The 72,089-nt window shown below is 36.0% G+C and overlaps 1 long non-coding RNA gene across 1 annotated transcript; it reads right to left on the bottom strand.

The window, feature by feature from the left end:
* Positions 1 to 22,556: 22,556 nt before the first annotated feature.
* Positions 22,557 to 43,569, bottom strand: LOC107204148. The gene is made up of 4 exons (XR_004497670.1): positions 43,443 to 43,569; positions 25,697 to 25,833; positions 23,446 to 23,526; positions 22,557 to 22,723 (listed from the first exon to the last, which is right to left on the bottom strand). It is a non-coding gene; the product is annotated as an uncharacterized LOC107204148 (long non-coding RNA).
* Positions 43,570 to 72,089: the final 28,520 nt, after the last annotated feature.

Here is a 72,089-nt window from a genome sequence, read left to right as displayed (position 1 = left end):
AATCTGTACCTGAGTTAACACTATATTTAGAATTTTCTTTGTACGGGAAATTGGCACATGGGAAGATCTTTTATATAAAGTGCACAATAAGCAGTTGGGGCCTAAATTCTCCAAATTATGTGGTCCTGGGCTATTTTCTAAGCACAGTCTGCCAGACCCAGTGGCTGAGGTGGTTGGAATTTTGGAAGCTCCTTTGCTGTGGAGGTAGTGGGATTTCCCAGTGCCTGCTGGAAGTATCAAGAGCTCTGCTTGGCAAAGCTGTGTCCTTTTCACAGTCTGCACTGTGCAGCTGCATGTGTTGCAAACGTGGTTTTGTGATAATCCTGTACATGCTCTTATCTTATACCATGCCAAAGTAGGTACATTCTGCCCTGGAATTAAGCACAGCATTAATCAGAAAAATCTGAAAAACAGGCTATGAATTAAAATTCAAAAATAGGTTTTTTTCTTGGTTTTGGAACAAAGCTGCTTACAATTAAAAATATACAACTTTCCTTTATTTTTGATCATTTCCATGCATAGAAAGTTGAAAACATGAGTTTCCAAACAGGCAGAAATTTTCCATATGGCTCTCCAAGATTTCTCAACTTTCATGCTGAAGACCCTTGGAAACAGAACACTTATTTTCATTTGTATCATTCTGGGCCATGACTTCCATCTTATATTTTTGGCCTACATGTGTTCTATCTTGACTTTAATATGAAATCATAGTCCAATATTTTATTAATTTAAAAAAAAAATAAATTAGAATTACATGGAATATGTTCTGCCTTTTTAATATACAAATGACGTGCTATTTATTTGGTGACAACATTTCCTGTTGGTGCTTCTTCAGTGTCACTTTGATCAGTTCTTTACTTTTTATGCTGTGTCAAATGCTAACAGCAATACTCTGTTGCCTTCCCTCTCTCTTTGTGAATTGGCATTTTAATCTGCTCCAGAAAAGCAGGGTGGTTTCTAGCAGATCTTGCCAATAGAGAGGTCATTTCCTCTGTAATGTAGATTCTTTCTCCGCCTTCTGAACCAGGAACTTTGCAGTTGTCAGGCCCAGAATTTTCTCCTCTGTGGTGGAGGGAACCAGATAATTCAAGGGAAGTTTCAAGAAAACTATTGGGAAACATGGAGTAGCTGTTCACAGAATATTATCCATTTTGCCTTGTTTGATGAGAATTACCAGCCATTGTAGCAGCAACAACAACAACCGATATTTGAAGTCTATATTCTCATAACAAGGAGGAAAAATCAGTTAGAAACCAGTAATTCTGTCTATCTTACTTATATCCAAAAGATTAAAATTGCCTTTGCTTTATAGTGCATTTTCTGACAGCTCAAATACACTGATCCTTTTAAATTCTGTCAAGATCAGGAAAGAGATATTTCAGAGAGCAGAAGATAAAAGATCAATTGAGTGCTGGCAAGAAAGATCTTTATTTTAATTATATTAATGATTTTACTTGGCTATGAGAACACATTCATAGGCAATTCTGTTGATCACTCTTAGAGAAGACAGAAATTTTTTAACTTTCAAAAGCAAAGCAGTCCAAAAGTATATTGCCTACTAAATCTGGCCAAGTATCAAACTATGTCACCTAACTCTGACCTAAATTAGATCCTTAGCTCAAAATTAGTCCCATTAATTTCTCTGAGACTATTCCAGGATACAGGCGATACTCAGTCTGCTTAAAGTCATTCATCTGTTTTTACCTAAATCCAAGTAAAGAGAACCTGAAATGCTCTTCATAGATCTCACACATTTTATGTTAAAAAACAAGGATCCTAAAATTTTCCAATTGGCTGCATGATTCCTTCAGTTCTTCAGCTGAACTGCAAATGTTGAATCAAGTGCTACTCATGCAAGGAGAGAGAATCACAGTGTTTGCTCTGAAACTTCCAAAGTTAAGGTGTCAGCAATATTTGTGTATTTCTTTAATATCATCATAGGCAATGAGTGAAAACAAGACAAAAATAAATACACATAAATGTGTATTATGCCATTTGTTAATATGTTTTTTTTCCAGTGTTGTTATTAAGCCTTTACAAAATGGGAATAAAAATATCAAGAATACTATAGTTTTTCTGTGAAAGGTATAGTGAGGATCCAAAAAAAAATAATATAACTAAGATCCCTATTCCTTCTTAATGCAATCATGTTGCAATCTAGGAGGGGGCATTGGATTCCCCACTTCTAAATCCTCAAAATAAAACTAATCAAATTTTGAAAACTGGTCTGTAGTCACATGGAAATATTAACTTTCCTGAAGGAAAAGCTAGATTATTCTTTATATTGAGTTGCACTTGAATTAGATAAACTCTGAATTTTTCAGAAAGTCAGACTATATGAGTTAATGACATTTAAAGTGTTTATGAATGACATTCTCATCAGACCTGTAACAGGTCTTAAGTTTGTTCTTTTCTAAGGACATGCCCATACTTATCAAGCTGGAGGCAGAGATTTATGCAGAGTTTGATGTCAGGTCTTCTATTCTCCAGGTATTTTCCAGGATGTTACATCGATGTAATGATACCCAAGAAACAGGATTTTTTTTTCTTCTTCACCACAAAGGATTCCAGCCAAAGCTCTGTGGTGTGTAACAGTGACCATTATGCAGTGCAACATTCCTGATGTTTGCAATGACAGTTAACTTTTGCTTATCTGACATAATCTTTCATTGCTATAGCCACTTTTCAGGAGATTTGGTGGACTTGGCAGGCATCATGGATTGTAACTATTAAATCCCCTAGAAACAGTTGTGGAAGCACTGAGGACAGGCTGGAACTTTCTTTCCATGGGGCTGGAAAAAAACTGTTTGTTTCTAAATAGATAGCATGCCCCCAAACAGTGCAGTTATAATGGTTCTTTTATTAACATTGACTTATGTAAAATCTGATTTATGTAACAGTCAGCCAACCTTCTGAGTAGCTTAACTTCCAAAGGGACTGTAGAATACAAAGCCATTCTTTGGCTTTAAGGTTGCTAGCAGCAACATGTAATAATAGACTGTAAGTCAATGGAAAACAGGGAAAAAAATGTTACATACTCAAGGCACATCTCTACTCCAGACACTTTTTTTAATTTTCATTTTATTCATAATATGGATCTTAACTGTTTTTACTGATGATAATCCTAATGACTTTAAAGCTATGAATCCTATTATAATGTAAAATCAGAACAAAGATTCATTATCAGGACTTCAAAAACAGAAGACTGTACAAGGATGTGTAACCAAACAGACAGCATTCAAAATGTGCATTGATTTATTTTTAGGACTGTGCTTACTGAATATCAATCACAAAGTTACCAGTGTTGTGGCAGTTGAAAGACAGCAGATTTTTTTCCACTTGTAAGTACATGGATATTTCAGCTTTTTCTTATTTCCCTTCTCAAACAGCTAAGCTACTCTTTTCTTTCTAAAAGCTCCCTCAAAATCTGGGAATAAAAACCTTTGTGACACTTGCTGTTTTGTCTGAGTCCTATCAAAGTAGTATACCACCACTCTCTGTGGAAGGCTCCCCAATGTCCTGTTCAGCATCAGTTCTATTAATTTCGACTTTTGAATGCATTCACAAGGAAAGCATTACAGCAACACTCTATGGAGGGCCACACAGTCCCCTTCTTCTTTTATTTAGATGTCTTGGATTTGTCCCGTTTAAATTCTCTACTAAAAGCACTCGGTACTATCTTTATACAACACCACTAGTGCACAAACTAGCCAAAGACGTTTTTCAGGTGTTGACCTAGGAATGTGGCAATCATAGTCAAGGTCATGTGTGCAATTAAATAAGTGAAAATATTTTACTCAGTATTTAAGAAACTGAAAATTTCTTCTAAGACTACCAGCTTAACATTAAGACTGATTTACTGACTGGGTTAACTCAAGTTGTCTTCACTAATAAACAAGTTAGTAACTGGCTAAAGTTCTTGGTGCACGAAGATATAAACTGTGTCTTAGTATAATCTTTCAATGACAAAAAGGAAATGAAAGTAACTAGACAGCCAAATCCATAAATATTGTATATTATGTATATTATGTATATAAAACACCTGTTAATTTATTCTTTATGAAACTGTTTACAATGAAAATTAAATGCTGTGTCTGGGAAGGAAGTGCTTGTTGCATTGCATTAGACAAAAATGCGTGACTTAATCTGGACTCTCTTCTTGGTTGTGGGCACTGATTCCTGCTTGTCAGTGTTAAACCCCCATTGTTCCTACCTTAAAAGCTATCTGATTGAACTTCTTCTTCAATTATTCTCTAACAATTGGATTGATTCAACACATTCATTCATTCCAAGAGAGACAGGACATGAGGAGAAATAACAAGTATGTTTTCTTGTATTTCAGAGTGACCCAGCAAGTAATTTCAGATATTCAGTGCAAGGTCTCTTGGGGCAAAACATATAACATCAACTTTTCTACACTGGAATAAGTGGACTTGCAGAACATTTCCTACCTCCACTATACAACCAACATTTCCATTTGACAGCTTCTGATACAATCCTATTTCTGCAGGGAAGGGAACAGGTGAGGAGGTCAAGAGACATTATTGTGCTATGAAAAGAGGCAGAACTTTTGATAGAGACAGTCTGAGTGCATTGTGTCCATTAATGCAATGGAGAGCATTCTACCATATCTTGTTAGTGCACCTGTGTTTCATTTTATTGCAAGATATTCCTTTTGATCTGTGCAAGAGAAAAAGAAAATATACACTAAAGTTCCGGCAAAAACCTTCTTGTTCTTGGTATGTTACTATTCCTAATACAGGCTTCTAGAAACTGGATAGTACTGCTCCTCATCTTTTGCTCATTCCTCAGAATACAAGAGGCTGTTATGGGCTGAATAGAAGTGGCTGATTTTCACATTGTGAGCTGGAGAATGCTATGCACACATCTACAGAGGGGGAGCCATAGTGGTGACCATCCAAATAATCCATGTAGTAATGCTTTTCCCAACTGCCAGAACTGAGGCTTCTCTATAGGAAGAGTTAAATGGGAATTGCAAAAACATGGCACTTTTTGTCATAAAACTATGGCCAGACATAGTTTTAAGTTTTTCAAGAACTGACAAACAAGGTCATCACTAGGAAAATTTGTCTATGTTTATCTGCTGTGGGAATGTGCAAAATGCAGTGTGCATTTATTGCTCTAAAGGGGGTGGAATGGGGAGGAGAGAGAAGCAAGAGGGGAAAGACCAGAACACAGTAAAGTATTTTCTCTTTTGAAGTTATGGCATCTTTTTTATCTCCTCATGTAAGTGATCGTGACTGTGCTGCAAAAGCTCAATTAGGCATGAACTATGATCCTTTGGGGTGCTGTACTGATGTTAAACTGCGATTAAGTTCTCTCCCACACAAATCTATTTCACTTTAGAATTTAATATGGATGAAGTAGCTTTTATAAACCTTCCAACTGGAGAAACATAAGATTCTGACAACTTTACTAGCAAGTGTCACTTTGAAAATATATAAAGCTAGCAATTGATTTTCTTTCCTGGTCTTCTAGAACCAAGGTTTCGGTGAGAATTCTATGGATTTGATTCATAATGGCATAAGAAATGAAGGATATATGTTCTTTTCTTAATATCAGTATCAACTAGAATTACCAGCCAAGATGCAGTTCTTCTCAACATGTTCTACAAATATGAAATACTCACGCTGTAATTAGTGAAATTGCAAAAGAACTGAACGAAAAAAAAGGTCACATTTCAAATTTACATCTATTACCTTATTTATGGCTTGAGTTTACAAGGAGAAAGATAAGCATAAGTCAGGAAGGGATTTAGTAAGGGCAGAGGAGTAGTATCATTGCTGGAAATAGACACTAAAGATAAATTTTGTCTCACCTCTGTTTTTCCATGTGAAAGTTAGATTTCTAACTTGAAATCCCAAAGTGTCTGTTGAACACTGATAAGCAACGAGGATTACGTAAAAATCACATACAATTGGCTTTCAAAATAAGTCACTATTTCTTTTTAAACTCTAAAATATTTTTATTTGCTTTAGTATTCAGCATTAATAACTATTCTATAAATAAATCAAATATAAATAAATATAGTTTTGTTGTCCAAAATTTGCATAAAGTCATGCTATGAATTTTCACCACAATATAATACTCTTACAGAAGATAATTTTTTTGAGGATTCTTAAATTAGTTTTTTAGAACTCATGCTAGAAAGACTCAGATTAGCTTGCAAGTTAGACAAAATACACATATTTCAAGATACCTGTGACTTTTTGAATAAAACCAAGTGAAGTAGATTCTGAAATACAAATACATAATATTCAAACTTTTCCCACTTGCAAATTAGAACTATTCCTTCAAACTACCTAATTTCAAATCTGGCGAAAGAAATGTGCTATTGAGCACATACACTATGCACTTCCTATACAAAACAAGTACAAAGTAGCATTGTGATTTTTCATTTTCCTACATGATTTTTAAACCTTGATATTTGAGACACTTCCCATGATATCAGAGCATCCTGTGAAGGTGTAGGGTACACCCAATACTATCCTCTGAAAGATAATTCTGCTTGTTGGCAAACAAACACCAAAACTGTTCCTTTGGGGCAGCAATTTTTAAAAGAAAGGCTATGTTAATGGTTGCAATTGTACCATGACTTAAATTCTTCTTCCTTTGCTATAAAGCTGCTCAGAGAGTCAGGCCAGTATGTTCCTAACACTGGTAAAAATCTAAGCATTTGTAACCCAAAAAAGCTCTATTTGTTAAAAATTCTGTAAAGTTCAAATAAATTTCTTTTTCTATCGAACAGAGCTGGCTGCACTGGCTGAGCATTTATTACCACCACTTTTCACCACTGCCAATTAGCACCTACCAGTGAACACAAAGCCAGATGGTCATTGCCACTGAGGGCTTGCTGTCAAGAATTTCCCTTTCCTAAATATGGGTGTGTGAAGGAGAAGGAGGGGGGAAGTTGCATGTAAGGAAGAGAAGTTGTATAAAACCTGCTTTGTGTTTTTACAGAAAGGAACCCAGCAAGAAATTTTATGATGTTATCACAGCTACTTCTAAAAAAAGAATTCTATTTAAACAGAATAAGAGTTCCATTCTTCACCTTATTTTTGAAACTCTGTATAATACGAGCAGAAATGGATTTAGCTCAGGTACCTTGGAAAACAAGATTGGCAACATTGTTTAGGACTGCTTTAGTAGGAAAAACATTTCATAGAAATCCTATTTTTTTCAATTTAGAAATGAAACTATTAACCCTTCAAAACACATCACAAATGATTGCACTGCAAGGAAAACTCTGACCCTCTCATCAGGGAATTTTTCTGCAGTAATTAGTTACTATTATTAATAATTATGTGGAAGAATACAAAATATGTTATATTAAAGAGAAGCACAATATTGTATTATTACAGAAATTCTGAGACATTATCCTTTTAGTAAGATGCAAATATACTAAAGCTAGATTCATGTGGCACAGAGCCATCATTTTTTGGATCTTGATGAAATTTCACTTGACTAATTGCTCCTGTATTTTTTAGACTGATATAAAGGTTCCTTATTATACTCCTACTTTCTGTGTCATCTTGGTGTACATTCACAGAGGATGTTGGATTTTTTCTTCAGCCATAACTGAATTTCATTAATGGATACAGAAAGTTAACATATTGGCTATAAAATTTGAGTGCTCTTGGGTCTTTGGATAAGAATTGTTATATGCAGGACTGTCAGCTAAATGAAACACCTCTTACTGTGCTCTCCAGCTCAGCATTTTCTCTTCCAAATATCATCTCTTACTACTTTTGCCTTATCTTCCATCATAGATAGCTGATCGGAAAGCAGTTATATAAATTAGAAATTAAACCCTTGCCTGGTGGTGGAGGTTAATGGGGAACAAAACACAGATCATATTGATGGAGGGAATTAATAAGTAACATGTGTACTATTTTAATATATCCCTTTTTATTACAGTTTAGAAATCCTTCACTATAAAGGAGCCAATGTTGCAATGTTGTTGAGGTCACCAAAATGTAGGAAAAGGAATGCTTGTTTCTGTTTGTATTTGATAAGTCATCTATGAGAAACATAAATTATTAATTGTTTAGAGGATACAGACTTGTACTGTTTAATTTTAGTGCAGTTTTTTCGTAGTGTCACCAAATAACTATTTAAAGTAAAAATTTTAGAACGTTATTTTTAACTTATAATCTCTTTATAAAATAAGTCACAGTTACAAACAAAGTCTAAAAGGGTGCCTCAAGAGCATGTGTCCTGTTGCTAAGAGTGACCCTCATTGAGACTTACTCTGAACAGTGAAATTCCTGCTGAGATTAGAGCATGAACCCCAAAAATGAAAATGTTGTTCAGTATGTATTTCAGTTATGTATTTCAGTCTTGGGACACCATGGGAGGGTGGATGTTTATACTAGACTGTGGTAATGTCACTATGTAGTTAGTAGCTATTTTGATCCAGGTATCTGTCATTTTAATTATGCTTATGTATTTACATGTACTCATTCAAATCACAATATAGTTTTCCTCTTAATGAAGAATTTCAGCATCTAGTGAGGTGAGAGATTATGATTATTAACAGTCTTCCATAAGCAGACCAGCTTAAGATGTGTGATAAAGTTCACTAACGCTTAAGTACTTCTGGAAGCACATGGCATGCTCTGATATTTAACACTATATTCCCCTTTGTAGGTTGATGACAGAAATTCCTTAGTTTAGTTTATTTTGTATTCCTTCTCTTGTCCTTATTTTATGTCTTTTCTACCCCTTTCATTATTTTAAAGACATCTTAGAGAGCTTCTGGTCATTCAGGGAAATATTCCAGTCTTAGAAATTTGACCTTTTATGTGACAATTTGACCCTTTATGCAGAAAATGAGCAGATTCATAGCTTTTAAATCCAGAAGGAACCATTTGATCATCAAACCTGACCTGTATAACACAAGCAAAAGAATTTTCCCTCTACTGAGTCCAATAATTTGTCTGTAAACCATCCAGTAACAGGATGTTGTATTTTAAGAGTAGTTTAAACCTGCACAGGTCTAATTTTAATTTTTCAACTGTGGTTTCAGTATATAATTCAAGTAATACTAATAGAATATTGTCTATGAATAGTTGTAGGATTTTATATAGATCTTTGGCTAAGCCTTAATTTAGTTTATTAATCCACTGGTGAAACATATGTTGCTTTCTATTTGAGTGGTTTCAAATCCAAGTTTTAAAATTCTCCAGATCAGACTGTGCTGCCATTAGACCAAATTATTTCATCTCGCTCAGAGGCATCCACTTGCACCCACATAAATTACCAAGCTTAAATTCAAGACTGTGAAATTCAAAATTGTGAACATTGCACAGCTTCTTCCAGATTCAGCTTTCACAATCCTATACAGCACAGAAAAATTCAAGGGCACTATTAAATTGCAGTTCACATCTATTTATATCACACATAATGGCATTTATTTGAGCTTTATTTAGCTCTGGCTCCTCATCTGCCCACAAGTTGATGGAAGTTACATTATGCAAGAAGAGAGATGCGTGCCGTGGAAACAGGCTCAGATAAAAGACCAGCAATGAGAATCATGTACAAACTATACAGTAGTTTTGTTTCTAACAGTGTGAATACACACCAAATGCTCTGTTGAGTTACTGTGCAAAGTGGGCTCTCTGAGAATAGGAGTAAATGTCTGTCACAGAGATTTTGGGACAAGTCAAACCCAACTCAATCCTCCTAACCAGAAAAAAAAATCGTGAAGGAAGAGTGGAATTCCTCATCACAGCTCCTGTTGAGTGGAAGAAGACCTTTTAATTTTCACTTAAATGAGTAACACTCAGGCTCACCTACTGGTAAATGACTGCCATGGAGTACAGTATGTGAAGATACAGAGAGACACTAATTTTTAACAACTCACCACAGTTAGAAGAGAGATCAATAGCTACAATCACATTGAATGTAATGTAAGAGATGTAATAAATGTTATGAGAAAGACACAAATCACACTCCTCAAAGCTGATATGTAGTTAACTACTGCTGACACTGCAGTTGTCTGAATGTGATAGAAACCAGGGAAAGTCATCCTTGGACACACTTGAAGCCTTAAGCAAGGAAGCCACAATTTACTGTTCTGTCAGAGCTGACTAAGGGACTTGCTATTTGTCAAGAAATAGCACACAGTGTGCAATTAAGCTTCTGGAGAATGAGTGGACATTGCCTGGGAGTTATCCAGCTTGTTAAGGGTGGTCAAATGCATTGGAGTCAAAGTCCCCAAAGCAAAGTGTGAATATGTTACACAGTTCACTGTTAGGAGCTATTTTCCTGAGGGATTCCCACGTTTTTAATGGGAATCACCGTCCTGCATTGCCAAGTTAATTGTCAATAATGTTGGCATATCACATCACAGGCTCGCTGAGCAGGGAGGCAGGACAGGAGCCAGGGTCATAAAGAACCTGTTAATGTTGTCTTTTGTAAACCATCATAGAGAGGCCTGCTCATGCACAGTCAAAGGGGAGACACAGGAGTCTATTTACATTCTCCCCAGTCTGAGCTCGTGCATCCTGCCTTTTGTCCTGTTGGATTCTGCATGGCTCAGAGCTGGCTCAGAACACAGGGAGGGACAGTCACAGAGGCAGAGCTTGCTTGTCCCTGCTATTTAGAGGTAAATGCCATCTAGACATGTAGAGCAAACGCCATCTAATCATGCTCATTGTGGTCTCTGAAGCCACTGACAAGATATTTCAGAAGCAAAACTGAATCCAGACATGAAAAGAGAATATTTTTGAAAACTGCATGATCAAAAGATCATCTGAAAAATGTTCAAAAGCCTCTGAAAACCACATAAAGCTCTGGGAGATAAAGAAACTATCAATCAGGAACAAGAAACAGAAGGTAGCAAAATCACTATGATTCACCGATTAGGTCACAACTGGGAGAAAATTCTGCAATTTGCAGCTTACAAACAAGGGAAAACTAAAACAGGTATTTTTACTCAGCAGGGTAATACTCAAGTTATGAAAAATATACAGAGTACTAAACTATGTGCTCTGTACTTTGTCTCCTCATAAAGTTTTTTTTCAGATCATAATTATAAGTAGAAAGAGTTGAGTGGGGAGAAGAATCCACATGGAGAGCAAACAATTCGTATTTGAGTGAATTTTATATTTCCTTGAACTTCATTAATTTTCCTGGTGCCAGTCCACAGTGCTTCAAGTTCATTTCTGAGCCACAAATGTCTAGAGATACACTTAGGGAATAATATTATAAAGGCTACTGAAATAGAAGGGTGACTCTTAGGCATTATTTATATTTTAAAATAACAGATAACCAAGATATTGAAAATTAGAATGCAAGAATTCAAGAAGTCTTTGAAAAATATTATTTTGGGAAAGTGTGTCTGTAGAGACAGCCCAAAGTATTTCTTCTAAAAATATATGCAGAAACAAAACAGAAGTTTGAATAATAGCTATGCTATTAATATTTAGTGAATAGTAAACATGAAATGTTTATGAAAACTGTACAGGAAATGAATGCAGAGAATACTTTCCAGGATATAAATATTTGTGATTTGTATCTGCTGCCTCTCATAGAGACACTACTTCTACAAGAGTGGTAAACTCAGCTGAGAGCATCTGGGAGACAAAGCCTGGGTGCCACAGCCTTATGGAGGGGCAAGGTGCAGCAGAACACATGGTCACTGGTGCTTTGCCAACGTGAGAAAATCCCCTGTTACTGCTCTCCATAGTGTTTACAGGAACACAAAGGGGACAGGAGTAGATGCCTTACATGGAGCAGGTCACTGGATAATGGAATGATAGAATATCCTGTGTTGGAAAGGTCCTGTCAGGATCATCAAGTCCAACTCCCAGCCCTGCCCAGAACATGTCAAGAACCATACAGTGTGTCTAAGAGCATGGTCCAAATTCTTCTTGAGCTCTTGGGACTTGACCACTTTCCTGGGGACCCAGTCCTAGACCCAATATCCCCCTGAGTGAAGATCCTTTTCCTAATATCCAAATCAAACCTCCCCTGACTCAACTTCCTGACATTCATGTGGGTCATTCACTGGCCACCAGAGAGAGGAGATCAGTGCTTGTCCCTCCACATCCCCTCATGAAGAAGCTGCAGACTGAAATGAGGTATGAATTTGGTCTCTGAATTTTAATATGTGTTTTTTTTGTACCCAAAGAGAAGATAGAAAATTCTTTGCCTGAACAGAGGCATGTAGAGTGTCAATTCTAAGTAGGCATAGTTAGACTTACTAATTGTCAAGTAACTGGAGGTTGAGAATCTGAAACCAGGATTCTCATTGCCGTCCATCTTAAGTTCACATGCAAGGAGTCAGGCCAGTCACAGCACGCAGGAGTATAACCCTTTTTGTGCTTCCCTGTGTTCTGGGAACATGTAAAGGAAAAACGACAATTAAGAAATGTGGTAAAGTTACACAGAATTTTAGAGGTTTCTGATAGACACAAGGTCAAAGGAGAGGATAAGGCACAATGGCAATCAACAGAATACAAAGGGGTGATTAACATGAAGGATGGATCAACTGAGATGGCACAAGAAGCCACAGCTGTGATCATTCAACAAAGTGTCAGACAAGCACTTTGAAGCACTGAAAACAATAGTGGTGTGTTGCTGGGAACAACTGCAGTGTCCTCCTTCTGTCCTGAAACATTACTGTAAAAACCTGCATTTCACTGAAATAAAAGCAGAGAAAGTATGCTTTTAGTAGAGAAATGCTGTATTGTTAACAACACAGACTAGAAAGATGTTGTGATATTCATTAAAGCTTTCTTTACAACTCTTCCAGAAAATTGATTTTGTACTACACATGCATAGAAATGATGCAGTGAAGTCACAGAAACATAGAATCTTGGTGTGGTTTGAATTGAAAGGGATCTAAAAGATGGTCGAGGTCCACACCCTCACATCCTCCACAGACAGAGACACCTTCCACAAGATCTGGCCCTATCTGACCTGGTCTTCAACATTTTCAGGGATGGGGCATCCAGAGCTTCGCTGGGCAACCTGTGCTAGTGCCTCACCACCCCCACAGGAAAGAGTTTCTTCCTTCTGTTTGATCTAAATCTACTTGCTTTCAGTTTAAAACCATGACTCCTTGTCCTATCACTATAATACACTCTGCTAGTCTTCTAAAACTCTTAAATATTGCAAGGCTGTTCTAAGTGACCCTGGAGGCTTCACTTCTACAGGCAGAACATCCCCAAATTTCTCAGTTATTCTTCATAGAAGAGGTGCTCCAGCATCCCCCCCTGACATTTTTATGCTGATTACCCAAGACCTGGCCAAAATCAATGCATAAATACAAGAAATGCATAAGGTATTTTCCTTATCTGTCAGAAAATAAAATTCCTTTACAACACACAGTGTGCCAAAGAGCTTTGGTTTGAAATAAAAACAATCTAGTAAAAATTTTTGAGCTGTACAGGAACGCTCCAGCTTCAAAGTAAATTGAGACTGAAAACACATCTTCAAAAAAGATTAATTCATTTAAAAAAATGAATTATATTTGGAACATATCCTAAGAAAATTCTCCTGATTCTCTGCAGAAGCCATTGCTGTTCTTCACCTTGCAGCTTTTCCTACAAAATCAGGTGGGTTATGAATACTCTGTCCCATCACAGAAGTAGCAGAGAGTACAGCAAAAATTGAATAAATAAGCTAAAACAACTTGGGGGTAAAAGATATCCAAGACATGAGGCAACTGAGACCTTTTGTTTAAATCACCTCTATTCATGTGAAATGAGCACTCTGTTGATTTTACAGACTTTGCTTTCATCCCTTCTTCAGAGCAACAGTCTTCTAATTTGTGCTTTACCATTAGTGCTTCATTGGTTTTATTACAAATAAAGCTTGTTGTATATAACTCAAATTTGACTCCATGCATTTATTTTTCATTGCTATTAAGTAACTAGTTTTAACAGAATAACTCACTTTTTTTTTTTTTCTTTTATCTTCTTTGGCTTTGCAAATCATTATTCAGCTCACAGTGATCAAAGACTGAAAACCGGCCTCTTCCTCAAACAACATGAGTCATTGGCCAATGCAGATGTGAGCAAAAGCATCTTAGCCTCTCTGTTTTCATACAGATAAAAGTACTGTTTTGCTGACTCTAAAATGGGAACTACAATCAAGACATACATAATTCTTTACAGTGCAGTAAGCACCATATTTGTTCCTAAAACCAAATAGCAAATACTTCCTGTAGGATTTGTAACCACACAGGAAGTTTGGACAACTCTGTGATTTGAATTTTATGTATTGTCCATGAATATCTGCCTTTCTAAATCATGTGCACTTTCCTGCCAAAACAGTGTGAAACACAAAAGCTCATTCTTTTCTTCTACACACAAATGTCACTTCAATGACATGCCAACATATGCAACATACTTGATCCTGTTCAAATTCTACCAACTACTGCAGCAAAACCCCAAGAAACAGCAGAAGTTATAGAAGAACAATTCTCGTACTGTATGCTGAAATTATTCTTTGTACAGCTCATCCCAGATGCAGCTGTTTGTACTCCACATCTACCAAGTCACGACACAAATTCCAACCACAGCTCAATGCTGGGTTGGCCTCAGGCTGTGGTTGGGAAGGAGCTGAATCTTTCTGTAGGATGGGAAACTTCTGCTTCTGGACAACTGTTCCTACTCAAACTCTACCAGAAGCAGAATTAAAAGAACTTTCAAATTTCTTTTTTCATCATACTACGTAGAATTATCTTAAGAATGTTAATATTTTATCAACATTTAGACTTTTTGTAGTCCTATAAAAGCTAATCAGAATGAAGATAAGGCAATTCTAGGAAAATTAAAAAATCAAAGGCTGCTTCTCTACAAACAGCTCAGAAGTGCAAAGCTTTGATGGCTAATGAATTTGCAGTTAAAGAAAAAACAATTGAACCTTATTTGAATGGAAACAAAAATGGGCTTCAAACGTAAAAACAAAATTCCTATCCAGAATCAAAGTGTTCACCTTCATGTGTAAAAGAGGTTTACATTTAATGCCATTCAGAATTTTGCAGTATGATTAAGACATATATACTAAAACATTTTCATTTTGGTGCAGTAATTTGACAATGTACTGATATTAGCACTATTTTTCCCCCGTAGCAATTTTAGCTTGAGAAATGCTATCTACTTTCTCAAACACTGACGTTTTCAGGTGCTGACTGTTATATACTGTATTTGATGTTAAAGATGCTATTCCAGAAATACCCAGCTGACACACAGAAAAAATAAATAGGGGTCATTTGAAAAAAGACCACTTCCCAGTAGGAGTTCTTATAAATCCCTTGTGAAATTAGATTTATATTGTCTTGCCTGATACTAATAAGACATAATGAGTGGAATTTGTGAAAGAGCTGTTGTAGTCTATCTGCCAAGTGGAAAACTGTTCCTCCAAACCACTAATTAGACTGTTATCATAACTTACACAAATTGTGAATCTAAACCAAAGGAATCCACTGGGGCTAGTAGAATGCTCCTGGTCTCCTGTTCACATAAATTTTAACCTAATGACTGTGCTAACAGAACTCATTTGCTGAAATACAGGTCTACTCCACATGTATAATTTCAACTTCAGAAAGTATTTCCAAAAGCAAAAGTGAAATGGTGAGAGAGAAATTCTATTCATAGTAACTGGGATCAATTAACTGACTTTCTTCTTGCCAAGTCAGTATGATATGCCTTTAGCTGTGAATTTCATTTTTCAATAATGTTTTGCAATAAAAATTAATTAAAATGAGAGTTCCTTAAGGGAGTTTCTGTTTATTGAGGTAATAGATGTACTTAAGAAAATATATAACTCTATATATGTGTATTTGCATATGTGTATGGGTATGCATGCATACAAACATATAATTGCACTCCTTGAGTATGTATATGTATGCACAGACACATATGGAAAGAAAGAGAAAAAGAAAAATCAAAGTGCACAGGCTTCAAGTGACTTTTCTTGGAAAAGTAATGATGGGAAATCAACTTCTGTTACAAACAGAATTATCTAGACCTTTCCTTTATAATTAGCTCCCTGAAAAAGACCAAACAGTTTTAAAATCCATAGAAGTTACATTTTCATCAGAAAGAAAACTAGGATTCCTTTTTATCCAGAAGAATATTTGAGAAATCTCTTTATCCAAGGAATAAGGAAAGGTGAAAAATATTTTTGCACCAAGTTCCCCTTTCCCCATGAACGCTTTCAAGTAGAAAAGTTTGCTTTCATATGATGTTGCAATTAACTCAATGATCTTTGAAAAGCAGCAAACTTTTCATGTCACTTAATCCCTAGGGAGTTTCTCATTTGTTTCATGTAAACCTTGGCTGATCAGTCTGTGTGTCTCACAGCACCTTCATCATTTCCGAGCTGCATTCCCCAGATCCCACATTAAAATCTTTTTGCCTGCCATCCCCTGAAGTGTCCAATGTTTTCTGTCTTTTCTGCCACATGATTTCATCTCACCTAATTTTGAAAGAGAAAAATACATGACCAAGAATAATAATGAAATGCATCTCACCCATCATAAAAACTAAAATGCATGAAAGACTGAGGTTTGGAGGATAAAGTCTGGGAAAGAAAGGAAAGGGCCTTAAATTAGTCTAGAATGTTCAGAAGCACAACTAATCAACTTCTGAAATAAATCATTGTATCCACCCAAAACAAGATATTCTCTCTTGTACATTAGCAAATGCAAATCTCCTTCCAGACAGCTTTTCTTTTTTCTTTTTTTTTTTTTTTGAAGACAGTTAAATGGAGTTATTTCCAGGCACTGAGTTTAGCTTAATTTAGATAATGTGGTGAATAGACTTCACAATAAACCTTCTGTAGTCAGTGATCTGTCTATGTGATTTATTCCTCATGAGGAACTGTTATTGCTGATATATATAATTCCAGAGCTTATTTTAGCAGAACATGGACCACAGATTTGTCCAGGAGTCATGGACCTTAAGGATTTTACCACTTCTCTATTTTTGTAAGGAAGTAATAATTTTACACTTACTTTGATGAAAGTCAGGTTATTTTATTTTTTTTTTTTAATTCGCCTTTTTTTTCTGAAATACAAAAGTTATGTATATACTGCCCAGAGAAGTGTTGGATGTCCCACATATGGGAGTGTTGAAGGCCATGTTGGATGGGGTTTTGAACAACCAGGTCTAGTAGAAGGTGTCCCTGCCCTTGGCAAGGGTGTTGGAAAAAGATGACCCTTAAGGTCCCTTCCAACCCAAACCATTCTGTGTTTCTATGATAATACCATCAAAATGCTACAGAACTTAACAGCTGATGACCTCTTTCTCCTGAGCCCAAATAATTGGCAATCTGTTGGAAGAACTGTAGCTGACTATGCTGGTGTTCTGAACAAGTACTAATATTCCCAGTTTCTCCTCCTGATGTCAAACTATATTCTGAAATTTTATGATAGAAAAAAAAACAAAACACTACAAACCACAAAAGACAATCACAGGTCAAAACCCTTTATTCCCCACAAATCAAAAAAGAAACACAAGGCACATGGGAGAAATTTAAAAATTGCATTGACAGTATTAAAACTCAGAACCTGCTGAAAATGCATTGCTAATTTTTTTTTTTATGTCCTAAGATTCATTATGAAATACAATCATAACCTGATCAGCTAAGGGATTGCTGCTTGGGATAAAAACATGTTAATAAAGAACAGGGATGGAGAACTGGATAACCTCCAAAAGTTTCAAATTTTTTTCACTGAACAAATATTCTAAATGTTACTTGCTTATCAGAATATGCAAGATTTTGAATCTATGAATGATGATTAGAAACCTTGCTCTTTCAATACAATTGACTTCTTTTTGGCTTTTTCAGGTCACCTATAGTTTAGGGCTAGGCTTTCCTGAGTTACTCTTGTCCTCATGGTTGGCAATGACATAAAAGCAGTATTCATTTTGTCTTTAGCTTAGACATGGGAGTGAGGCTCCAAAAGTGTAGGTTCAGTGTTTGACACAGAAAGTCAATCTAGGTCTCGAGTCACAGACACGTGGAAAGTCACAGTGCCATAATGAGTTACCCAATATAGCTGAACTGCAGCAACGTTTATCTTCAATCTCTTAGCCTGTGACAAGTGCGAAGTGATTTACATTTCTCTGGTCCTCAACGAAATATGCGATGAAAGAGGATGAGGATTATTTGAATTACTTCACGTTTGCCACAAACCAAGGGAGCACGAAGGGACAGTTAAAACAAGTTGGTCGCTCTTCAGTAGCTTGTTATCTCTGTGGGAACTTGTCCATGTGCCTAAGCCCATAACTCTACTTCTTGAAAAGGGATAACACTTCTTCTTTCTCTTCCCTTTTTATCTTAGATGATTATAAATTCATCAGGCCTAAGGGGTCTCACAATAAGTCGCTTTTTTGTTGAAACTCCTTCTATATTAATAAAGGAAGTTCAATAAATATTACCACTTTTCTTAGCTCATTCACAAAATAAAAAATAGAGCACTGTTGCCAGCTAAGGGTATTTCCATTTGCAAATATTACCATGTGATAAATCACACACTAAACACAGGATCTACGTCTACAGCACTTGAATCTTACAGCTTGACCTTTAAATATTAACAAATTTTTAAAATATATAACTTCTTAAGAATTAGGTATTTAAAGACAGAAATGGAAAATTTCTCCCTAAAATTATCTAGCAAAGGTAGAATAGGAAATATGCAAAATTTTCAGCCCATTTCTCTGCATAGCAGATAATGCTACTCTGTTATAGGTTAGGCATGTGGGAATAGAGCTATAGCAATTTTTTGACAGGAACCTTTTTGTTCTCTGAATATTTTAAAAAACATAACAATTTTACATTGTAAAATAACAAGTTGTTTCACAACTTACTTATTCACTTCTGAAGTGTATCCAGAGCACATTGGAAACATAAGTGTATTTTCCTTACAGTGTAGTAAAATAACATTTAGAATAGAACAATATTTTCAAATTGAAGTTTGTCAAAGGAAAATCACACGAGGAAAAATGACAACTCAAGAGCAGAACCTTTCTGCAGTGGCCTCTTATGCTGGTCCAAAATGGCAAAACTGGTAAGATCATGCAGGAAGTTTGCCCCATACTGTGTGTTATTCTTGGTGGAAAAACACCTCCCTGGCCATGGCATAAAATCCCACAGCAGTAAATCTCAACTCATGTGCAGCCAGAGAGTCCTGGCTGCAAGATTAGCATGTTTTGCGAAGTGAGGTGAAAGGAAAAATGGATGTTGGAAACCTGTCAGAGCAATTTCAGAACCAAAGAAAGCAGAGCAGGGCTGGATGACCTGAGAACAAAGTTGTTTCACAGCTACTTCAGGAAGTGTACTTGCAAAGTACAAGTGTGGTTCACCTACTTTTGTTTTCACATCTTGTTAATGAGAGCACTCAGTAGTTTCCATCATGAAACCTTGTATTTCTTATTTTCAGTTCTGACAAAACTAGTATTTTAGAGTAAACTTGCATGTCTGCCATAAGTTACATCTTTCTTCTGAAGGTTTCAGTCACACAAAAATATTCAAATTATTGAAAGAAAAATAAAACATGCAACAAGCAAGAATAAGTCTGAAAATAACACAATGCGACTGTTTAAATTCTTATCTTCTCTATCTTTGAGAAGGTCTTGCCTTAAGCATTCAAAATGGTAAGAAAGAAACTGGAATATGACCTTTGTGTTTGGTGCAGGAACAGCTGAAGCAACAAAGCCACCAAACCTTCATAGAAGGGAAATCTGACAAAAACAGAAAGAGACAAGGGGCTCTACAGTCAGAATTAAAACTGGGAGAAGATAAAGTGGAATTAGCAAGATCTGAAAAGTGCCACTTGAATCTTGAAAGAGATAAGAATGTTGGAGAGGAAACAACAATAGTTTGAACTCTGTGTTTGGTTTCACAATTTTTTGCAGTGAAACCCAGTGGCACAATATATGATTATTCATTTATCTTACCCACATAAAGAATAAAGCCTGTGATAACAGATAGTTAATAAGTGGTTACCTGTGCTGGTCAACATGTCTGAACAATGAATCTAAGCTCACACTTGTTAGGGGCTGAGAGAGTGATAATGTAACAGTTTTTATTTTAATAGGTCTCATTTTCAAAATGTTCATACTAGGCACTTAAACCTTTCTTTGAATCATGTACTCTAAGAATTAGGAAGTAGGAGACATTTTCTTCTTTTGAAATACGATGTAGTCTTTAAATATATGGCTAATTTTGCTTCTGTCAGAGGGCATTTCACCTCAAGATGGCTATTTATCTTTACACAAGTAAGCTTAACCTTCCTAATTCCTTAATTGTCAGAGGCATTTTTAACAATCTTGTTTTAACATTGATACACATTCAATAAACATATTTTTAATGGCTGAATCAACCATTATCTCAATCTCACATGAATTTGTTTCCATTTACTGCTTCTCATTGGTTGACACTCTTTAGTGGAAGGAGAGGAGATGAGTCCATGTTACAATTTTGCTGATACAGGGATCAAATATTGTGTTGGTGAAAAACAATCCAAATTCTTTCATAAATATGAGGTGAGGCACTTTAATTTAAATATTTTTAACATGCTTAGGCCCAGTTTCACCATGAGCATACAGCATATGAAGAGTCAGTAGCTCCAGTTTGTGACAGACATTGACTCAGGAAACATTTAACATAAGACTGAGTTTAGATCTCATTCATAGTCTGTTACATAGATGTAATCAAAATACTAAAATCTTAGAAATCTAAAACTTGAAATTATGTACTTTTGAACAGTTGCTCTTGAATTTAATTTCTCATTCAACCAAAATTCTTCTCTGTAACAGTAATTCTCATATTTGTGCTTTCCCAAGTTTTTTCTTTGCTGTCTATTTTTCATGAGGAAATGTTGGCTACAAAAGATCACCACAGGAAATGTTAATACTTTAATTTAAATATGTATTTTTTCTGCATAATTTCCCTGATGTTTGTCACTAAGAGTGGGAGAAAACACAAATATTAAAAACCTATCATCTCCAAATCTCTGTTTTCTCCATAGAGAAAACATACTAACTATTCTTAATATTGTGTGGGTTCCAATCATTTTTTTCTTTTAAACCCTATGTAATTTTGGTTCTTCATTTAATTTTTACAACTTTTGCTGGAACTATTCGACTAACAGTGTCTATATTTCTACACACCTCTCTGGAGCTTTCTAATGAAGTCTGGGCAAGCCTGTTTCTTTGAAGAATTTGGCCAACAAAGATAATTATGAAGGCTGTTCTTGCCAGCTTTCCTGGGGAAATATTAAAGAAAATAAGGAAGAATGGAAAAGTAAATCATTTTTCTAGCTGAAAAAATTCCACTAAAGGCAACTGCACAATAATTCATCTTTTTCCAAATTTCAGATCACTGGATTTAAAGTTTTGAGAAAGTTCAATGTCAGCTGGAGAAAGGGCATTTCTGCATCAGTCAGATATAAACTAATCTCAGTCTTCTAGAGGCAATAAGAATATTAAGCTCAGAAACTTCATCTTGGTTCATTTCAAATCTGCCCATCTACTGTAGTATATTTGAAAATCATGTGGACACAGATTTTATCTGTTTAAACAGTCTTTTCTTCAAGGTTATTTCTTAGATATTAAGAATAAGATATAAGAAAAAGCTTAGATATTAGCTTTTTCTCTGATTCTTTGTATAGGTATAGTTTAATTTCGGCATATCATTAATTTTGTTTTCTACATTTACCTACTCTTCTCACTTGTCTGTAGCCTCCCAAACCCTTTCCATTGGTAGTTGTTTACTATCTCTCTTTTGTCTTATACATTTATTTGCTTCAGAAATTCCTTCACTTCTTCTAACATCACAAACAAAATTGCTGTTTCCTCTTTTGCCCTGAGGACATTCCCGTTCCCCTTATATTCTTAATTATCTACTATCTTACTCAGAAATTTTACTGATATTCATTTACTCATATTTTAGACCAATACCTTATAGTTAGTATTATGTTTTTAGCTCTTCCTCTGCCTTTGTGGTTGGTCTTTTTTAGGACATGCTACACTGCATCAATGTAGAATCCCCTTGAGTAGGGAAATTCTCATTTTAACAGGCCTTACCAGATTTTGTCAATTTGGCCTCTTTGTTGGAAGAAAAAAGGGACATGATTACAAATGAGACAAATGTGTCTTCTTGTTTGCAGTAAGGACAAAAGGAATTTGTGTAATGAAGTATCTACATAGTCCCCAGACAGCATCTGGCTTCCATAATGTTTTCTGTTTCTCAAGCTTATGAGATGATACTTGGTTTATAATTCATGTTCTTGCCCTAAATCATAAACATTTTAAATAATTCATTTATGATATACAGCAATATATAGACTGAATGTTACACAATAAAAAAAAACTATTTATTTGAAGTAACATATAATTTCATACTATTTCTGTATGAAAAATTAAAAGCTGTATCCTCCTCTAAGTAATATATTATATTCTTTATTCTTACACAAAGTGAAATCAAGTCCTCTGCCATGTACTTTAATCATACTGGCTTCATAGCAGTTTATGAAGCTTCATTGTAGGGGTGAAAGAAAGGTATTTCTCTGTGGGAGGTTAACTCATTTCTGCAGGCTGTATGCTTTGTCATTTGAAGACTTGGTTGCACTTCAAAAGAAGGCTCTAGGGTCAGTAAGTTCCCACTTACCTTGCTACCAAATTCCATCTTGTCTTGGACCAGAAGGAAAATTCTTCAAAAAGAAATTCAGATAATTATTCTGTAGGAATAAGTGTTCAAGATCAAAACTTATGTTTTTATACTTATAAGTACTTATTCTGTAAGTAATAAAGACCAAGATTTATATTTTTTATTTCATGAAACTTAGTAAAATACTTAAAAAAAAAAAAGTCTGTATGCTTCATGAAAGAATATAAAAACTTAACTCCATGTTCAAATTCTCATGCTAAACTTCTGAACCATGGTCAATATAAAATAAATCTCTCTCCCTGCCTCTTTCAATGAATATGAATCTCCTAACAAAGGGAGATGGCCATTCCTACACCTGATAGAAATGATCTGACCTTACTTTGTGCATGTCCTGGATTATACTCCTTGGCTTCCTCAGAAACTGCTCCTACATACACACTGAATAACTCTAATTTCTTATTTTTATCAGATTCCTGAGGCTTAAATCAGGGCGGCAAAATTTTACCAGAAGATGATGACACATTTACTGTCTTATGACACTTCCAGCAGAGAAGTGGGAAAAACCCTAATCATACTCATTAGACAGCTCCACGCTTTCCTACCAAATTAGGATTGATACAGTGCTGGATGTATGCAAGATGTGGTCTCATTTCCTAAGTTTAAATTGAACAGCGTTCAGCCTCAAATCCAGGCAAAGCAAGTGTCCAGTGACCCAAAAAGTCTTTTGAACCTTTTGAACCACTGACAGTGGTTCACTCAAGCTAGGAACTTGCAGAAGGTTATAACCCATACCTCATCACACAGCCTGGAGAAGGATGAGTCCACCAGCTTCTTCTGGCCATGCATTTTCCAAGACAGAGAATTCTTCAGCTCCTTAAACAATATAAAATATGTGAATTTGTTTCTGGAGCTTCATTGATAGAGGAGTGACACCCTAATCAAAGGCTCTGGAAAGAAAAATTAGTATAGATTCTGGTATGAATTTAGAGCATCTTCTTGAATGTTTTCAGATTCAATACCTTGAAGGCTATTGGAAAATTAATTGCAAAAATCTAACAATTTTTAGTGGTTCAAATATTAACTGTTTTGAATATTAAAATTGAAAATATTGAGCTGAAATTAAAATAAATTATATTTGTTACGCAGCTTTTAGTTTTTATGAGCATAGAAATTTAATAAGGTATCTAATAAAGTATTAAATATATATGTGAGGCCAAGCTACATTTGTAGTGAGAGCCATCATTACGAATTTCCTGGTTTTGGTCAAAGAAAAACTGATATGGGAATATAACATCTGCATTTTTAAAGTTTCAACTCACAAAAAATTGAAACGCAAAAAACCACTACTAATTATTAATTTCTTAATTATAGCCACACATAAGAGGTCTCCAAAAGATCTTTGAATGTAACTTTTCAAAGCAGTGATTTATCTTTGATATACAAGAAAAGAATGCATCACATTTAATGAGCAATATTTGAGTTTATGTCATTTAAAAATATTTATTCACATCAAAAAGAGAATCATAGAATAGGAAAATGATAATTTTTAATTTAGTCTAACAGCAAAGACCTAACCCAATCATATTTACCTACCTACCAAGGAACAAGCTAATGAATTACAGCAAAATCCAGGTCCTATTTTCTCTTTTAAGCTTCAGAGCTTGAGCATCTTTTCATTTTGGACCTAAGCTGGGGTAGTTGTCAAAAAGAAGATACATTCAAGAAACAGTGGAAAATTGTCAGAAAGGGAAAATCTTCCACAGCAGGCAATAACCTACATGAAAACACCCATAATTCTAAATTGGCAAAGAATTATGTATAGTCTGCATGTAAAGGAAATTTTTTTATTCTTATAGTAACAGTTCAAGACTGACTTAAAGCAGAAACTAATTGAGGAACAGATTCACAATAAAATGTATAAGGAAAATTCCATTCTTAGGTACTCATCCAATAGCAAAGCTTTATTTTCCTTCATAGTCTGTTCTGCTTTATGCAGTTCTCTTTACATTAACCTTTCCATTTTCACTATGTTCAATAATAGCACTAAACACACTCATTATTTTAAATCCACTACTATATCAAAACTTTTATTGCATTAAATATAGCAAGCCAAATACTTTTAAAAAACTTCTCAGACAAAAACCACATAATCTGTATATCTGGAAATAGCTTAAGTGAAAGCACAAGAGTGATGACAGCCACACTTACTGACTCTGAAAATAAAGAACTTAGAGTGAGGCAGTTTAATCCAGTAAGTATCTAAGTTAAACAAAATATTGCTAGGGTTAAATTTAATCCTGAGATATTTCACTCCCTTAAATTGCTTCCTACAACAGAAAAAGGGAACAGAGAATACTGAGTTCATATGGCACTCACTGTGAATTACTTCAGCTCAAATCTTCAGGATCAAGAAAAATCTAGAAGACACCTGGGCCAAATCTCACTGATTTCAAGAAAAAAGTATTGTCAGCTTACCAAGAAAAAAAAATAAAAAGGGTCCTGCAATTTTTGATTATAAATATTTTCTTCATCTTTAAAGGCCTATTATTGAAATGACCTTCCAAATGTATAATGCTCAGATTAAAAAAATTCCTTTTGCCACCAAAGCTATGTACCAATTTGTCAGAATGTCTCAGCTTCTGTTAAATAGTGCCTTCCATGAAACAATTATTGATTATAAAGTAGGTTGAAGCTTCAGCTGTAAATGTACTTGTAAATTTTGGCAATGACTTGAAACAGTACAGGATTTAGACCAAACTGATTTATGAACAGGAATGTGAAAGCACTGGAAAGTTAAATCGAATTACTCTTTTAGGAAACCTTCAGATATCTGTATTATACTATATTATACTGATATATATACATATATATATATATACTGATAAGTACCCTGCATATTTGGGGTTTGTATTAACAAAAGAAAACTGAGTCCATTTAATGAGCATGAGGGAACATTCTTCTTTTAAGGGTGGAAAATGAGAGCATTCTTCCTTAAAGGGTGGAAGCTAAGGGAGAGATTCAAGGCCTGGAGAAATGGGATTACCTTATGTGTTCTGTTTCCATCTTCATCAGTGACAATCTGGTCAGGACCTGTACCCTGACACGCTGGCAGACACATACGTGGATCTGTCTTGCTGTCTCTTGAACTAACACAAATCTGTTGTGCCTGGATTCACAGTGCTGGAAGAATATGTGAGAGAATGCTGTGGGGCTTTTATGACAAAGGACCTGTAGATTTTCAGGTTGGAAACAAGAATTAAAGAAAGCAAATATGAAAGTTTACTAAGTGATTTAATTATTTTATGAAGTGAAAAAAATGATGAGTTTTGTTATTTGAGGAAACAGAGAGCATTCAGATTTCCTGCACTGGGGGTAAAAGTAATACTAGCTTTCAAACACTGTTTGCTTTTTTATTACTCCTTACATATTTTTAAAGACTAATGACTATTATTGGAAGGAATTGACATGATCTTTCCATATTTGTAAAGGCAAGCTCCCTACTGACTTTGGCACAGGCCATTTGTACAGAAAGGATGCTGGGTTGTGTCCACAACAGCTTGGGTTTATTTAAGCTATGATTTTAGTTACTGCAGCTCAGATTTGTCATCTTCCAGGGAGCAGTTTGTACTCTAATCCTTTTCTATAGGATATGCTCAGGCTGTGTCTATTCTGTAGCTTGAATATGTACTGATATATATGGATATGTAAAATTATTTCCAATTGATTTTATCATGCATGTAGCATGTGAAATACTGTGCCCTTAGACCTGCAGTATTTTTTCAGCCATGAAATTCCTTTGACATTTTGTGCTGCTTACAAGGTCATGGCAATTGCTACACAGGACAACTAGTCTGTACCAGCACAATGTTTCTTTATGTCTTACAATTATATATTTGACTGCAAGGTAGACAGGCCAAAAGGAAAGTGCTGAGAGTTGGCTCAGCCTAATGGTAGATGTATACATATATGTATATGTGTACATATGTTATTCATGTGTACATATGATACATGTATACATACCTATATATTATATAGGTAGAGATGGCTTAGATGAAGAGGAAGGTGAAGATGTAAGGAAGACCTTGACTGAAGCAGAAAGTGTTGGTTTATCTCTGCATCTGTAGAAGCCTAGAAAATGAGGCAGCTCCCGTGTCCATCTCAAACATGGCTGTGGAGCCAACCAAGGATTGCTGGTGGTAACAAATAAGGATTTGTGGTAATAGCACATTATGAGAGTGAACAGGATGTGACTTGAGCAGGGGATCATACAGAGCTAGCGTAGCATTTTTCTGGGACAAATGTTCTTGACAAATGCTCCTGGAAATAAGCACAACACAGTCCAGCACAAAGGCAAAAATGAGATTGAGAAATGGATATGGGATGTAGGGGAGGAACAAGACCACCCAAGGCCCTCCAATCCCTCCAACGCATTTCCAGAAAGGCTTAAAAATGGTCTGTGCATGAAAATTAATTGGCATAGAAAGCAAGAAGCTTATCTCCAAGGCAGGGAAAACTCAACTATAAAAAGGTTCACCCACAAAGCTGAAAACCCTAGACACTCCATCAGATGGATCAACACTGGAGCCAGGTCTGGTGATCTCCCTTCCTTTCTTCCCTTCTTTCTCTCTCCCCCTCTTTAATACAGCTCTCTTGCTTCCCTTTATCCAAAACCTGCTGCTCTGTGCTTATGCTAGGAGATCAGGGACTAAATTAAAACAATTTTTATGCCAAGTGTGTGATTTACTAATAAAATTTTGTAAGCTTTTCTAGAACCTCTGACTTTCATCTTTCCTTTTGATCACAAATATTTTTAATCCTGAGTGCTCCCTTCCCCTTTTGAGTGGGATGCCACAGCATCTGTGGGCACTTTTAGTGGTGCACAGCTGTTTTCCACCACTGCAGCAAAGGCACAGGTGTCTCATACCGTATGCCCTGACTGCAGGATGATGATGTATCACTTCATGCTACCTGATAATCCATTTCCCATTTGGCAAAGCACAATGGCAAGCTGGCTTGCTTCGAAACATCTGCTTAACACTGTTATGCTTATAGTTAGGGCTTTGATTAAGTGCTTTGATGACATCAAGCCTAGCTAGAGATTAAAGAGAAGTGACAGTGTTAAAGTCAAAACCACCTCATTAATCCTTTTTTTTTTTTTTTCTGATTTATTGACAGATAAGAATTTCTCACGACTTCATGATACAAAGTTATACAGTAAAAAGTCAAAGGTGTATTTTCCAGATTATGCATCATCCTTAGACTGATTTTCATTAACTTCTTAATGTTGAATCAGCCATTACCTACTATGTCAACATGCATTAAGAGCTACTATTAAATAGCTTTTTATTTATTTAACTTCAGCTTGAGAGGTAGAGAGGCCTGCTTTATCAAAGACTTTCTTACCAAGAATGTTAAACAAAAATTTAAAATGTTACACCTGCTGTAGACAAAAATCTCGGTTCGGGGCTTATACAGAGTTTAAACTTTCTTTCTTTTTAATTGCTTTGATTTGTTTGTACAAGGAAGCAGTGGTTTTTGTCAGTGCTGATTTGTGCACTGAAACCGTGTTTTTCCCCTTTGTTCCACAATCCTGGCTATAATACCTGAGATTTCTGGGTATTTTTTTTTCTTTTTAGGGTGACATTAAATGTGATAAAAAATGTAAAAGAACTCAAGACAATATGCTAGGTGGAAACTAAGTGAAAACAGATTAGTAGAGGTGGACTCATACAGAACAGAAGCACCATCACTGTGTCCTATTTATATCATACTTTCATCCACAGTTAGCTGTGAATGATTTCACTTGGAATATCTTCCTGAGAACACTTCTGACAAGAGAGGAAGATAAGCATTGTAGTTCTGCTTCCTTTTAGTCAAGTAAATATCTGAAGGCTTAGCTGACAAAAGATACACTAAACACAGGCAGCTTCCATTTGGGATTTTTTTCCCACCTTCCACCTTCATAGTTTCTTCTTATTGTTTGGAATTTCTTTTCATTGTTTGGAAGATTTGGACAGGATTTTTAGATTTTTTCAGAGAGTAGAGAAGAAGAATCTTGTGGGAGGGTGGATTTATTGTTTACTTGTTTTCTTTGCTTTTTTCAAGGTATTCAGAAATATTTCAACACTTTAAAGCAACACACAAAAGGCAGATTCACAGAGGAGCTCACTGGTCTGGATCCTGAGAGTTATTTACATTCTTCATCTTCACTTTTGAAGATTTCAGGTTCTGAGCCTGTAAAAAGTGAGCTCTACTTGACATAATGAAAAAAATAAAACTCTTTTGGCAAAAGAAACACAAGATGGAGATGAACTCAGTCCACCCTTACAAGACATCCAGAAAATCACTTTTTAATTTAGTTCATAGTTTTAACAAAGAATGGTGGCACACTGATATATTTGGTATGGTGAGATATTAATTTTCATGTTGCATCCAGGCCAAGTGATGACAAGATCTTTTGCTTAGAAATAAATAATGATATTTCAGTTATTATAAGTACAATTACATTTTTTTGCTGAAGTATCCTTTGATATACAGCACAGTTATGTTAGCAGAGAAATACTACTATTTATTAATTCCACAGAGACAGCAAATGAATTAGTTGAATAATTATGTACAATACTTGGATTTGTAATGGGCTACCCAGTCCAAATAAACAACCTAATAGGAATATCAGTGAAGGAAAAAAATAGTAAAAATAGCTTAATTCTCTTTTAAAGGTTAAAAAATTACACTTGGCTATTTTTGTCAGGGGTATCAAAGTGGTGAAACAGGGGTCTCCTCCAAGGGCTGTCTCTTCCCTTGGAAATCAGGGGGATTGCAGTGTTTGCTTTAAGTTACAGAAGTATTTAAGTGTTCTGCTGTAGTGCCTGCCATTCCACTGGACAGGGCTTGTATTCCTCAATTCCTCCATCAAGAAACTGCATTTCAAGGAGCATTTGTCCCCAGACTTAGCTTTAATAAGTTGGCCTGCACATGACATCTTTAATCCACTGCAGGATCATGTGTTTCAGGATGAGACTGACCTCTGTGACATATGACTGTTCTCTATCAAACTCACATTAATATGCACAAGTTATTTTGAAAAGAGCTGTCCTCAGCCATGTGTACTTAACATCATAATTTTAACTTCCCTCATAGATTAAATTAATTTGTGAGTTTTGTGAAAATTCAGCCAAAGAAAGTGGAACCACATATGCAGTCAAAATTAATATGTAACTATACTAAAGATACCTTGCTGAAATTGCCACAGATTCTTGAAGGAAGTTTTACTAGCTCATAAAAATCTTTTCATTCATGGGTTCATAGGTAGTTATATAATTTATGTCTGCAGAAAATCTCCACTGAATCCTTTATTCTTATTTTTCACCCTCTGACTAAACTTTGGCATGACAAAGAGGGAAAAAAAAGTCCATTTGTACTCAAGAATCCTTGAGAGAAACTTAATCTCTCTATCAGCACTGACATGTGCATTGCACTGTATACATCACGCCTACTCTGAAGCAGCTTTCTCATCCCTTCAGGATAATTCCTTTATGAGCATCTGAGTACTGAATAGAACACATATAAATCGTCTGGCAGATGTTCTTAGTAAATCATTGAGAGGCTTGCATTAAAAATTAGCCACCTGTGTATTTATCTGCTCCTTTCTAAGTATCAATAAATTATTTAAAATACTGCAATGTCTGTTTGAATTTATCAGTGGTCTTCATTTCTTCATTGGTCTTTGTATTTCAATTTCCCAGGAATTAAAAGATAGGAGAACCTTTTAAATGTAATTGTTAGTTTACAGCAAGCAGCATAATCACTGAGTGAAGTAATTAAATTTCAGGCAAAAAAAGCTCCCAACAAACCAAACCAAAAAAACTTTAAGAAACACAAGGTATTCATGTTTCATCAGTTTTATTATTTGCTTGTTGCTTCAAAATAACACATGCCACCTGTAAAATATATTGGTCCAAAGCAGACCTAGCATAGACATTCGGCATGGGCGTAACATGAAATTTGCTACCTGCAAATTCCAATAAATTCTGTTTTCCTTTTCAAAGTGGTTCATTGGTAACAGCACCACAAAACCTTCTCTTTCGTATTTGTGCTTAGATTCAGTGAGAGAATTATGTGAACGGTTTCTGCTGCTGAGCATGTTTTCTTTTACAATTGAAATTCAGTAACATTTAAATCTATTGTCTGTTTTTTCTTTTGTTCTCCTGATTCTTGTCACCATGGTATAATTAAGCTAACTGAGAACTATAGGGGTTTTTAGTCCCCTCCCATGTTTGGGAGATCTTTAGTTACAAACTATGTAATTAACAGTTGCTGAATGTGGGCATACTGGAGATCAAAAAAAATGATCAGAGCCCTGGCACTTGGTTGAAATCTGGCATTAGGTACTATAAATGGTGGTAATTGTTAAAGTTCTTAAAGTTTAAACCAGTTCCACCTGCAACTAATCGCCTTCCTCCTGACTGTACATGTAAGACAGGGATCAAATAATACCTTGAAGATCACCTGGACCTCATAAAAGGCTGCTAGAAGCTTGGTTGAGGGGGAGACGTGGGTGTTCAGGCTGGCTCTGGTGAAAGGGTTTGAGCTGATGGAAGGATTATGATTGATAGGTTGAGCTTCTGCTAAACTGTTTTGTTCTGAAACAGTTGAATTATATTTCTGAGGAAAAAGCACTAAATTCTTTTACTAGGAAGTATTTTCACCAGATTATGGTTTGATAGGGGACTTATGGTTAGGGACCTTTCCTTTCAGGAGCTTGATTTTTTTTCTCATAAGCACCTTCCAAAATTGCTGCAAATAACTAGGTCAATATGTAACTATGTTTTAGCTCTGATTCATCCTGTCTCTTTTTCACAGCAAAAGCTGCTTAGGGATGTTAGCAAACTGGGGTGATAAAGATACTATGCATGGTAGCATTTTCCCTTTTTATAAAGATTTCAGCTTCACTATCACAAGGTTCTCTAAATACTCAGTATAAGAAGAAAATCTTATCTTGTCAAGGATATGATCTTCACTTTTTCCTCTTGGAGAAAATTAAACTTTGAGAGATTTTTGTAGTTTTGAATTCTAAGCTGAAACAGGTACCTGCCAAATTGCCAGAAGGCTAAATTTTAAACCACCATATGCTTCTTTATTATTTCTGACTGTTCAGAGGATGGAGCTACAGAGAAATTCCCCTTTGTGGTAGCCTCATGCACTGGTTAATGAGACCTGATGCTTACTCTTAGTACACAGATGTCCAGGGAGTGGGATATCAAAACATTTGGCTGAAACTTTGCTATTATCATGTTATATGTCTTAATGCTCATACATAATTTGAAAGCTCTGCTCCACTGCTAAGGTTAGGAGAGGATAATAATGTATTGACATGAAAAGGGAAGTGGAAAATGGAAATAAAGTGCATTTCTAAAAGTCAACTTACTCTTGATTGATGTTACTGAAGAAAGTTACACAAAAGTGTTGTAAAGAGTGAAATAGAGATGTCGAGGTTTGGATGTAAAATAAACCAATTAAACCATGCTGTTTGATATCTGATGAAGTCACACGTGATGACCTGGTCAGACCAACAGCATTAGTGAATAAAAGCAGAAACTCCATCAAAACCAGATGCTACATCAGGATTTAACTATCATAAGCAAAATACGTTTGGAAGTTGGTGCAGTGAACAAGGTATTAAAAATTCATCCTCTATTTTGAATATAAGAATAATACCCTGAAGAAAGCACACAGCCTTAACCACAGTCTTAAAAAAGATAAATAGGGCTATAGAAATAAGGGAAAAAAGAAGAAAAAAAATGCAACCCTTGTTGCTATGTTACTAGTCTTTGGAGCAAGATCATGCACACATGGAAATCAATGTCAGTTCTGTTTTTCAGTTTTCCTCCTGTGTCATAACTCTCATAGTTCCTGGCTGGGAAACAGATGATAATAGAGCCAAGTCTTAATAAACTCTGAGTGGGGTACTCTAACTGAACAGAGCATATTTTGAGCTGAGAGATTCAGTAATTGCTCATAGCAGGAATTGTAGACTTTTATTAATTGTTTGCTGAGACTGGGGAGTGCATTAAGGCACGTGGAATGTGTGGCATGGAAGCCAGGAGAGCTCTGGGAGACACCCTGGCTGAGAGGACACATTTCTGGGACATTACTTAATTCTACCTCTAATCCCTGCAACCAGGGCAGAGGGGGAGGGAAAGCAGTGCCACAGCACCAAGATCAGCATTGCCAGAGCATTGCTTTGTTGTACTCAATGCTGCTGAGGCAGAATGAAACAATCTTGACCCAAAAGAGTCGCAAAAAGTACAAGAAATACATGGACTCATAAGGAAGATAATGAGGGGAAATGTATTTTGGTTCAGAGTACCAGGCAGAAATCTCACCCCAACAGGCATTTAACTGCTTGTTCTTGTTTCCCTTACCATGGAAGCACTGAAATCTCCAAGAGAAAGAAAAACTAGTATATTGGAATTTAAATGTATGTGATAAAGAAATCTTCCCCAGCCAGTTTACATCTAAGAAACTCTGAAAGCAGTTAATTCAGTCTTTCACTCATTTTCTTTTTGCTTTCACTTGGGCAAGTCTAGGGTCAGGCCATAGATGGTTGGGGGCTTAAGCATGTGATATCTGAGCAGCAGCTCAGAGAACTGCAGTTCATCTGTGGAAGGAGAAGGCAGGGAGGACATCTTACTGATACCTTGAGCTATGGAGTTAAAATTAGTCCTGCTGAGAGTGTTGGAGCTGACCAGATGACCCCAAAGGCCTTTTCCAGCCTTTGATTATATGATTGTAGGAACAAGGTCTGTAAACTGTCAGAAATGAGTATTCAAAAAATATTTTACCCAGTGAACTTAATATGAAGTATCCCAGTATTTTGAAAATCAGAACAATTACCAACACTGCTATGACACATTTTGGGACTGGAGATGAAAAGAGATGAGAGATCACACAGTCCTCAGCTATTCTGTGACAGTACAGCTTAAAGGCAACAAAAAAGCCAGCTGCATGGTTTCAAACAGCCACAAATATTAGTATAGTTACTTCCCCAATGGGAAAATAGACCCTTCTCCCTCCTTTCCAAATCAAATACTTAGGCCTGTTATTGCATAAACATTTTGTTCCATTTATTTGTCTTTCTAGCAGTTAACCTCAAAGCTTATCTCTGCAATATATTCAGAAAACTTCTAAATTCCCAAAAGATTAGGCAATACCCAAGGTATAAATAAAGTGTTTTCTTTATTTCTTCCCAAATGCAAATTCAGGGGATATTCCTCAAAATATATTTTATATATTTTAATATTTATATTTTAATGTGTATATATCTGGCTGTCTGGACATGACTGTAATAATCAATAGTTATATTTTCTCTTTTGTACAGACCAAGCCAAACAATTTCCAGTCTCTTTATAATATTCACTAGGAGTTAAATCCTCTACTTCTCCACAGTCTTTTGTCTGAGTACCTTTTTTAGAAGTCAGATTTGCATAGGTTGTAGGAGGAAAGGAAACATCTCTTTCCCTTTCTAATTAGGCTGTAGAAAGGCAACTGAAGCACTCCATTATTTCTAGTTAAACTGGTTATCATAATTTTGTGTAAATATCTTGGATTTACTAAATATTATTTCATATTTTATAATCAAATTATATGTCTGTATAGGTCTATAAACAGAAAAATGGTGACTAGATCATACATCTACAATTTAAAAAATCTACATCTATTCATTGAATCCCAGTATTTTTTCTCAAAATCACTGTAACAATGTGTCAAGATGGATTCATTGTATATTGGCCATAATCCAATTTGTGCAATGATATTCTTCCCACTAAAGCTTCCATGTCAGTAATACAAAGATATTTAAGGTCATGGCTTATTCCTCAAATGTGTGGCATGCTGCTATTTTTAATCAGCATCTTCTGCATATAAAGAAATAGTATTTTTTCTCCCCAAACCCAAAAGAACTTAGATTCATTATATTTTTGTCAACTGTTTATTTAATTTGATTTTCTGGAAGCTTTTATTTAGGAAAAGAGTCTACATATGACTTTTAACACTTTCCCTCAAGATACAGTCTTTGAAGAAGTTTTCTTACATTTTGAATTTTATTACATAATTGCTTTTAATTTAGAAAGAATAAATGAATTTATAAAAATTGTTGGTCTAACTAAATTAACATAGTTTGGAAGAGATTGTTTTTAATTAATTAAAAATGTCTTCCTTCTATTTTTAAGGAAAAGCCGAGTTCAGGAATTTAAATGCTAGCACAGATATTAAGGGAAGTCTGCTCTCATCTTTAGCTGCAGCTCTGGTAAGAGAGCAGAGACCTTGTGAGCAATTTAAATATGATCCGTGAATGATTTCTCAGTGGATTAGCCCCTAACCTTTAACTTTTGTGACATTAGTCACATCTCATCTTGACATATATAATGGAATATTCTCCTATTCAATTGTTTAAAAAATGTCCAGTTTGACTTCTGATTGACCTTTGATGAGAGCTGAGCTCTTTAAAAGGATTTAACAGTTGTAGCTTCATTTGTCTTTCTGGAAGAGGTTAATGATAGGTGGGAATTACTTCTATGAAGTAGAACAAATACAGCAGAAAATACATCCTGAAATTAAAAATAGTTAAATAAGTGATGCAGGGCTTGCTTCCTGACATTAAATATGTAGAAGTCTTCTATTCCATGAAACCATAAAATAATGCTTAGGTGTTTCTCTGATCTATGAGGGCAAACAAAAAATCCAAAATATTATTACAGGGAAAATCCCAGCACATTTAAAAGGGGAATAAATTTGGACTGAGAACTACACTGATATTTAGGTATATGTTATTTCATGAAAAAAAAAAAATAAAAAAAATCTCAAATGGCATTTCAAAACACCACTCTGCAAACTTAGTCAGTAATGTATTTAAAAGGATACCTTAATAACCTTAAAGATACAACTGGCTAATTTTAACTCTAGAACCTCAAATTCCTTAAATTATGATTACAGAAAAAGACACCAGGATTTTGCATAGCATTCCCCATGAAGACTATCAGTGAGATTCTGGATCCAGAAGTATAAAAAGAATCAGCATCTCTATCCAGAGCAGTCAATTTGTACTGATGAGCAAGGCCCTAAAAAATTTACCCTAACTTGTCCAGCAGGACAAGAATCTTTCTTTCATGTAAAAGAAAGTATTAGTTATCACCTGTAATGGCTTATGAAGAAGATATATGTTGTTATCCCACCAGCCTTTGCTCCCCCACAGCTGGTGGGATTAATTTCATTTCAGCTACATTAAAATACAAAGGCAATGCAAAACTGGTGACAGGGATGCTTTATTTTGAAACCAAATACAAGTAAAAATCCACATCCCTAAAGCAGTTGAAGAAGATTGAGCTTCTTCTTGTTGATTCTGAAATCCAGTATGATTTGAAATTTGAATGCCATTGGCATGTGTCACAAGGACACATGGAAATGGATTCTTGGAAATATTCTTGGAAAACTTTTTTCTATGATGAGGACACAGAATTTTTATTGAACTGATTAGAAGTTGTTATTTATTTAAGCCAAAGATTATTATATGTGTCTTTGTGTTTCAGTGTCATATATGACACCATCTGTTGGGCTGGAAATCCAGCGTTTGGAAAACTGTAAAACAGAAAATCCAGGAATTTTTTTAACTTCCTCTGTACTACATTGGATGAATTCTTTAAAAAGTTATTTAAAGTAGGTACCAACTACTGACTATGCACAGACCCTGTGTGTTTGTTTGGTCTCTTCTTGACAGGAATTTTGAAACAGTGGTCTAATGAATAATATTTGAATATGTTAATTTTAAATTAAAAATTGCTACTGAGAAGCAATGTGTTATTGTTCTCCTTTGTTGAGGAAATCCATAGCAGGGACACTCCTAATGAGCTCTTTCATGCTGCACAGATACTCATTGTGACTAATAGAATGCTGAAACCTCATCAGCTTTGCAAATTATCATAAACAGCAATTGATTTGGACCTTCTGGATACTTTTACTATATTTCAGCGATCCCATGTAATTCAGAATACCACAGGTAAACTGGGGCCTTTGAAAACAGATTTATCCACAAAGAAAACCTTCCTTAGGGCCTTTGAGCAACAGTCTTTCCAGTACGCTTTAACATAAAATTTTCTCTTTATGGAGGGTCAGGATTTCTGCCTTCCTCACCATGGATTTGTCTTTAGAGTAACTACAAATAACTAAAAGATTAACCACTTTCTTTAGGTGTGACAGATCTTACGAGGTTTGGGGTTTTTTTAACTTGAAAATATTTCAATCCTTCCCTTTCCTTCTCTCTCTAGAAAAAATCTTGTTAAGTAGCAGCTGTCTTAGTGAGTCATCAGAACTAGCATGTCTAGCATCAATATTTACTACCAATCTTCAGATGGCAAAAACTACAATAAAATGGACTGTCCCAATTTATGCCAAGCAAAAATACATAATGCTATATAATGCTCCAAATTAATTTAAGAGCCTTTTAGAATAATCCTAGAGAATGGCAGAATGGGTTGGGTTGGAAGGGGCCTTTAGAATTCATCTAGTCCAACTCTCCTGCAATAAGTAGGGGCATTTCCAGTTAGATCAGAAACTCATCCAATTTGACCTTGAAGATATCCAGGGATGGGGGCAGACATTTTATAGACCCTGTAGCTATAGGACAAGGGATAATGGTTTTTAACTAAAAGAGAGTAAATTAAAGTCAGAAATAAGGAAGAAAACTTTTTTACAGTCAAGGTGTTGATACAGTGAAAAAAGTTGCCCAGAGAGGTTTTTGGATGCTCCATTCTTAGATAGCTTCAAGGTAATAGATTATTTATTAGACATTGAAGTGTAAGTAAAATGAAACAACCAAAAAAAGGAGTAGAAAATAAAAAGTCACTTTTTACAACTAGTTTCACAGACAATAGGCTATGTGCATCAGCTACACAGATCAAGATATATATAGTAACATTTTCATAGAATTAGTAGTACTGGCACTTTTTTATTTCAAATGTCTAAGATATTTTAGTCTAAAGGCTGTAGTCACCTTAAGATGGGTAAGTCACCAGTGGGATTTAGGAGCCTTTGTTCCATGAGCACCTGAATGTTTATGCAAAGAGTGCAAGCTGAGGAACTCAAGGGTAGTTGCCTCAGGTTACAGAGACTGTTCAGAGCTTGTTTTCAATATGTAAGACCAGGAAACTACCTTCTATGGGGAAAAAATATCCCTTCAAATGTTTCCAAATCTAGAGTTTCCCTAGGGCTTTTCATAAAGAAAAAAATGTGTGGAACTTTCCTGCTTGTTCACAACTAATGTGTCCCAATATCCACCTTCCTTTACACAGGTGTGCTGGGGACTCTGCAGGATGAAGAACACTACAGTCAGCCAGTTTTTCTTTCTAAGGAATCTCTGTGGATCAAAACTTCATTATCCAGGATGTACCCAACACATATCAAACTAGTCCTGTATTTTCATCCCTGGAAGTTAGGGAGGGGTGATTTCCCTCCCCCTCACCACACACCTATTTGGAAAACATGATGTTATGTTGTTGTTATTGTTAAATTCCTTACATTTAGGAATTTTGAACTCTTATTTAGTGGAAATAATAGCACTGCATGAGGATTTTAAACTACACTTATTTTGTGAGTGTCATTAGTTATCTGCCTGGATCATCATCTCCTTTGAAATGCCCTACCAGATATGAAATGAACAAGCCTGTTTTTTTTCTCTAATCTTATAAAAACCTGACAATTCTGTTGCCATTTCTGTAGTGTTGCTATTTCCTCAGGAAGAAAGGTATGTGCATTTGAATTGGCTGCCTCCCTATCCATCTGTTAATTTCTTTCCCTGTGTTCTCTTCCTAATCACCTTTGAACATTTCAAACAAATTTGAAAGCAGAAAGTCTAAAAAAAAAATTAAATTCCTGCAAGTTTTGTGAAAACAGTCATCTGCCTCTCGGAAAGAGATTTGAATTGGCACTCCCATTGTGGGAAAGACAGATCAAATTGAGACAGATAAGGCTCCTAGATCAGACAGAACTATATATTGCACTCAGACAGATGGCTGGCCTGCCAGCATGGCAACAAAGAGCGTGTGTACTCAGGATTATCAGCAGCACATGTTAAATCTTTTCCAATTGTTGCCTGTGTCCTGCCATGGTTACTGCTGGAGGAAGGTTTGGGTCATAAAGAACACAAATCCATAAGAGATCAGCCTTCATTAGCTTCACAGCACACCAGAAAATTAGAAATGCACTCTTTTTCATTCATTTTATGTTTGCACCAAGGATTTATAATAGGAAATCAGAATAAATTTATATTATTTCTCTTTTCTTCAACCAACCAAACTTATAGAACAATATTCAAGACTAAAAAGCACCTGGAATTTAACTATATATCTTCTCCTTTCTTTGAATAAATGTTAGACAAAAAGGAAAACTTATTTTCAGAAATGTATCAGCTAAGAATACCAGAGCCTTCAGGAAAAAGTAGACACAAAAGACATACTGATGAAGATGCTATTTATAATATGTAAATTGTGTATCCAAATTATGATGATTAAATCAGTAAGTCAGCAATATATTTGCTGAGTTTGTACTTCCTAAACTATTTCAAAATCAAGACAGCAAAATCTTTTTTACAATAAATTTGAAATCACATTTTCTGTTTACCTAATATAAAGAATAATGGTTTTCAAGTACAGTGCACAGCTGTTGAGGTAATTATATTTGAGGTTCAGCTATTTTATTTATCAGTGTCAGCCAGTGTAACTGCAATACATAGAAGCCATTGTATGACAAATGAAGACATGGAAGTTAAACTCCTCAGTGGAGGTAATTAAGATGGAACAGAAAAGGTCTCTCTGCCAGTATCTCACCTCACAAACTTGGAGATCACCAAGATCTGCTCAACCACCCTTTCTTAGTCTTTCCTTTAGACATTTTGCTTTCACTGGGAAAGAAGAAATACAGATATGTCTGTGCTAACTTTGTATTGCACATAAGGAATTCCTAATGTCCTCCTTAGGACACATTTTCATGGAATACACCTCATGAGGCAGGCTCTGGCTGGCACCATTTCTGGGGTGAGTTCTGGTGCTTTCAGGAATACTGCCCCCACCTGCAGTGGTGTGAACAGAGGTGTGGCAGGCTGGATATGATATATGATATATGTTATATGATGATATGATATGATAAATAATGACCCCTCAGACTATATGTACATGATATAATGACCCCTCAGACTATGCAGTGCTTAATGGGTGGCCACACTAAAATAAATGCTCATTAAACACAACTTTATGAAAACTTTTGATGAAAATACTAATGATAGAAAAGCTGTTTAAACAGCTTTAAGTTTCTTATCATTAAAATTGATCCCCCGTGGCTGCAAATTAGAGAAAAATTTAAAAAGTGTTTTTAAACAATTTTTTTTTCAGCCCTGCCACAATTTCCCAAGTCTATATAAATTGTCTGTTTTGTGCCATAGCACCCACCTCTAAACTTCAAGGCCTGTTTTACGGATGCATTCATTAAGGTTTGTAGGGTCCCAGAGATCCCTAACTGATCCCAGAGGAATTAATTATACCTACAAACACCAAAACAGTCAGGAAAGTAACTGGCTGAAAATATTAGAAGTGTTAATTCATTATTTATGCTGCAGAGAGTTTATACTATTTTTTTTATACTAGACTAATTATTGAACTTCCTTTCTTTTCCTACTTCTCATTATATAAATCAGACCACTGCACTCCTTTCAGTTTCCTTCTGGAATAATCCCAAACTACAGAGCTACAAAGTCCTGGCCCTGAGTAAATCATTAACAAAGGTGTGGTTGATTAACATACATTTAAAATGGAGTGTCATTTAGTCTTTGGCTTCCTCCTGAAAGATAGAACAGTGTTATATAACAGGAAATTTTGTTGTGAATCCTGTGTGGTCCATCCCAGGATAAAACCCTTCTCACTGCTGCTACAAAGACCTGGGTGAGCTGCAGGGTAACAAAAACACCATTTGAATTCCTCTGTGCACAGATTAAAAAGCCAAATCTTCTACCCAGTGTACAGAAGGGACAGTGAAAATTCATGGAAAATAATGGATGAAAAGTCCTGGCTCTTATTAAACCAATTTTCAAAAGGCTGTGTTTCAACAGCTCTAAGGTCAAATTTAAATGCTATGGAAACTCTGTGCTAGGTCTGGTGCAGACAACAAGCTGTTTCCTTGGTGGGGATTCACAGTAATGCAGCATGCAGATAGGGGATGGGAAGGGAAGGGGAATTAGAGAAATCCTTGTTGCCTAACTTATGTACAGGGGGCCCTCTGGCTGCAAGGTGTGTGTCACTAACACAGAGAGGAGCTCGTAGTAGGCTGTTTGAATGGAAGAAATAAATATAAATGGATTTCAATAACCACCAAGAGAAAGCACAACCCAAACATCAGTGATAGAAATAGTAGACAATAATTCTCTTCAGGTATCTAGCCATAAATGATGCTAAATTACTGAAAAGATCTAGGACTGGGAAAAACAAGAAATGTAGTTGTGGGGTTTTAATGAATCTACATCATTGTTGTTCCAGGTTTTATTCTAGTAATTTCCATGAATATTGAAAATTCCTTAAACCCTGCAAACAATGACTTTTACTGGGGGAATACAAAACCTTCTCTGAAAAAAAAATATGCAAATTACTATTTTTCAATTACTTCTCAGCTGTTGTAATCACACTCCTTGCACTTCATAGCTGTTCACACTGGGACAGTAAAGCTGGCCTCACAAAGCAACACCAAAGGCATCTCAACCAAATCCCAACCAATGAAAGCCAACGTTGTGACTGAAATAGGAATTAATGCATCACTCTGATCGCTGCACTTGTTGATTTAACTCAGAACTTCAAAGGAGAGAATCAGAAGGGAGAATACAGCACAAAAGGCATAAAACACCAAAAAAGAGAAGTGGCTATGAAATATTGAACAGATTTTTCTTCTAAAAACATCCTTGGATCCCACTGCAATTTTATTCCTGTATTTTCAAGATTTTGGTATGGTTTCAGGTGAAATGCTAGCTTTTGTAAACTTACCAGAGAGACAATCAGTTTTCTAGTTTTTCATTATGACTTTTTAAAATAATATTTAACCTTTCATAGAGTGAAGCCAGGTCCAATAGCTAAAATTTCTGGGAAAATATTTGTTAAAATTTTTATAAGTATTATATTTAAGTATATAATTTCAAAGTTTTACCAAATAATTTTCTGGTCTTTGCGAAACTTGTATATGATATATAGTATAAGTGTATAGTAGATGTATTTCATCTGAACAGAGCCTGTTCAGCCCCATTTAAAGTCTGGATGTCAATGCATAAACAATATAAGAGAGTAGAAATAAAATTTTACAACACTGTAGTATTTTCAACAATTTGATTCTGGGTCTTCCTGAGGTTAAAATTATATCACTGATGGTATTTCCTCCCCAGAACTTCTTCAGCCTTGCTCTGTATTAATGCAAAATTTACCACCAGCAAGTTATGGCAGGAAGTTCCATATCTTATATTCTTCTTCATGTTATTGAATAGGCAACACCCTTGTTTATTTATTTGTTCCATTTTTTTTTTTCCAGAATATTTGACATGCCTTCTTTTTCCTAGTGAAAGAGAAGGCAAATTGCAGGTAGTATTAAACATCTTCCCACATTTTAAAGACAAAAATGCTATTCTTAAAAATTAAATTAATGCATTAAAATACCATTTATGACATACTAAAACTTTTTGGTGCTGCTTTTTCATTTTGTAAAAGCTGTATTTTAAGTACAGATTTTGCAAAGACTGAAATTTCCAATCTGTTTACATCATACTACCATGAGAGAAAATATTTCAAATTTTGGTAACAAATATTTTCATTATAACAAATCTATTAATGCTTTCCCCCCAAAGTTTGCCATAGAGCTGAATGCAGTACTGAAAATAGATGGCTTCCTGCTGTTTCAGTCTCTGTTACCATTAGCCTACTTTTAAATATGTTCTTCTATTTAGAAGAGAATGTTCGAGATAGACAACAGTGAAAAATGGCTGTAAAGAAACTGATTCAAGAAAACATCATAGGTTATATAGAATAATTTTTTCCTTAAAATAAAATCTATCTGCTAAAACAAGTGTAAAGGAGTGCAAAAATGGGTAAAAGAGATTAAATATACCATAACAAAAGTCCAAAATAAATGAAACAGAATTGTTTATGCCTGCTTTTCTGAAATAGTTAAAACAGTAACACTGGATATTTAAAATAATTTATTCTTCATAGAATAATTTTCTAACTGGTGTTATTTTACCCTAAAGCCCAACAACATTCTCTAAACTTCCCAATCTCTTTCTATGGATCTTTGTCCCTAATCTGAGTTTTTAGAGAAAATAAAATTTAAAAAAATGAACAGTTTTAACTATATAAGCCAATTCTTTTATTAAGAGACATATCATTAGATATGATTAGCTAATCATATCTAATGCTAATCAGCTAATTAGCTGATCAATTAGATCAGCTTTATGACCTTTTCTGTGGCTGTCTAATTTAACAAAAAGGCCAGGACTGTCTTGCGATGGGGAGGAAATGGCTGGATTACACAGAAACCTCTACAGGTGAGGCAGAGTTTATGGAATCAGCACAGCTCAAATGCAAGTAGCTGTCATTAAAGCTGTGGGCCCTTCCACACCACCTAAATACACAGGGACGGAGCATGAAGGAACATCTGCTGCCAGTTCTGCAGAGTTACTTGCCATAGCCTTAAGCCCCAGCTCTTTGAGTGCTCACCATATGCCTGTAGCTCTCATCCTTGACAGCAGACACCGAGCGCCAAGCCTGCAGCGCCAAGTCCTCAAAGCCAAATTGCAGCAACTTGTCGCAGCCTTCAAAGAGCCGAGGACGTCTGTGCTTCTGCTAATTGGAGCTCTCTGCTCTTCTCTGCCCACCAGTGCTGCAATCTTCCCTACTCCCTTCAGCCACTGGAAAAACACTCTTGCTCAGTGCCACCGGCAGTGAATTGCCTTTAAAGTATACACACACAAAATACAACAGCAGCTGTTGGCTCAGCTGAGGATTTTGTGAGGGTAATGAACCAAAATTTGCAAGGGATTTGTGAGAAAATGATAAATAGTTAAAAGAGGATGTTTTTCAGCTGGCTTCAGCCAGTTTGGAGACCAGATGTTTATTTGTTGTGCAAACATTGGAAGTGTTTGCTCCTTGGATCAAGTTAATATCTATTTGCATAACTAATAATTACATGGGGACACGTCTGGCTTGCCCCAATCTGTATAAAGGCAGACAGTAAAATTCCCTCATGTGGTGCTAAAAGCCACATCCTTTGGTTTGTACTAAGGTTAACAAAGATCCAAGTAAGAGTTAGTATAGTTCAAAGATTTAAAAATACTTTGGTGACATTTGATGTCTCTTTCCTGTTATTGACAATTAAGAAATTTAAAATTAAATTTATTGCTGAATTGCAAATTCACATTTCCTGATTCTTGTATTGTACAAGAAGTTATTTTTCCCTGAAATGTAATTTATTCTCTACTAAACAGTCTCTTACTCAGCTTCAGTCAATATCATATCTTCAAATATAATATAAAATGATCACAGGTCAGACTGTGACAGTTCCCATACATTTGCAATGACAAATTAGGCTCATTACACTTAATACTGACATAAATATTTTAAGGATCTTTTCATTTTTCTTGACTTTCAGTAAAGTTCCAAAGACTAAATTAAGATCCCAAGTCCAACAGGGACCCGTCCTTTAGGTACCACTTTCAAAACCAAGAGAGGCAGTGAGCCTTTGAAGAGAGGCAAAGGAACATGAACACAGGAATTACAGCCCGTTCAAATCTCCTGCGTTCAGAGAATCAGGCCAGTGTGTCCATTCCTTGTAGAATGAAGGATCAGATCTAGCTGACTCTATTATTACTTCCCTTTCCAAACAAGCTTGGTCTTTTCTATTATTTAATAATTTTTATATATCTTCCAAATAGTTGTACTAATTTTCATTACAATTGCTGAAATTTTTCTTCCCTGGATGAAGATATATCATGTCACCATTTACTGTGTTGGCATTTTGTGAAGTTTCCTCAGTGAGCTGAGTAAGGTGGAAGGAAGGTCCTTTCCCTAAGCACAGAATGAGACTTCAGCTCCCTCTTCTCTGAGTCCCATCTGCAGGGTCTCAGCACACAGGTGCTGTGGATTGAGTTTTCCAGCTGCAGGTGCTAATTTAACATTTTCCCAGGTCCATCCATGTTTGGGGAACAGAAACAGGAACCTTGAGAAGGAAGTGTAGGTAACAGGTGGGTTTAATGACCAGAAATTAGGTCAATATTGCCATGGAAAGGGTTTGCAACTCTCCCTTGATCATAGAAACGGCTTTGAGAAGCACTTGGTTCCTGATTTAAATGTCTCAAAAGACTAGGCTTGAGTGGAACAAATAACTGTACAGCTATTAGCATTGAGTGGGATGTAATCAGGTTCCCATCTCCTGGACTTTCTGCTATTCCAGTATAAAGTTACAACTACAAACTGGGGAAAAATTGTAGCCCTATGAAGGTGCTGGATATTGGTTAACTGGGAGACCATGAAACAAATCACAGGGAACAGGGCAATTTGTCTGAGATACATATATATACACATATATATAAAAAAACACATAAATTTGTGTAGATCCTGATTTGGTAATTCATTTACCCTTGTGAGCATCACATCATTTCTTTCTGCTTATTTCTTCTTGTTTGATTTTTCTGATTTGCTTCTCTGCTATAAAATAAATATTTTTAATAAAATACTTGAAAAAATGTTTACATAACATAAGTAAAGTAAATTACATAAATAAATGGGTAACTAATAGGTAGCTCCATCATTTCTAAATACCTAAAAAATAAGTTGGCTGTCAAGATAATTTTTAAAATCTGGCTTGACATCTTTTAAAGAAATATCTGTTCAAATTAATTGTCACTACAGTAATTAATTGCATCTCAGGTGGATATGGTGGTTAGAAGTCAAAAAAATTTCACTATGAGGTCTTCTTCAACATTTTAAAAATGCAGACAAGAATATCCCTAATCTGATTAGGAAAGGATGTGCAGCCACAAAGGCTCACCCATGTCCCACATTCAAATCTGAAATGCACTTTTATCTGCGATGCTAATGAGAAGACTACAAGGCCCTTCATATCCCTTTGCCATTCTCAAAATTGTCTGAGTAGAAACAGAACATTAGAAATAATCCCCATTAAAATGCAATAGGTGATAATATTCATGGCACATACTGGAGTTAGCCACTAGTTGCAATGTTTCCTGGATTGTTATGTGAAGGTAGTATAAAACTGCCATCATTATCAATACAACTATAAAATAATGATAAGGACATTTACAATCAAAGGGCATAAAAATGAAAACATGATTTAAATTGATGATTGAAAGGAAACATTAGTGATGTTTTACTGATCCTTTAAGTGGGAAAGTCATATCTTTTCTAACTCAGCTGTAGATTTTTCTCTATGTGTACTAAATAAATCCCACTTATAATCCTTGAAATGTATGGAATGTTTTGTAAGTGTTTTAAAAATTCCTGCTTCAAGTTGCCTTCTGGTCAATGGTTTGTTTTTTACTAGAGTGTTTAGAAAGGTTTTTTGCACCTAATGTTACAAGTATTTAGGGTAATGTTTGCCTTCATAGATAAGTGAATACTTTAATTTGCAGGCTCGAAAGAAGACTTATTTGGAATACTTCACTAAAAAGCCTGCATTTATCCTGCAACTCCAGCTTTCTTACTTCACAATCTTATCTTCTTCATCTTTGGAAACATATTAAAGTGTCATTAAAACTAAATGTTACTTTCCAAGGCAGTTTCAAAGATTACTGCTCCTATATATAATTATTTATTATTCTTTATTAGTGTTGGCGGGGGCGGGGCAGGGCGTGGTTCCAATGAAAACTTTGAAGTCAAACGTAAGGAAAATTTAATTCTGGAGTGGATGTTCATTTCTATTCCTAAATGGAATCAAGGTAAAATATTTTTTGTACTATGAGCAATATCTGTGGAGCTTGATACTCCATGGAATAATATCAATTCACCATTCAAGACAGGTTATGAAGTAGTTTATGAAGGAATCTCTTGTGTATTTGTATATAATTTTATATAATAGGAAGATTAGTAAGTGGAGAGTGCTTAATGCTACAGATATAAAATCCTCTAATGGTCACCTGTCCAGAAATTAACATGTAAAAAAATCTCTTTATATTCTCTCCTGCAAGTCTGTTTCCAAGTCAGCAGAGACCTTGGCACTCTTTGCTTTGAAGTTTATCCTGGGCACAAAGCATTTCCCACCTATTTCATGAAGTTCCAGTTCTTAAATCTTTTTAAATATTTTTTTTTTTTTACTTACCATTTTAAAAGTCACTTAAAAGTTTATCCTATCTAGTATAGTATATCCTATATTGTCTGGTTTGCTGTATAATTAATGACTGCCAAATTGTGGAAAATTGTTCCCACTTGTTTTTCCGGCAGAGAAAAAGAGTCTTTCTAGTGGTTCTCAAGATCTTAATAAAACCCATTACCAATTCCTTCCAGATCCCTCTTTTTGCTATTACTTTAGCAATCTCAAGTATTTTGTTTTAATAACAATTCAGTTGTCTCTCCAGCCTCTCAATTAATGAGCCATAGGGGATACTCTATGATGCACAACCATAATGATCACTTGACACTAACCTCTGAGACTGTAAGGATAATAGTTATTTCTAACCATATGGCAGAAGGATTAGCCTTCCATCTTACATTTAGACAGAGTTCAGATCTATTCCAATTTATTAGTATAAATAATCTAAGATCATTCCAGTCATCAGACTACCTGGGTATTTTTTTCCAGTTTTAATGGAACATATATTTAAAGAGTAATAGTATTGGATTATTAAATTAATCTGCTGCTTGCTGAAAGGATCAAAACATTTTAAACTTCAGAAAAGCAGCACTCTTCACATATTTGATAGTTTATTTTTTCCACCAGCTTGCTGAGTCTGCATATGTCTGTAGTATGGTCTTGTCAGAAGTGACCAAGTTCTGTTCATAATATCTTCTATGAATTTCTGTGAAATTATATAATAATGTAATAATAATATTCACTAACCCTATTCACTTGAATAAATAAGTTCATAAATATACACGATACATTTCTTGTGGCACTTCATCTGTAAATCCTAATTAACTTTCCAGAGGAATCTTTTCATTATGCCCATGTTAGAGAAGATAAGATGGAAGTAGTTTGTTTAAGGTAGCACTGCAAATGATTTCACCTAGCAAGACTTCGTTTCTTGAACTTCACTCTGCTATTTAATTTACCTGACCAAAAAGATTTTTGCTGAGATTTTTATTTTGTACGGTGTTAATATTGATGATTTTTATACAACTGAAGAAAAAGCATAATAATCTACATCAAAGCTACACATGCCTAATGAAAGCTGAAATAAATATTATACCAGGAGTTCCAGGAGAAGACAACAAAAGAGATTTTACAGGGAGAATTATCAATACAATTAAAACCATTAAAGGTACATTAAATCCCAGACAATTAGCTTGACAGTACTATAGATTTAATTTTTCTTTAACTATGGATACAAAACAGGGACTTTCTTTTAAATTAGACATTCAATTTCTTCAGAAATATTTCTTACTCTTTTCCCCGGAGCACTACATTCCTGATATAATGTAGGTTGTTATCTACTAAAGCATTTTTCATAGATAGGTCATTAATTTTGGAATAAAAGAGAAAGTAAGGAACTCCAGATCCTTGTTTTCGGCTGAATTCTAAGGAAACTAAAGAGAGTTGTATGTATCTGTCTGCTTATATGGCCTCTAAATAGCTTGGAATACAATGACAAATTTTAACAGAATGTGACAGACTGATAAATGTTTTAAAGTAGTGCTATGGGTTTTATACCAAAAGATGGTCTGGTAGAAACCTAAAACTTTAAAATTAAACTCAGAAAAAGGATCCAACTTTTTAGAAATAGGATAAAGTTATAGATAAAATTATTATTTCCATGAGCTCTGGCTGACAGTTTAGGAGCATTAAGATTGCTAGCTGATAACATCACAATACCAAACTTGGTGTTAATATGCTCCAGAATCACAAAATTTTAATATTGTTTAATATTACTCCAAATATGAATTAACTAAGTTAAAAATACAACCTAATGGATTTCATAGAATCATAGAATGGTATGGTTGGAATGGACCTTAAAGATCATCTAGTTCCAATCCCTCTGCCATGGGCCGGTGTTTGGGGTTTGCCTGGCAAGGTTTTGATAGTGAGGGAGGGGCCTACAGAGGTGGCTTTTGTGAGAAGCTGCTAAAAGCACCTCCCATGTCCAACACAGCCCGTGCCAGTGGCTCCAGGACAGACCCACCATGGCCAAGGCTGAGCCCCTCAGCACAATCAGTGGCCTTGGTGGGCACGTGGCATCAAGCCAGGGTCAAGCCACCAGATCAAGGACATCTTTCACTAGACCAGGCTGCTCAAAGCCCAGTCTATAACTGTACTTGAACACTTCCAGGGAAGGGGCATCCACAACCTCTCTGCCCAGCCTGTTCCAGTGTTTCTCCACCCTCACAGTAAAGAGTTTCTTCCTTATCTACCCTTTTGCAGTGTAAAGCCATTCACCCTCATGTTATCACTACATGCCATCACAGAAAGGCCCTCTCCAGCTCTCTTGTAGGCTCCCTGTAGGTACTGGAAGGTGCTCTAATGTCTCTCCAGAGCCTTCTCTTCTCTGTCTGAGTGAGCCACATTCTCTCAGCCTTTTCTCACAGGAGAGGTGCTCAAGCCCTCTGAACATCTTTGTGGCCCATCCACAATCTTTTTTTTTTTATTTTTTTTTTTTTATTGCAGGCCCCAGAGCTGGACACAGCACTCCAGGTGGGGTCTCATGAGAGTGGAGCAGAAAGACAGAATCACCTTCCCTGACTTGCTGGCCATGCTTCTTGTGATGCAGCCATGGATATGGATTTACCTGCTGTAATTATACTTCAGCTTGTTCAGTTTTTACATGGACTTTGCTAACTTCTCTGTGTTAACTATGGCATGAACTGCATATTCTAGAATCTAACTTTCAACAGCAGAAAGTCAATAACTATGTCTTTAATGTAAGAATAAAACCCACTTGAAGTAGACTGAACTATTTATGTTCATCTTAGTATCTAATAAAAAGCCTGAACATCATAGAATGGCTAGTTTTTGCTCCTGACTCTCTGAGAACTTGAGGGACCTAAGCACAGAACCTATATGCAACTTCCTGACAGTGTATGTAACCTCTACTTAATTCAAGGTTACATACCAGCCTGGAATATATTTTTTATCAGAAATAAAACATTTTTATCCTACTTGGTCCACTCTCTTCATTGTTTGCCAGTTATTGCCTCAGGCTATTCTGCGGGGCTTCTGAGTAGTTATAACTTCTCTGGATGCTGCTGTGTTAGATTAACCTCTGGTTCTCAAAAGGTCATGTTTTTATTCATTCTCAAAATCAAACCACCAATACATTCTCTTAGGAGATCCCAAAAACCCCTCTGTATTAAACAAAGGAAATTGTTCATATGTCTTCCACAAGTTTTATTTTCCAAATATATATATATGTTGACCTTATAACACTATCTAGCCTGAACACAGTTTCATTGTAAAGCATATGTGAAAGGCAAGAGCTTTTCTTCAGTGGCAAACCAAAAATAGAGAGCCCCATGAGCTCTTTCTGTCAGCAGGGCAGCATTTCCAGTTTATTTATGTCTAAAATGGGTGCTTTCATTTCAGATTTCTGCCCATGTTACAGGAATTTATAAATTAATGCAACTGAGTACATTACATGATTTTTGCATATTCCAATATATTTTTCTCCTAATGGCTGCAACAGTGTTCAAATCAAAACCATTTTCCTGCTGAATCTAGGCATCCAAACTAGAAAGCAATGGGCAGGATCCACTAACTGGGGAAAATGACTCTATCCTTGGAGATATAGATATTTGTTTTTAACATTTTATGAGGAAATGTTTCTGACTTCCATTTCATTCTTAGAGGAAAGAACCCATTTAGGGGATTTAGTTACCCAGATGTTATAAAAATATGAATTCAATTAGTGAGGGAGGTTGGGACAAAGAAAAAACCTTTTGTGTGCTTTAATTTAGAGGACTATTCCGAACCTTATGGCTCAGTTCCTAAACGTCTTCTAACTTGATAGGACAACTGGCCTCACGGTCTGACCACTGAATTTTGTTCTCTTGTTACCTACTATGTTATAAAGCTTTGCTAGGAAGTAGGATACACCAGGGAATTGGCCACATACTGTAGTGGATATGCTTCAGTGGAATTCAGAGGACCTGGATTTATTTCTGTTTCTCTGCTACAGATTGATGTCTTCATGGAAGAAACTCAGAGAAAGACATCTCTGTGCTTCAATCTCCCCTTCTTCAAAGTAGGAACAGTCCTGTATAGTGTTCTCAGATGTGCTTATGAAAAGTGCTGTAAGAGCAATTTATTTATTGATAGAAGCTCTTTTATGTCACATATTGATTACAGTGCTTTATGCTGGCTTCCAAGCAAGTTATGGTTTAAACTAGATAAAATCAAGCGGGAAACAAATAATGAGGGTGTGTCCCTACACCCTTTCATCTTGTTTTAACTCCACTTGTTTAAATTTCCTCCACTCGTGGGCTGTGGCAATTTGCTGAATACTGAGACCCTGTACACCTTCATTCCTGGGCTCTGACTTGTTATCTCCTTCCCTATGTGGTTGCTGGCTGCCAGGAATTATTCAAAGAAGTTGTCCCTCTATGCATCAAATCAAGGGAAAGAGGTCTGTTTCCTGACATACCAAAATATAAGCGTGAGGGATTTTCAAAGAAGGTTTTAAAGGCAGCAGAGGAGCTGTTTGTCCTGGAATAATCAGCAGGTTGTTCCAGAGCTACAGGGTGGCATAGTAATAAAGGTGCAAAATGTGCAGTAGGTTTGGAAGACAAAGAAGTCAGTCAGAAAAGGAGAGCTGGCAGGCTGCAGAGAGAGGAAGAGGTGAGGAGGGCAGTGGTGCAAACAGGGGTGGACCTGTGAAGTGTTTTAAAGTGAGGAAGAGAAGCTTGAAGTTAATATGTAAGGAAACAAGGAAAGAGCAAAATAGAAAATCTTTGCATGTGTATTTTGGATGGAAGGAAAAGAGGCCAAAAAGCTGAGAGCAACTGCAAGGTGCTCATCCAGATTTGTAGTTTTATCTGCAGGATTCTCATAGCCTAACCCACCATCCTTTGATCTTTATCTTTTTCAAGTACTCACAAGAGCACAAGAGCACTGCTGCTGTTGAATTGAAATTGCATTCCACTGCCAGATACTGGAAGTAACTTACCTCCACTCAGCCTAATCATTTTGTCATATCATCATTTAAAACATCAGTTACCCATTCTTCTTTGAAATTACATAATGATGTTCTTTCTGCTACTTTGAATTACTTCACTGTTCATCATGTAGGACAATGTGTAGGTTCTCATATCAGAGCTGCACCTATAGTGTTCAAGCAGATGTTTTCTTTAAATAACTTGATAGGATGGGAAATTTAAGGACTTTCACTGATGGTACAACTTGATCTTTATTTGGAAGAATTTACTCTATAGCTTTGCTCCACATTGATTTTCCTCACTAACCTTTGCTGCATGATGCAGCACACGTAACAAAGTCCTAAATACAATGTCTTAAATGTAATTTATAATATTTAGAATATTTTAAATCACATTAAACCTGGTATATTGATTTTCCTGTAAATTTTTATGACCAAGAACTGAAATCTGTCAATTTGGATTTGACCCTTAATATTTATTCATTTGTACCTAAAAATATTTTAACCTGCAGATATTTGATGTTATGCATGGCATATTGCCACTAAAATTAATGAAAATATTATTTCATATATTAATCATAAGTATTTGAAATATGTGGGATTAGTTTGACAAAGTTGAAGGAAAAATCTAAATTTAAATTTCCATAATTTATGATTATCATTTAGATGGGTGGAGAGAATTAAGAAAGTATATTTACTTGTAGTTACATTTACCAGGCAGTCCTTTTTAGTTAGACACTTTCAAGAATGCACTGTGTTAGATTCACTCCCTTCCACTATTAAAAAGGAAAGCCATAAGTCAAAAAATCAAAATTTGAAGTTCTTGCTAGCACCATAACATCAGATTTTCAGTATTAAATCCTCTCTATAGAATGGTGATACAGGCATGTGAGCTGTTTGTTTTCCCATTTACACTCATTCTCTCAAGAGGCAACAAAATTGTCCTATCATGTCTGAGGTCCAGGTCCAACACTTAGTCTTCTCTCAGAGATCTGCATCACAGGTTTTTCATCTGAAAAAAAATTTCAGACTTCTCTAGGAACCCTCTTTTCTCTCTCTGTAGGACCATTTTCAAGCTCTTTTTTCAGCTGAGGTAACAAAATTGGCCAAATATTGCTAACTTGCACTGAACTCTTCCTTTCATATCTAATTGCCCAGTACAGAATAACTTTGAAAGGGTGACAGTCTTGGCATTTATTCCTCATCCTCAAAGAGTGAAGAACTTCATTAGTGGGTAAGGTTTTATTAATCTATCATCTCTTTATCAGTAGACAAAGCACTCAAACGAAAAAAAGAACTTTGAGTTGTAGGATCCTGGAGGATAAATAATGATGGAGTAAAATCTTAGTATTCAAACAGATGTCTCCTCAACACAAATAAATACTGTATTATGAATTAATCACAGATTTTGGGATATCTGATATTTTTTCTAACCTTCAGCTACCGGAGTAATATTTTTACATAAGAATCTCAGCCTTCATGTAAAAACCATCTCATCTTAGCCCTCATGCTTAAAATGTTAACTGTAAAATCTCATGTAAAATTCAAGAGGGCAAATAAAATATGTAAACATGATCATGCATATTTCTAGAACCAACCATCATTATTATTCAGGAGCTAACACATTTCTTTTGAGTATCCGAGGTCAGCAATACTGCAAAAGACACAACCTTTAGGCTAGTAATGCAGAAGATCATCATAAAAGGATAAGAGATAGTAAGGAGAGTGGAGAGCCTGGAAAAACACTGATACCATTTGTACTCTTTCCATGGGTGCTTGTGTGCAACACAGCTGAGCAAGTGAAGCAGCTGGAGACATTAGACTTGACAGCAGAAATGGCTGAGCAACTTCAGGGGAGAAAGGCTGCTGCTTTTGTAGATGGGTTTGCACAGCAGAATATACAGGAGACAATGCTAAAGAAAGTGAATAAGGGAATAAACAGGCTGTTAAGGACAGCATTGCTGAGGGAGAAAAGAAGGGGTTACACATTATTGTACTTTTTATCTGTGCAAAGCTCTCTGGCTTAGAAATAAAATATTTTTTTCTACAATAACAAGATATAAAATATGGGATTTATATGATTTGTATTTCATAAAAAAATCACATTTTAACCCTCATGAAAAATGCGTATAAAGCTTTGGTATAACAAATCTGTGATTTTGAAATTTTTATTATTTATAAATCTAAAAGTGTTAAAGATGTTAGAATAGATCTGCATTATGATTTTAGCTTAGATCTTAGTTTACAGCTCACCTTCAAGTGCAAACTCCTTGTTCCTCCTCTGCCCATGTCTTGGTTTGTGTGTTCTGGGAAAGCCAAGAGTGTCCCATGTCAAGCTTTAGCTGCACAGACTGTACAGTTAAAGATATTCAAGCCTAGGTTTGAATCTCAATACTTGGCTCCACAATCTCAAATCAAACCTGGAGTGCAGGTTAGCCTAATCTAAAGACCGTGTAGTTGTATTACCTTACACAGAATGACCTTTAAATGACTGCCTTGTAACATGAATGGCAGATGTGAACTGGGAGATGCTCTGCTCATCTCCCTTGAGCTGCTTCAGGACATACAGACAGGTAAAATGCAGTAAACATCTCATGGCTGCTTTACTGTGTCTCACAGAAGAGAAAGCCAGGGAAGAAATGAAGTATTACAGCCCAGTTCCCATCGCTCTCACCAGGATGGGGGCAGCTGTCACTGACAGTGCAGGGATTGTGTGCAGCCTGGGGACAGCACATACTACCCACACTGCAGGGTGGCCTCTGCAGAGCCTCTTCCTGGGCCTTTCCAAGTCTCCATGGAGTAATGCTTGGCATATGCAAGCTCTCATTTTTGAAATGCTCTTTAAAGATGTTCTTCCAAACCCCTTTAATGAGTTGAGCAGTCTCTAAAAGTGAAACACAAAGTTCTTGAGCTGTTAAGTCTGAAGCTTTGGAGTGCCCTAAATACAGACAGTTTAATTAAATTCTGTTCCTTTACTGAGTGATTTTCTGAGTTTATTGCAACTGCACTATATGATTCATACCCTATATTTCTTACTTCAATCTTTCATTCTTTAGAGAGTAATCATCTTTCTCCCTGTCTAAAACAGTATTCTCTCAGTTGTCCCCTTATTTATTTTTCGTTCACTACTCATTTCTAAACACTTAATTTTAGCTGGGGTTCCATTCACTCTGCTTTTGAACTCTGCCAATTCAAATGAGGAGTCAAGTCACAACATTATATTATTTTGTATCTATGCCTATGCCTTTAATATTAAGAAAAAAATATTTAGGATGTAGCCTACAGGATCAAATTTTGCCACCCAATATATTGAGAACTGATTAGAACAGTTTAGCAACAACTCAGGCCAATTAGCAGCATTTGGATCTGCTCAGCCTCATAACCTGTACCATTTTTCATAAATATATTCAGTTGCTATGTCACTGAAAGTAATTAATTTCCTGAAAACATATTCTCTACCAGCTTTTATGACACCATGCAATAGAAATGGAATATAATTTAGTCTGGAAATTTAAATGCTGTCGTGTCAACATCCTGAAGATTTAGACATGCTTGAATGCATGTACACACACTTTACTTTAGTTCCAGTGTAAGGGGTGCTGTTTTATGTAAAGAAGCCTGGCCTAGAGCTTAAAAATAACAGGCTTTGCAGTTCTGATTTTTCCAGGGCCTGTTTGCTATTCTTAGGAAACATTCTCATGCTTTCTGTTTTTTATCTGCCTAATATGATGATCATACTACTCTCTTTTATGCTGCTTGAAGAACTACAGATGAAGTTAATGAGGGATGAGAAACCAAAAAACCCAAAAACTAGTAAATCATTACATTGTCTCAAGCTTCCTTAACATCTTAGTGTTAGCAAATTTAGAAAATAAATATGTAATGGATGGACTGCTCTTTGATAGTTTTCACAAGCAATTATGTGAAAAGACAGTCTGATTTCCCCTAAAATTTCCCCTCACCTCACAAAACACCACAACTTATATTTTATGTCTCTACTGTCTAGGCTTTATCTAAAACTTGGCCAAACTTGCACAAAGTCATCCTTGGGTTCTAGAGACTGGAATGCCATCAAGCTTGGGTCTGGCACACCATGCTGAATTTATCCTGGGACAAAATGTGGGTTTGGATAAAGTTTATCCTGAGTTCATACGTAAATCTCATAAAGCATGGATTCAATGAATGTGACCTGTTCTCAGGACTGGCCAGAAGTAGAAATATGAGATTTGATTTAGGGCATCTCTGCTCTCCCTTGATCTTAGTGCCAGTTTGGCTGCTACCGTATATGAGAACAGCTTCAATAAATGCGAGGTTATATGTAGCCCCAGAGGGGATCTGTAAACCACTGGGGATGTTCATTGTTCTGAAACGATCTAACTCTGCCTCCAGCTATGTGTGCTGTGGCAATCTGGCCAAAAGTAGCTGCCTACAGAAGGAGTCATTTAGATCTTGTTTACAGTCAATCAGAAATAGATATTTGTAGGGCATGGTTCATCTCACTCTGAAGAAGACATCTAGTGTTGATTAGATAAAAGCACCCTCAAAGTGCCAGAGCACACTTCCAAACTGGATCTGAAGAGACAAGAATTTGATTTAAGGCTGGAGAGTGGTAGAGAGAGAAAGGAGCAAATGCAAAGGGCAAGATATCTGGATAATTTTATCCTATTTTAGGATAAAATTTTAATCCTTCCTGGAGATTCCCACTTCTCTCCTTTAATGAAGAAGAGATCATGGGTTTTTAATCTTGGGTAACAATGTCCATGTGTGCAATTCTAAAATGGCAGGATTAAGCCCAGTCTGGGACAGATTTAAACCAAATTTGACCAGATCTGCAGGACATAAAGACCTTTAGATTGCAAAATCTTCATGGAAGTTTTGTGGGAGCAGATGAGACATATTGGTAAATAAAAATCAACAAACAATAAAAATAGAGTATTATTTTAGGAATGCATTCTAAATGCTATTGAATCACATATCTCTTTTTAGAGTTTTAGTTGCATTCAATTGTGAAATGGGTTTTTCTTTTCTTATATTATTAATATTATTAATATTATATTATTATTAATATGAAGTTCATTCAAGGACTTCATCCAGGTCATGCCCCAGAATCCACATGGCTCTATCTCTGTGACACAGCACCATAGTAAGGAATGTTCTCATCACTTGGTCTGTACTTTTGAGTTACTCAGCAATTACTGGTAGCTAATAAAGCAGCAGCAAATTTGATACTGTAACCATGTCTTTAGATAAAAATAAAATTGCAATCTGAATCAGTCCACTCAGGACCAAATTACTTGTTGAGATAGAGGATTTTTCCAGTATTTCAGCAGGATGGGACATGGATAAATATTATTTGAAAATTGTTTGAAACAGAACTTCACATGATTAACCCAAAAGAGTCTACCTTGCAAAACTGGATTTTAACTGCTATAGATCTATTAATTTTAATGGTGGAGTTATGAAGTATTTATACATTTGAGCAAACATTCCTGATATGATTAGTTTTCAGACTCACATTGATAAAGAGAGTAATTTTGTAGCGCAGAAGAAATTTTACTTCAAATTACACTTGTTTACATCTTTGGAATTCGTCTTGACAGGTTAAAATGAGGAAGAAAGTTCAAAGCTAGGAATTTCCCCAGAAGAATTTGGCAAAAACCTAACATAAAAACTTTGTCTTAGCAAAGCGTTCATTTTTTAGTGATAGTCTGGTCTGACTCAATTCTTCTCAATATTTCAATTATGAACACAACTTCTATTTTTATTTATTTTCTATAATTTTTTTTATGGAATTAAAAAAATTTTGCACCATTAACTACAGAAACTGCAGTTTCAGATACTTTATAAAGTTGCTTGTTTAATGTGTTCAGACACCAAAAAATATGTTGTACAATGAAATATCTTTTCTGATAAGATTGTTAGTTGCTATACTTGCATCAAAAATAACTGGTTGCACATTAGTGAGCTTTTGGTAGAAATCAGATCTGGCTTTCACATTTTTGTGTCACAAGTTTCTGTCCAGTCTATCTGCAGATTGTAATTAAGACATTCCAATTAAATGTCTCTTCAATTGACACAGGAAGTAGCAGCCTGAACTGATACAAAACATATTTCTTTAATACTGCTTTGGAGGAACATCTTGAATTTACTGCCAATAAGTGGGGGGAAAAGATAAAAAATATTATCACATGTAAAAGAAGTGTATTCCTGTTGAGACTCAAAACAAATGTCTACAATTCAATTAAACAAACTACTATTCCATCCATTAAATTTATCCACTGAGTTATGAAACAAGAGAAAGGAGACATTTTCAGGTGCTTTAGAGAAGTTTATGTGGCAGAAAACTTGAAAGAGTTCTTAGGGTTCTTTGTGAATTCAAAAGAGTGCTGAAGTATAGTGTATAAGGGGGAAGGATGTTTACTTCCTTTATAATTTGCTCTGAAGTTCTTCCATGAATTTATGTGCAGAGAAAATTGCCTTGGTTTTCATGTGTTGACAGTAATATTTTTTGAGACTAACACTGCCTATAGTATTTTAAAATAATTTAATTTCCAGGATAGTAAGGCTCTTCCCTCCAAAACATGCAGCATTGTCCACAAAATGTTAAGGTTACATTTTGAAGTGAAGGGTGACCAAACAGATAATCTCCTTTTTCAGGACTCATGTAGCTTTGGAGCTATTGTAGCAATTTCTTAAGAACAGAATCAACTTTCAAAACAGTAAATGGTCACTTTGTGGGTGACCAAATGTTTCTACAATTCCGATGAGGGAGAAAGAAATACCTTGCACTGAAACACATCTCTCCCTACAACTATACTGAAGCCAGCCATGGCTGAAAATCAAATTTACATTAAGGTCAGCCTGTATGTTCTTGATAGGCTTAATATACAGAACAAAGTGATTTAAGTAGCTGTAGACAGTATTTTTGTTTTTTCAGGAACTGATTCTCATTTTCATGCTGCCTTGAGGCTCTTGAAAACTTTTCACCCCTGTGGTCAGCTAATAACTGTTATATACATACATAGAAATTTATAAGTGGGATTTATTTTAGAGAAAATAGTGCTCCAGTTCCAATTCTAAATGACAGTGTCTTACAATGTAGGAAATAAAATACAGTTTCAGTCTGATAGTAAAAAAAAGGAGTGAAATGTCAGGCTTAGTGAAAGCTGAAATAATTTTGAAAGACAGAGGAGCAGTGTTCTGCTAAACAGAAAACAGCTATTAAAACCTCACTGATTAGTTTGTGGAAAATGTTACTCCTATAACACAGTCCCCAGGAACTTTGTGGATGCTGGTTGTTATTCTTAAAGACTTATTTACAGCTCTTTTCAACAAAATTATCTTCCTGAACCTTTCCAGGGAACAGCAAATAATTATCATTATTCTTCATTATTTGCATTCCTCTAATGCCTACAGAAGTAACCAAGAGGCATTCAAAACATTGTTTAAAAACAAACACAGGTTCAAAGCTTATGAAATCCAGCCAAAAGGAACTCAACTGAAATTCAGTGGAAACACGAAAACTTAGTTCCTTATCAGGAAAATGTCACTGAACAGGTTTGGCTTTGAAATCAGAATTTCCTTGTTTGTGCATGTTTTGAGAATCAGAACTATTTCAATCACAGCTCCTCTTGTGTTTCTACTTTGGTACAGATTTTCAAAGGTATTTCAAAACCTTAAAGGATAGCATTAACTAAATTTAAGATAAACCAAAATTTCTCTCTTCACACATCTATGAAGGACTGAAAATTCACACAGATGAAGTAAGTCACTGGAGACAGATGGAGGAAAACTTTTTATGATTTGAAATGAGCAGAAGGCAGACACATTTCCTTCAGTAGGGTTTCCCTTTACAAGGGTAGGTTATGTTTTGAACATGTTAGTGGCACAGCTATCTGCATAGCAAACCCATCCTATCACCTCCCTGCAGTCCTGTAGTGGTCTGACACTGACTCCAGTGAGAACAGGATTAAGCTGCAATACATTTTTCACTGAGGGATCCTTCTGAGATATTTTGTTGCCAGAACCACTGGTGATATCCCTATCTAGCTGTAAACAAGTGTAAAAGAATTGTAGAGAGTTTTGCTGAGTGACTAATTAGTAAAAGCTTCTTGCCCTTGAATTCAACCCATACTTCTTGAAACGACTCTTCTTTCTGCCTGTTCCCACTTGCTTATTATTATTGCTTGCCTTTATCTATTCCACAGAACTGCCATCTGAAAAAACTCATTTCAGAAAAAATAAGGACCCTTAAGTCTAGAAAAGATTTTTAAAATATTAAACTGTTGAAGCTCTTTTGGTAAAAAAAAAAAAAAAAAAAAAAAAAAAAAAAAAAAAAAAAAAAAAAAAAAAAATAGGGGTAATGAATTTTGCTTTATAGATCAGCTGACATGTCTGCATTTGGCCAAAGATCTTGGAAGGAGCCTCCTGGCATGTTAAAGGAAGTCGTTGCACCTCTCTGGATGGCTGTCAGATTGGATGGTTAGTTTGTTTGCCTTGGCAGTCTTTCTAGAGCCTGCAGATACACGGACAAAGACACGCAGGAGAGGCTGCATGACCCCCCTCCAGCTGCCCTGGGGGATTTTCTCTAGGACAGCAGTGATTCCAAGTCCATGATGCTTCAGATGAAATAGGAAGATGTATTCTCAGTCCCCATTAGCTGAATCCATTGTCACAAAGTATTATGATAGTTTCAGATAAAACAGATGCTACAAGATTTGCAACACTGACTTATCACGCAATGTTGAAATGAGATACACAAGAGGCAGAAAGTAGCAGTTCTAGAGACACTTTTTTGCTGTTATTCTCTAGTTACATTTCTGCCACTTAGACTATCCCAAGAGCCTTAGTTAAAGCATCCAAGAGTCCTTTACATGAGATCTCATTAGCTCAAGTACACAAATTGTGATTTTTTTCAGCTCTGTGAAGGGCGGTTGCAAACTTATTTGTGGTAGGTCCCAGTTGTCCTTTTCTGATCTGTAAGGAGAACATGGGATTTCATTATTTCCACTCTAAGTATCCAAAATTTGGGCTTTGTCTCTGAGCTTGGTATTACCCATCAAAGCCAGCAGAGAGAAAAGGCTCTAGAAGTGGTAGAAAATTATTTCAGCATGAGATGTAGTGCCTGTGTCTCTCATTAGCCAGAAAGCAGCTTAGCAGAACAACTCAAGCTGTCCACATCTGGAGAGATGAATCCTGTCCTTGGAGTCCAGATACAGAAGATGCCAATATTTCACACTCATTCAACCTCTCTGGCAGGGCTTAGTCCAGGAGTTATTATTTCAATGAGCAGGCTTTGCAGTATCTTAAGTCTGTTGCAGCAGAGCTTCTCTATCATTTGAAAAGCAGAAATAAACAGAAATATAACTCTGTTAGATCAGCCAGTTTGCTCAGTGTGTGCTCACAGTGCCTGCCCTTCAATAGCTGTGTCAACAGGTACCAAAGATAGCAATTCAAACTATTGACTACAGTGCAGCTTTCTTAAGAACTCAGTTGGGCTTGATGCAGTGAACCCTGAAAGATGCAATTTACTTGATTACCAATGATTTTTTTGTACATTAATACTCAAATAGCTTCTCTGTGCTAATCTTTGTCTTATAACATAGTCTTCAATATGACATGGTATATATTGGTAACTGCTACAATATTATGTTTGTGATAATATAAGATATATTGCTATTTTTTTCATAATTATTCTCACTTCATTTTAATTTTATATTCTTTAAGTTTATATTTCTAGTTGTATATTGATTTTTCATCATACCTAACTGACCTGCCTAAGATAACACAAATATTTCTTCAGAAAAGCAGAGAGATGAACTGCCATTTCCTAAATCATAAATAAAATATCTAAGAGGTTGTCAAACTCAGGAAAAAGAATTGATAAGAATATGTTCTACTGCACTGGATGCTTTTTGAAATTATTTCAACTTTGGTTTAGAATTTTTAGAATTCTTCACAAATATAATATTTAAGAGAAACAGAGCACAATAGAATTTTATGTCCTACAAAGCTATTAAAAATGCAATATCCTGAATAACACCAAGCACAGTGTAGAAAGGGAGGAGCAGTGTCTGGAATTTTGTGAGTGGCGTATGTGGGCAGACTGAGCCATTTACACAAACCAGTGTTGGTTGATGTGGATACACTGAACCATTTCAAAAGTAAAAGCATCAATAACAACTTTGTTGTACTGAAGGGTAGACCAGCCAATAACCACATGATCCCATCCTGTGCTCTTGGCAGTCTGAAACTTGAGTTCCTGCATATAGCAAAGTATAAATATAGCTCATTCAATAAAAAAATAACTGAAGGCTTTCAATTTTTTTTTATTTTTTTTTTTTTTTTCATAAAAGCCTTTTGGATTTGGTTCTTTTCTGTGGATATCTTCATGTTGATTCCTCCAACCAAACCAGTCAATCTCCTCACATAAAATAAATAAATAGTGTTTTCCCTACTTTCTGTCCCATTTTTTGGAGCTGTAAGGTTATAGAATATGTATCAGTACAAGTTTGAATGTAAGAGTGTGCTTCTCCTTTTTTTTTTAAGGCAGAACTGTCTGTATCAATAAAAAGCCAACAATGCCCCTCATTTAGCATTGCTTTTGGTTAAATGGATGCTTGCAAAGCTAAACTCACATAGATCAGATAACCCTAGTGAGCTAAACCTAATACCTCTGTAGTTATATTTGAAAGGCAAAATTGTATTAAATTTGAGATATCATAGATCTGTTTGACTGAGGTGTTGAAACCAGAAGCAGATTAAAATGATTGAAGGGGAAAGAGGAAAATTAAAAATAAAAGGAAAAAGGTGAAGATTTAGTTTTTGTGAGAAACTTGCTTCACTGAACTCTGAATTAATGTGGTGAATTACATTAACAACTGATGCAGATGCACGTTAGGTTTGGTGGCAGATTAAATCCATATGTAGTTACCTCTCACATTGTGGTACAATGTGGATCTGTCTGTGTTGGGCCATTCCAATCAAAAACTCCCCCTCCAGTGAATTGTATCCACACAAGAGAGGCTGCCTCCACTAATATCAACCAATCTCTTGGGAGGTCTGCTGTGATCATCTTTTTGTTGGCCTGACAAAAGCAATAACTTGATTTACTTTCACTTCTAGCCTCTGTGATACCCCAACTTTGGGAAGCAGTTTCTTCCTTCCTGGGTTTTTTTATATAAAAGAATTTCAAAAGTGACTAAATTTTGGGTAGTTTTTGCTGTGAAGCAATTTCTAGCAATTTCTGAAAGCTTAACTCATAACATCAATGCTCCCAAAATACTTGTAAATATTAGGCCTAGTAACACAAATAGCATCAACTGATGGTATAAGAGCCACATGGATTTGCAAGACGTGTTTGTTAGCCTGGTGAACTTCCTTGAGGAGGTGGCTACAGTGAGTGCATGATCAAAAAGTCATTATGGTACAACAATCAGATTTCTTCAGGGATAACATCTGGTCTTAGGATGCTGGTGATGCAGAGAGAATTAGCTCAGCAAAACCCATACTGGCTATTCTCCCCATATCCTACAAGACCTGTTCACTAACAGAGTGCCTACAGGTGCCAGGCACCCAGGCAGGATTTCTGAAGAGCTGAGCAATCCATGTTAGTTAGGTGGTTGAGACAAGGACAGGCAGAGAAAGGCAGGGGAGATCATGCCACTTGTGCAAAAGAAGATTGAAGATAAAAAAAAGGAAATATTTCCTCCAATAATTAGATCAAGATGGAGACATTCTAATGGTGAATTCCTGGACCATTCTGACCATCATAAGAAAGGGAAGTCTAAGCAGCAAGCAAAATTCACTGAGATTAAAGTTTAGTGCTGATGCTTCTGAAGGCATTTTAATACTCACATCTGCTCCCTTGACCCTTATTGAAAACAGACATGGTCACTTCTGCTGAAATCTTCAAAGGTTCAGAAGCATATATGTGCTGAAGGGGCTGAGCTTCATTATGCAAACACTGACTTTTTGGGTCATTGAAGCATATGAAATATTCATAGGAACAAATATGATCAAACTTCCCCATTTGTTTATTATTGGAGTTCAAACATCATCAAGATGTTTCTGCCATTGTCATGTATAAATCTGTCCTCTGCATAGAAAAAGCTCATTCTGGCTCCCCTCCTGCAGTTCTCATCCTGTCTGCCCTTCCTGAACCTGCATTCTCATTTTCTTCTGGCTCTGCTGAGTGGAGGACACTCACTCAGAAAGGTATCTGTACCACACCTGGCACTGGTTCAGACCCTACTCTCAGAAAACAATTTATTGCTCTAACAAAATGATGCAACAGTTTTCCAGACAGTTTTTCTCCTGTATTTCATATCCCAGAGAAAGAGGCCAACTTTTGCTCCAGACATGAGTCATACACCAGGCAGGTAGAGAGTAACCCTTTCCTGGCTGACTTCTGGTGTTCCTGTTCACTCCCTGCACTCCCCTGTCCTGCTGAAAACATCACAGAGCATCTCTGCCTCTCACCCCACTTGCTACAGCTCTGCAGACTGAAGCTGCATCTTCACCAGCACCTTGCTACTGCCACTGTGCTCTTCAGCCAAGCTTTTAATTGTGCAAATATTTTATTACAGTAATAGTACAGGTTAAAATCATATCTGGACTGAAAGAGCTCAGCCTTGCCATCATGTAGAGGCTGAATCTCAGTGTGGAGGCTGAATGAATCTCCACTCGATGGTCCAGGTTACTTGATAGCCCTGACCTGTTACTCCAGCTCTGCAGCAAATGTAGGGGTGTTTCACAGCTCCCAGTGGTCTCTTTTTAGGCAAATAGCTTTTTTTTTTTCTGGCCTATCCTTACAGCTGGATCTGATGGCCAGTGCTGATAAATGAATGTTTTTTTTCAGTGTCCTGTGGTTGATATGTATCAGATGGTATTTCCACAAGAAAGAATCCTGTTAGAAGAAAGAGGCCTTTTACAAGAACCTCAGGATTCCAGACATGTACCAACCTTATTGCAGTATAGATAAGATTGTCCTCATGCTGAGACTGTCTCATAAAGTTATTTTGAATAAAAATAACAATAACAATTTTTAAAAAAGTTCTTTTTTTTATAACAGAATAATATGAAACTTCCAAAGCAAATAGGAAGAAAAAAAAAGTATTCAAATAGGAACAAAAAAAATTTCTAATAAAAATAAGGCCTCAAGCTGCAGCAGAATACCTCTCAGATACCTCTCCAAAATCTTAACATTTGCATTATTCTTTCTAAATTATGGTGGAACAAATCCAACTCATAAAGGCAAAACATACTATACAAATATTTATTTATTTAGAAGAGATAATATGAAAACCAAGTATATGAGGAAGTGGGATACCATCTTTCAGGTTTCAGTATACTAATGGCAACCAGGAATAAAATTTCTTCTTAGCCAGATTATGAAATGTTACTCACTGTGTATCTTTTTCCATAGCATTAACAGAAACTACTGACAGGCACACAGACACCTTGCTGTTCCAACATTGCTTGTATTTATAATATGTGCTGTATGTATTTGTAATTGTTCATCCTAAAGGCAGTACAAACATGAAACATATCACAGAATTACACTTCTAAACGATTTTTCTTGTTTGTAGAGAAGAAGACTTTTCTCAGAACCATTTGGATGGGGCAGGACTCACTAATAATGTCTTGTGTGATCATTGCCACGTTTCACAAGAGCTCTATTTCCCACAAAGGTACACAGACAATTTGTACAGAGTGTAGAAATAATCCTCTGAAGCAGTGAGTTAAAAATCCATTGTTTTATCTTACCTAACATCAATATGACTTAACATTTGGCAGGAAATAGACTGGAATTATGTATGATCTATCTATTTTATCACAAAACCATCAAACACTGCTGAGTTGTTTTTAGTCTTGCATGTTTTACTCTACTTTTGGATTTCCAGAAATGGCATTACCAGGTCAGCCAAGATCTTCTGGCTAAAAAAGTGACATCATTCCTGGAAGCTACATTTGGTAAGAATCACATTAAAACATAATACATTATTTTTATTGGATATCTTTCACTCAAAATAACTATGAATCTCATTGCAATTTCTTTGTGTATCTCCCCTTACGTGTAAGGATAGTGAATGTGGCATCTCCTGCCATCAGATTTACATGCCATGTTTAGGAAAGGAAATTAGGAGTAATGTAAACCAATGAAATTACAGAGTCATTTTCATTTTAAAAAATGTGATCACTCAAAGATAATTTAGCTAGGTCATCAAGGGAAAGGCTCTGCAAACATTTCCCCTGAGCTGTTTTCTGATATTTCAGTCAAGATTTATTTTTTTCTGAAAGATGACACACTAGAAACAGTGTTTTCATAGCATCTACTGCAAAATAAGTTATAGTTTACCTACTGAATCTCTAATTTCCTTCCTACATACTTGGATCTTATAAATCTCTATCCCAAATACTTGACTTCAGCTATGATGTCTACCATGGTGGCAGCTGAAATTGATATGTCTGTAGAATTAGTCCCTGTGTCAGTCCAGAAAGTCTGAAGTTCTTCTGAATGCATTTCATTTTTACAATTTCAGGGAATGTTTTCAAAAAGGTCTTTATAGATATCCACAGAAGGATGTTTTCTAGCAGGAGAATACTCAGATAATAAGTTCAAAAATATCTCCTTTTTCATTACTGGATGTAAAATTCAACCTCTGGAACAAAAATGTGGCTTTTGTGATCAGGTCAAGGTTGTTGATGTGAATTCAATGAGTAGCCTCCAAACATTTTATTGTTAAGTTTCACTTGAAAAATACACCTGGTAACAGCAGATAGGTGCACTGATAATTTTGATAGCTGACTGTACCTGCTGTATGTATTTCACCTTAGCCTGAGGCACAACAGTTAAACTGTTGGGTTTTGTAAGCCTCCAGCAAACCTGTGCAAGGACTTGTTTGCCAAATTCAAAAGAAACCAGAACTACCAGTTCTTCCAGCTCTCTGGACCAAATGACATTAAAAATGATTGACTAATGTCTTCCAGGTGTCCTGTTCCTTGCTGAAGAGCTCTGTAATGGAGTAGGTGCCAGCAAGAGTGATGGGGAATGAATTCTTATGAGATCTGGAAACAGCTGCTGCAAAACTGGAGAGATGTTGGGAAAATAAGGAGATTAACTGAGCTGCAATAGCAAGGTCTTGTGGGCACAGTTTGAGGTCTGAGGATCTATATCAGGGAGGGATGTCTGCAAGTCTGCAGTGTGCTGCTGACAGAAAGGGCACCTGCTCTACCAGGAAGGATAAGGGCAAAGAAGTCAGGGCTGTCACTGCTGCTGCCAGTTTTTCCCTCACACTTGCCAAAAGCTCACAAGAGCCAGGTTCACTTAGCAACATGCTCTTATGACAGGGAGCAGTCATCACCTTTTCCCCAGGCTCAGTAAAGGGGACACAGGAGGCAGGGGGCACATCTAGAAGACACATTCATGGTTGTAAGGAAAATGGGCCAAGATCTGTTCTTGGGCTCCCTGAGCAATTGAAGCAGCTTAGATCTACATGGCCAGGAATGAGTTCTCTTCAGCCAGAATCAGCACAGAAAGTTTTTCCATACTGCTTGTTCTAAATAGTCCCTAATGCAAGCTATACCCTAAATTGTGTCAGGACTTTTTCTCTCTGAGTGCTGTTTGGCATGTTAACAGTTAAGCACTCACGCACCAAATCTGCCTCCTCTTGTTCTCTTGTTCATTACAGTAACTCCCCCCCAGTCAGGAAAGATTTTTGTCTCTAGATATTTCTAAGCATAGGTATTGAATCAGAATTGCACAGATTTTTGAGTTACTTTGTATTTCAGTGAGGATTTGATCCAAAACAAGTACCATGCCCTTCTTTCCTGATAACAACACAAATATCACACAGCTTCTGACACCAGTCAATTTATGAATTTCCGACTCCAGTAGGACTTATGTAGCTAACTAAAACACCATTCCTTAGGCTTAATTAAATCCCCTACATAAAATTGCTATGCATAGAGCTTTCTAACTGTCAGATTAGCCCTGCCTGATATAATTAAGGTAGAAAATTAAACTGTAATCAAATCAAAATAGATATGTGCTTTATGCATGGTACCTGGACACTCAAGAATTTGTAGTGGCAGGTAGATATAATTAGTGCAGGATTCAGGGTTGACTAACTCATTACTTTAATATATTTTAATTATTTTTTTTTGCTTCTATATTAGTCATTCAAAATGTAGTATTTTCTGCTTTAAATCTTCTTTAAGTCTTGCTTAATATTTCTGTAGCATGGTAAGAACATGACAGTGTGTAAGTAAAATTCTCCTTGAGTTAAATGAGTCTGTTATCACAATTTGCAATGCAGAATTAGAGTCACTGGACCAGACACTTTGGTGTGTTACTGTCAGCATATACTGCATAACTGAAGTAGTTTAGGGACCATATGGGTTTATTGACACAGGGCTGAAATGTCTTAAATCTTGATGTATTTATATCCTGTGAGGTGGGAAGTAGTACTATTCCCATTCTGCATATGGAATTAGGCAAAAAGAAATTAATATTTGATCCTTCAGGGTGTTAGACAATTAAATCTGTCTGAAATTATAGAACTGAGGCTCTTACATGTCTTTTTGGACCTATACTTAACTGATTTATGAGGTCTACAAAAGCTGTGAGAGTTGTATTATTCTTATGTTAAGCCAGATCCTATCCACCTGTCTTAGACCAGAAATACCTTAGAGTTCTTTAAAGTAGACAAAAAAGGGGACTTCTGTCTTGGAAGTGGATCCTGCCATGTTTTGTTAGCTGATATCAGATGTTGATAATCACCACAGCATCAGCTGTCTTGGATGAGAAAGCCTAAATCTGAAGAGAAGATAGCACAGCAGAGTAGAAAAAAGTGACTCATAAATTTGAAAACATAAATGTCCGCTCTGGAACTTTCACTTACCAAGTTCATTCCATATCTGCTCTTTTTCTTCCCCCTGTTTTCTTTAGCATAATTTTGCAGTGTGTCGTACAGCCTGCTGAGCTGGCTATAAATCACTGATATAAAATATGTTACCTTTTTTTTAGGAGCATGAAAATACAAAAATATGGACATGCAGCCCTGTGGATGGAATGTAACTGCCTCAGGTCAGTCTGCACATGAGATGTGCAGGAACAACATGGGCCAGCAAAAGGAACAAAACTTCATCTTGCACCTTTCTTCTCCCACTCTTGAAGGAGAGCTGGGGCTCCCTCGGTGTCTGGTGCTGTTTTCTGTGCCATTGGCATTCATGTCACATAGGTAGGTACTTCAGCTTTCGTTATAAACTTTAATGAACCATGCTCCTACTCTGGGTGATAATGACTGCCTCTCCAGGCTTAATGATAGAAAAGTCCCAATAAGTTATTAAGCCCATCTCCTGAAACTGTTCCCCAGAGTACCTTTTAATTTAAGAGTCCCAAGTAACAGCTTCCCTTGGGAGATTTTGCTGATTTCTTGGTTTGCTCTTGGGAGTTTTTGTGGATATTCATACTGGATTTTTGTGCATTTAAATTTAATCCAATTACTTGTTTAAATCAACCAGAAATTTCATTGTGGAGTTGACAATCAAAAAATGAGAAGACAGAAAATGGAAAGAAAATTACCAGCAGGGAAATGAGTACTGTGTACGGATACTTTAATCTGCCACTTCTGAACCCAACTTTCTCCAGCCTTCATTTCCACAGTATCTATGAACATTTTCCAGTTCAAGCCCTTTTTCTAAAAAAAATAATATTGGCATTTATCATAGTTATAGGCTTTCCCCTCAGTAAATGATGTAAAGTTTCTGTATGTCACCATAAAGGGACAGGTATAGAGACTTTGGTGATGCCTCAAGAAGAAAGAGAGGAGAGACTCTGTGGTCACTTTTCTCTTTCCAGCTTTGCACAGAGCTGCTGCACACAGGGGTTTGTCTGCAGATCAGCAGACCCTGCATTCCCTGCAGCTGCAGGAGAGCAATGGGGTAAGAAACAGTCTCACACTGAACTCTCAACACAGGACACAGCCTAAATGATAGCCTAGGTCTGAATTATCACCAAAATGCAGAAAGTTCTAACCTTACATTATAACAGAGTTGGTTTCTTTGCTGTCTCAATAGACAAGGACAAAGCTTATTCTAAACTCCCCAGGTTACTCCTTTCTGCATCACCTGATAATTTTAGAAGGTTTTTTTGCTAATCCAGTTTTGGGCTCTTAATTATCACAAGGTAAGAGCCATATAGTGATGATTTCATTATGTTTCTTTGAAGTTTTGTTTCTGTTGTCATATACTGTTTGGATTGTTATGAAACATACCATATTAGAGGGGTAAAGAAGGAGAAAGTATTTAACATAGTGAAAAAAGAATTCATGCTTACATGGTGCCCAAAGAAAGCAAGGGACTAATTTGATAGAATAGAATAAATTCTGAAGGGTTTTTTTTTTGATATTTTTTTTTTGATTGAGGGAGGTTATTTGAACAATATCTGTTCATATATGTGTATTCTTTTTCCTAAATTGTTTCATATTTGAAGTTTTCTTGAGGTGAGGCCTTCAGGAAACTTTTCTGAGCAAAGTTCATTTGGAATTTTGATGATGGATCTGCCATGGCCTTGGGAAGTTGACGTGTCCTTTTCTACTCAACTCTTCCCACTCACCTTCTCTGTTAATTAGTGTTACTCAAGCATGAATGTTGGTGGGAAAATATTCCAACAACCTTTTAAGCAACTTCAGATAAAAAAAAAAAGAAGTGTTGTGGTAGGGTATTTACAGTATAACCTAGTGGAATTTCTTAATGGCACTTTTGGCAACTCCTGTTGATCACTTTTCATAAAGCAGTCATTTATGCCATTCATTATGATTCACCTTTTTTGTACTTTTTTTTTTGTATGTAACAGAATACTTGGGCTAATTTTTAGAAGCATCACTCTGATTTTTTCTGCTTTGTATATAAATGTCAAGTCTTTTTTTAAATCATGTAATATTTTGGCCTCAATAGTATTTTGTAGCAAAGAAACCACAGATGCCTTGTCAATTGCATGAATAGAGCTTGTTCTTCTGCAACTTTCTGCCAGGAAAGCAGCAAAAGGCTAAAAATGGAGACTCTTGAAAATGGAGACTCCCAACCTCAAATCACTAACTCAGGATGTCAGACTGGTTCAGTTACCTACCCGAGCTGTTTGATTCTTACCTCAATCAAAGCCAAATGTTAAGAGATTTGAAGTTCACCATTACCTGCTGTGACTCTTAAGATTTGTTAGAACACCTTATGCCCTTTTTAGTGCAAACAGCCTGAATTTTCTGAGCTACCAAGCTGAGCTACCTTATGAAGAAAAAGTTTGCAAGCAGAAAAATCACCGTATCTGAAATAAAGTGTCAGATAAATCAACATGACATCTATGTGCACAGACTTTTTTGAGTCCTGAAGTCTATTTCCTATGTATCCTCCTCTGCCTGATATGACATTAAGTTGCAGTGTATAGATAACTTGGAAAAGTGATTCATCTGTGATGTGCAACACACAGTTCCTGTAAAGTGACAGCTGCAGCAAAAAATAGCTGACATGTACCAAAAGAAGGTCACTAAAGACGTAAATCAATATCAGGAAACAGGAAAGAACAGTAATGAAAGGGAACATTAACTGCATCAAAAGCACCTTTAAATACTTTTTTATTAAAAAAAAAAACTTCACCCTTTGCTAAACTTACGGGTTCTATTATAGCTGAACTGAAAAACACTATTGACCCTGTCACATTCACTTGCACAAATTTTAGTTAACCAATTCCAATGACACTGGAGATGTATAATAAATGTTATATATGGGCTATATATTACATATGAATGAAATTGTAGTTATGCATGAATATAGCTGTACACTTTACCCTTACATATGTAATGATAGACTTGTGGAGAACATCTGCCAAGAGATGTGCACTGCTGCTCTGGTCATGGTTTGGATTTCTCTGCTTCAAGGTGGTGCATAAGGAGAGCAAAGTGATGGCTGCCAGGGTGGTGTGGCTGTTCTTCCACGTGACTCACTCAGACTACATCTAAAGAGGTTTTTCTTTTCTTTTCTTTTACTTTTCAGC

The sequence above is a fragment of the Parus major genome, chromosome 1A (assembly GCF_001522545.3).
Source record: "Parus major isolate Abel chromosome 1A, Parus_major1.1, whole genome shotgun sequence".
NCBI lineage: Eukaryota > Metazoa > Chordata > Aves > Passeriformes > Paridae > Parus > Parus major.
This window is presented reverse-complemented; position numbering and strand designations above follow the sequence as displayed.